Below are 72,089 nucleotides of genomic sequence, written 5' to 3'. Positions count from 1 at the left end.
TATTACGATTTGAGCATCAGTGCTTGCTATTAGAGCTTGGAGCTCTGGTATTTTCCCAACACAGCTACGACAATTTACAACTGTTATACCGATGTGTTCGGCCTGCACCCTTTGTGGCTGAATCCCTTCTTGTATTTTTCCGAGACACTCTAACCTAAAAAGCCGCCCAGTCCACGCCAGACAGCCCCTGCTACCCGTGCAGCCGCCTCTTGCATATAGTGGACACCTGATCTATACAGCGGAACCCGGAACCCAACCACTATTTGGTGCAAGTCGAGGAATCTGCAGCCTATACGGTTGCAGAACCGTCTCAGCCTCTGATTCAGACCCTCCACTCGGCTCTGTGCCAGAGGTCTTTAGTCGGTCCTGTTGACTATGCTGCAAATGGTCAGCTCTGCTTTCATCTTGCAAGCAAGACTGGCAGCCTATACCACTTCTGTTTGCCACTCGAAACCAGAGAGAATTTCTTCTGATCCAAAGTGACACACACATTGGTACCGACGTGGGCAACCACCTGCAGATGTCTGCACCCTGTGCTCTTCATGACATCCAGGAGAACCCGTTCCACATCTGGAATGACTCCACGCGGTATGCACACGGAGCGCACATCCGTTTTCTTTCCCTGCTCGGCAGCCATGTCCCTAAGGGGCCCAATAACGTGCCTAACGTCGGAGCCCCCAACTATCAATAATCCCACCCTCTGTGATTGTCCGGATCTGGCAGGCTGAGAGGTTTCCTCAGGACGCGACAGCATCTGGCTCAACGACAGCGTCAGCCACAGACAGCGTCTGGAACCTGTTTGTCAGTCAAACCGGGGAGGCCTTACCTGCGGCCGCCTGGGAAGCATTTCGCCGCCTGCTACGCCCAGGGGCGACCTCCAACTCGACCACAGGTGTGGCGTAAACATGAGTACGAGCAGTAACTGGGCTGTCCACCGGTGAGGACCGATTGGACGACTCGGCCTTGCTGGACGTTCGTTGGAAGCCCGCGGCTGGACCGCAACAGTGGTGCCCATCCACCGCAGCCTCAGGCTGTGCAACAGAAGCCTTCACAGCGTGAAGCTGAGAGCGAAGTGTCACCAACTCGGCTCGTATCCGCACACAACAATCGCAGTCCCTATCCATACTAAAGGCCGTGGAAAACTAAACTATGCGGATAAACGGACCATCGGCAGGTGCTGCGCAACTCTACTGTAGACCCTGGCGAAAACGCAGGAGCTGTGTCTGATAAATCAGATTAACACGCAGAGATTCAGAAACCTAACTATCGATGTACTGAGGTGAAACTAAATAATTCGCCCCTGATTAGGAACTTGTAATATGTCACAATATCGATTTACTTTCCGTCGCAAACGAAAACTCGAGAACTGTGGGTGTTAGAAATTTAAAATAAACACACAGGAACACAAGAAACTAAACTATTAAAGCAGACAGATGATATTATAAAATTCACTCCTCGTTAGGAACTCGTAAATGTCACAAAATGGGTTATTTCGCTGTTGCAGCTTGTGTCGCGGCCAGCTACTGCTGCCTTTCAGTGTTATTTGTAATAGCTTAAATGATAAAGTACTTGTGTTGTGTAGAGTTCCCACAATCGATGAAGTGGAACCCGACTGTAGTACTAGACAAGATTAACAGTCGTAATACATGTTACTAAAGAGTGTATGATGTACTACTGATAGCACTGATGCAGACTGGCTTTTACGTTGGCGCCACATTTGCCGCATAAGCTCTTCTGAATTACGTTAAGATACGGTACCAGACGATGATTTGTAGATTGAAGTCATTTGCAAATAAATCATTATTTGTCAGCACATCATGGCGGTTGACAGGCGACGTCTTTTGAAATACTTGCGAGTTCTCGGGTACCACCGGCACGGAAGTTAATTAGTCTGAAAAAAGAGACAAACGTATAATGAAGTTTCAGGTTTAGACAATGAAAGAAATTTATGGCAAAAGAAGACTAAAGAAGGGGATATGACTGGGGAATGTTGTAGAGGTGCGGCATATGGGATAGAATTGTTGTTGTTGTTGTTGTTGATGCGGTCTTCAGTCCAGAGACTAGTTTGATGCAGCTCTCCATGCTACTCTACCCTGTGCAAGCTTCTTCATCTCCAAGTACATACTGCGAGCTATATCCCTCTGAATCTGCTTAGTGTATTCATATCTCGGTCTCCACCTACGATTTTGACCCTGCACGCTGCCCTCCAATACCAAATTGGTGATCCCTTGATGTCTCAGAACATGGTCTACCAACTGAACCCTTCTTCTAGTCAAATTGTGCCACAAATTCCTCTTCTCCTCAATTCAGTTCAGAACCTTCTCATTAGTTATGTGATCTAACCATCTAATCTTCAGCATTCTTTTGTAGCACCACATTTCGAAATCTTCTATTCTCTTCTTGTCTCAACTTTTTATTGTCCATGTTTCACTTCCATACATGGCTACACTCCATACAAGTACTTTCAGAAAAGACTTCCTGACACTTAAATCTATATTAGATGTTAACAAATTTCTCTTCTTCAGAAACGCTTTCTTTGCCACTGCCAGTCTACATTTTATATCCTCTATACTTCTACCAGTATCATCAGTTATTTTGTTCCCCAAACAGCAAAAGTGATCTCCTACTTTAAGCGTCTCGTTTCGTAAACTAATTCCCTCAGCATCATTTGATTTAATTCGACTACATTCCATTATCCTCGTTTTGCTATTGTTGATGTTCATATTACATCCTCCTTTCAAGACACAGTCCGTTCCGTTCATCCGCTCTTCCAGGTCCTTTGCTGTCTCTGACGACATTACTATGTCATCGGCATTCCTCAAAGTTTTCATTTCTTTTACATGGACTCCAGGTTTGTTTGTTTCCATTACTGCTTTGTTAATACATAGATTGAATAAGATCGGTGGTAGGCTACAAACCTGTCTCATTCCCCTCCGTAGCATTGCTTGCCTTTCATGCCCTTAGACTCCTATAACTCCTGTAAAAATTGTAAACAGCCTTTCGCTCCCTGTATTTGGCCACTGCCACTTTCATAACTTGAGAGTATTCCAGTCAACATTGTCAAAAGCTTCCTCTAAGTCTACAAATGTTAGAAACGTAGGTTTACCTTTCCTTACTCTACCTTCTAAGATAAGTCGTAGGGTCAGTATTGCCGCACGTGTTCCAACATTTCTACGGAATCCCAAATGATCTTCCCTGGGGTCGGCTTCTATCAGTTTTTCCATTAAACTGTAAAGAATTCGCCTTAGTATTTTGCCGCCGTGACTTATTAAATTGATAGTTCGGTAGTTTTCATGCCTGTCAACACCTGCTTTCTTTGGGTTTTGAATTATCATACGCTTCTTGAAGTATAATGGTATTTCGTCTGTCTCACAGATCTTGCTCACCAGATGGTAGAGTTTTGTCATGGATGGCTCTGCCAAGGCTATTGGGATTTTGTCTGCTCTCGGAGCCATGTTTCGACTTAGGTCTTTCAGTGCTCTGTCAAACTCTTCATGCAGTATCATATCTGCCATTTCATTTTCATCTACGTCTTCTTCCATCTTCGTAATATTGCCCTCAAGCTCATCGTCCTTGTGTAGATCTTCTAATACCGTTTCCACCTTTCTGCCTTCCCTTCTTTGCTTAGAATTGGTTTTCGATCAGAACTCTTGATATTCCTACAAACGGTTCTTTTTCCTCCATAGGCCTCTTTAGTTTTTCTGTAGGCAGCATCTATCTTACCACTAGTGATATATGCATTTACTTCTTTACATTTGACCTCTAGCCATCTGTTTAGCCATTTTTCACTACCCATCGATCTCAATTACTGATTGGGTATGACGCTACGTCCGTTCTAGTGTCATTTCCTATGATGCCTTGTTGGTAATACCTCTTTGTGGCAGTGTACTATTACACAGCGTCACCGGTTCGGATCCGGTCCAACTGTCTCGTTGGGCAAGTGAGAGGAGACTCAAAGCAACGACTAAACAACAAGCGAGCATAAGGAGGAGAGTGGCTGGACAAGAACAGGCCGCTGCTACGAATCGGACAGAAAGTCGTAGTCGTTTTGTGGTAATACCTGCATGGAAAGTTTATTTACCTTGTTATCGGAACATTCCATCTGTAGGAAAGAAAAGCGGAACGGATTTCTACTGCAGGAATCATGATGATGCCGGCCGGTGTGGCCAAGCGGTTCTAGGCGCTTCAGTCTGGAACCGCGCGACCGCTACGGTCGCAGGTTCGAATCCTGCCTCGGGCATGGATGTGTGTGATGTCCTTAGGTTAGTTAGGTTTAAGTAGTTCTAAGTTCTAGGGGACTGATGACATCTGATGTTAAGTCCCACAGTGCTCAGAGTCATTTGAACCATTTGAATCGTGAAGTTCGAGAGAGCCCAAGTGGACTATACTTAGGACAAAAGAAACACATTTGCTGTTTTAATGGTTGATTCGCCAGATTGTCCTTATTCACTGAAGGATTGACGCCAGGAGACTACATTAGAGTGTATGTTTTTGATGGTTTCGGCTACAGCGCTCTCCTGAGAAACCTGGTGGAGCGAATGCGAAGGCACAGCTCCTGCCCCGGCACAATGGCGCCGAACTGTGCTCGAGGCGCGGCGCGGCCCGCGCAGTGGCTAGTCCTGACAAAGCGGCGCCGGGTTCCCGGCTGCAGGGCCGTTTGTTCCGCTAACACCCACTCCCTCCCCCTCTAACGCCTGTAAACGGCGCCGCGTCCCCAGGGGCGCAACAGGGCTCCGCTGCCACGGTAAGGCGACACCGCTCACCTGCTCGTCGGTGTAGCTAATCACGTTTCAAACTCCGTGCCGTGCTATTCTCCTCCCACTGCCACTGCACTGATAGATACTGAAACTGTAACACCATGTACTCGACTTGCAATAACTGTCAAATTCTCATGAACTATACTGATTAACGACTGGCTTTTCAGTAAAAGCACAAAAATTAGGAACTAGTGACTCCATCTTCTGACTACGATGGGGAAAAGAGTTAAATGGTCACTTCTTTGGAACCCTGATGTTTTCCCCCATTGCGACGCAGAATTGTAACAATTGTCTCAAAGCCTACAACCGTTTCTGTAATATACGATACTGTAGTATCTGTGTTATTAAGAAGAACGATGCCATGTTCTTTCGGATAAGTATGTAAATCGTGTCGTTTGCCACGGTTCCTGTTTTTTCCATTGGTTTACTCATGTTTGGAGTTTCCGCGCTTTCCTAGAGGGCGTTGCGGAGCCTCCGCGAGCGCGCAGCTAGCGCGCCCGATGGGAGGAGGCACTGTGTGCCGTGCCCAGGGCGGACAAGGCAGTTGTGACGAGTGTTTGGCACTGGACGACCGCTCTGCAGCGGGACGCTCGGTCCCTCTATGCTAAGTCTGGATGGCCCCAAAAACCCGGGGCGTGAAGATACAACAGACCATAAATCTGTGGACAACGTTTCGTTTCCGTTCTTAGGCTGGGGAAGCTATGAAGTCCGTCTGCTGCTGCTAATAACCTCCAGAAGGTGGTGTCGTCACTGAAAGTAAGAGTTTCCACCTAGTTAGTGCAACGGTCGTCGCCTGGCGGGCCCAGTCCCCCGGTGTTGTGAGACCTATTAATAACTGTGTGGCGCTGCAGCCATGGACTGTGCGGCTGGTCCCTCCCTCGGGCATGGGTGTGTGTGTGTTTGTTCTTAGGATAACTTAGGTTAAGTAGTGTGTAAGCTTAGGGACTGATGACCTTTAAAAAAAAATTGGCTTTGGATCTTCTGCAAGCAGTTGTTTTCCCATGGACGGCGTAGGGCACTGTTTGGATAGGCACGTTGTAAAATGTTTAAATAACCTTGTACTGTTTGGCGGAGAGATCTGTAGACAATTAATTTTATGGATTTCTGAAATGCGAGATTATGTTAATGTTTGCTAATATCTGTTGTGTTTTAGTATGTAGGCATATTTAACTTTAGTCACTGTTAATGTGAACATATTCTTGTGTTTAGGAGTTTGGTCCCCGTTGCGTTTAAGAGCTCTATTTAGTTACATTTAAGGTAGTGCTATAGTTTCCATTTGGTAATTCTCCTAGCCGTGGTTGATGTCGGTTGCCCTGACTGTCTGAAATGTTGGGTCTATTGGGTAGAGACCGTTGTTGACTTGCTCTCCTCAGTCCCGAATTCCCGTATTGATACTATGGCGGTAGTTCTGCAGGAATCTCATTTGCAGACGTTGTCAATTCTTGTGAGCACAAATAAAGCTACCTTTGCCTCTGTAATTTTCATCTGCTGGCCAGCAAGCCTTGGGTAATAATTAAAAATCACCAACTGGTCTTCGTCCAACTTAGTGGCTCGTGTTAGACGAGTTCCCTTTCCAATTCGGGTAAATGTTACCTCCTCCGGCTGGAGCCATCCTCTTGCCCGAGCGCCTATTGGCGCTCAATGTTCCAAGAGAGTGAAGTAGGAGGTTAATTATCTACTCCTCCGTTATGCCCAAGAAAGGCGAATTAGAATAGTTCTGGATAACATAAGGATTGTACACTATTAAGATAAGTCTAGGTTTGGAGAAATTGCTGTTTGGTAAAATTTAGCCTTCTGTGTCGGTCATCCGACGTATTTGACGATCCAACATTGTTGGTTTTGATGCATTTGTGGGGCGTGACGTAATCATTTGCTATTGGTGTTAATTGCCTTAGATGAATTTTTTTTGATCTGTAGTTATAATTCTTTATGACTGATAGTCCTTAACGGTGTCCCGTATGTCACCTACCGACTTCGTTCAGAGACTAAAAAGGTGATCCTTGCTCTAGTTCAATGAGACTTTATTAACTGTTGATCTTTATCGTTTGTGGTCTTAAATATATATTTGTTCAAAATAGTAATCATAGATACCCAGTGTTATTAAGTAATTCTTAAGTTATGTACCAAGTATTATGAGTGCAAATATTCTCTCATTGTTACACCTGCGTGTTCTGTGGTTTGCACTGAAGGATGTGACAATAAATGCAAAATCTAAAGTGAAACGTTGGGGCGAATTACTCCTTTCCTTTATCATTACCTTTAAAGATAGCTGACTGTTTGTCGCTTGTTATTGAAATTGGTTGTGAGAATAGTTTATTGATCGACCCTGCAGAAAGAGTTTTTCAGTATGCATGTCCAAAGGAACAGGCACTGTCGTGGCTGCTGTGTTTTGAAATGTATTCTGAGCTGCGAACACGAACAACCATCAGCTGTCTGAGGAAATGACAACAATGAAAATTTGTGCCGGACTGGGATTCGAACCCGGATTTCCCCCTTTACGCGAGCGGCCGCATTAAAACAGCATTGGCTGTCCTTGAATGACGCACGTCCATACCCAAACTTCCATGTGTCGTTGTTCCTGTGTCGCAACCTAGACTCGTAAACTCATTATGTAATTCCCATTCAGGGGAGGTCATTTTAATGAAACGTCGCTATTCGGTATTGGCGGATAAATATGTTATTGCAGTGTTTATGTTGTTAACTAAGCAAGTCAATAACGCTTTGGTACACCTCCTGAGCATATGCAAGCCGTTGTTCGTACTGGCATTGATTGATAGAATTATTTGATGTCCCCCTGAGGAATATCGTGTCTAATGGACTGCGGACTGTGGAGGAAGAGCAACAGGGAGTTGCCATGCTTTTAGATTTCCGGAAGGCGTTTGACACGGTTCCCTACTGCCGACAGTTACGGAAGGTACGAGCATATGAAATAAATTTACGGATATGTGAGTTGCTCGAAGACTCCTTAATAGAAATCAGTATATTGTCCTTGACGGCAAGTGTTGTTCCAGGACAGTGGTATTGTCAGGAGTGTCCTAGGGAAATGTGATAGGACCGCTGTTGTTCTCTATACATATGAATGACTTGGCGAACAGGGTGGGTAGCAGTCTTCGGTTGTTTGCTGGTCATGATCTGTTGTACGGTAAGATGTCCAAGTTGAGTGACTGTAGGAAGATACAAGAAGATTTCTAGTTGGAGTGAAGAATGACAGCTACCACTGTGGTAAAAGTGTAAAATAATGATAATGAGTATAATTGATGTCCTGCGTGACACAGTCATGACGTTGCAAAGCAGTATAAAATGGAACGAGCATGTATTAAAAGTGTAGTGGCGACTTCGGTTTATTGGGAGAATTTTAGGGAAGAGTAGTTCACCTGCAAAGGAGACCAAGTATACGACTTTGGTGCGATCTATTCTTGAGTAGTGCTCGATCCCTTTGGGATCCGTGCCAGGCTGGATTCATGGAAGTTATATTTGTTACCGATAGGTTCGAACAGGACGTAAGTGTTACGGAGACGCTTCGGGAACTCAAACAGGAATCCCTCGAGTGAAGGTGACTTTCCTTTCGAGAAAAACTGTTGAGAAAATTTAGAAACCTGCATGTGAAGCTGACTGTAGAGTGATTCTTCTGTCGCCAACATACATTGCACGTAAGGACAACTAAAATAAGTTACGAAAAACTGGGGCTGATACGGAGGCATTTAGCCAGTCGTTTTTTCCCCGCTGTTTTTGCCAATGGAACGGGAAAGGAAATGGTTAGTAGTGGTACAGGGTACCCTCCGCCACGCAATGTTCAGTGGCTTGTGGGCTATCTGTGCAGATGTAGATGAAACCTGCCAGAAACATTTAGTCCTTCGACAGCACTAATTTCAGATATTAGTTTTTTAACGTATCCGGAAGCAGGGACAAGTCACAGAAAGAGTGAGTTTTATATGTATATTCAGTTCTACCGAAGACGTTAGAACAGTTTTCATCAAATTTTTGCATCATTCGAGCTTGAAAAAGTCAAGTTTCCACAGCAAAAAACAGCTACGAAACAGCCGACCGCTGTGGCCGAGCGGCTTTAAGGGCTTCAGTCCTGAATCGCGCTGCTGCTAGGGTCGCAGGTTCGAATCCTGCCTAGGGCATGGATGTGTGTGATGTCATTAGGTTAGTTAGGTTTAAGTAGTTATAAGTCTAGGGGACTGATAACCTCATATGTTAAGTCCCATAGTGCTTAGAACCATTTGAGCCATTTTTGAGCTATGAAACTATAGAATCAATTTCTTTCGTGGAGGTTGTTCCGGGTTTCCCAGACGAGCTCACACGTTTAACGGTAAAATGACAGTGATCATATGGCAGAAGACCTCGTCTGGTGTTCTTCGGCCGCAGGTGCAAATCTTTCTGTCAGATGTGACTTGGGCTACTAGTGCTTGTTATAGAGATGAGGAGAAAGATAAGGACAGCTCACACGTGCACACCCAGTCCGGGGAAGGAAGACTCACCGATCCGGCTGGGAATGGAACCCCGGGCTCCGCTGACCACTAGGCCGGAATCTGCTGACATTTAGCGGCATTGCGGTTCAGATTGAAGATGTCGACGCGAAGTAATTTCGGTACGCAGTGATCCAGTTACCATCTGGAACGCATGCGGCTGACGACAAAGCTACCAGCAAACTTCCCCACTCATTACGTCAACGTGCGGCCAAACTCTGGTAACGACTCGTCGTAATAGCACTACATGCCGTCGTCGCCATACAGCCAAACAAACGGGCGCCTATCACGCCAAATGCTACGCACGAGCAGGCGGGCGTACCCGTATGGCCGCTACGCTGCTGAGCTCCCCTTCGCTCCCCCTACCTGTGGACAAATGTCATCACTATCAGCCCATCACCGACGTCCGTTTGAGGCCCGTTGGAAATCTGGTCCACGCTCTGCCTGACAGCTGTGGCGATGCCGACCAGTGCAAGCCGATCCAGCTGCCACATCACTTGGTCCGTCAGCTGCTTTCCATCATGGCCTTCAGGCAGGTCCACTTCCACTGTACTGGTATGAAGACGAGCAGATCAGTAACAGGTTTTGAACAAATGCTCCATAAACACACAAGATTCACAGTAACGCAAAAAATTTATAAAGGTTTTTGAGCCGTGCGCGGCTCGCGGATATGCCGTTTATTGCTCGTCCTCTTGTTTTTGTGGTTCTGTCACCTCGTTTTTCCTTTAATTAGATTTACTGGCGTCACTAGGTTGCCGGTTTGCTTGCCCGTGAGTGGCAGCAGCAGGGCTTATCGATAAGGGCACTGTCGTAATATCTCTGGAGCGACCGCTAGTATTTCCGGCTCGTAGTGGTCAGTCGGGGGACGAAGCGCCAGTGAGGCGCGGACAACCAGTAATCGCCGACCGCTGGTGACACACATGAACTGTCCGACGGAAGGGGGAACGACGGCTGGTTGATCGTTCGGTTGGTCGTCTTATTGGGCAACGTGTATTTGTTCCTTTGACCGTCTCTGGGCCTCGTCAGTTTGTCATCTTGCCGGACGTGGGTCGTTTCCTTCCTCGTGCAGAGATTTCGTCGCCGATAGGCAAGAGTTACCTCTGGATGGTTGGGTCCGACCCAGTGTGCCCAGGTCGCCGTGTCTCCGAGTTCCGAACGGACATCGAGTTGAGTCGTGTTAGAGCTGCAGTGAGCTCCGGACAGCAAGAGTTGCCTAGCCATAGGCGGCACAGATACAGTACTGGCCATTAAAATTGCTACACAACGAAAATGACGTGCTGCAGACGCGAAATTTAACCGACAGGAAGAAGATGGTGTGATATGCAATGATTAGCTTTTCAGAGCGTTCACACAAGGTTGCCGCCGGTGGTGACACCTACGACGTGCCCACATGAGGAAAGTTACCAACCGATTTCTCATACACAAACAGCATTTGACCGGCGTTGCCTCGTAAAACGTTGTTGTGATGCCTCGTGTAAGGAGGAGAAATGCGTACCATCACGTTTCCGCCTTTGATAAATATCGGATTGTAGCCTATCGCGATTGAGATTTATCGTATCGCGACATCGCTGCTCACGTTGGTCGAGATCCACTGACTGTTAGCAGAATATGGAATCGGTGGGTTCAGGAGGTAATACGGAACGCCGTGCTGGGTCCCAACGGCCTCATATCACTAGCAGTCGAGATGACAGGCATCTTATCCGCATGGCTGTAACGGATCGTGCAGCCACGTCTCGACCCCAGAGTTAACAGATGGAGACGTTTGCGAGACAACAACCACCTCCACGAACAGTTCGACGACGTTTGCAGCAGCATGGACTATCAGCTCGGAGACCTTGGCTGCGGTTTCCCTTGACGCTGCATCACAGACAGGAGCGCCTGCGATGGTGTACTCAACGCCGAACCTGGGTGCACGAATGGCAAAACGTCATTTTTTCGGACGAATCCAAGGTCTGTTTACAGCATCATGGTGGTCGCATCCGTGTTTGGCGACATCGTGGTGAACGCACATTGGAAGCGTGTATTCGTCATCGGCATACTGGCGTATCACCCGGCGTGATGGTATGGGGTGCCATTGGTTACACGTCTCGGTCACCTCTTGTTCGCATTGACGGCACTTTGAACAGTGGACGTTACATTTCAGATGTGTTACGACCTGTGGCTCTACCCTTCATTCGATCCCTGCGAAACCCTACATTTCAGCAGGATAATGCACGACCGCATGTTGCAGGTGCTGTAAGGGCCTTTCTGGAAACAGAAAATGTTCGACTGCTGCCCTGGCCAGAACATTCTCCAGATCTCTCACCAACTGCAAACGTCTAGTCAATGGTGGCCGAGCAACTGGCTCGTCACAATACGCCAGTCACTACTCTTGATGAACTGTGGTATCGTGTTGAAGCTGCATGGGCAGCTGTACCTGTACAAGCCATCCAAGCTCTGTTTGACTCAATGCCCAGACGAATCAAGGCCGTTGTTACGGCCAGAGGTGGTTGTTCTGAGTACTGATTTGTCAGGACGTATGCACCCAAATTGCGTGAAAATGTAACAACATGTCAGTTATACTATAATATATTTGTCCAATAAATACCCGTTTATCATCTGCATATCTTCTTGGTGTAGCAATTTTAATGACCAGTAGTGTAATTTGAGTCGGGACGACCTTGATTGGTCGTTCGGTCGGTCGTCTCCGACCGGTTATGGTAACTCTGTGTGTGTGACTTGTCATTTCTCCTTGTTGTTCACAGCGATTGGTTTTAGCGTTGTTGGAGTTCTTGGTGCGAATGTTTACGTGGAAGTCTGTTATCTTCTGTGATTTCCACTGAACAGATGCTGTCTGCGTACTGCGTACTGCGGTGGCGGGAGAGCATCGAGTGTGTGCTTCCTCGCCGTGTTGATGCTGTCCGCCACGGCGTGTAGTTCGACAGCCTTTGTGTTTGTTCTTATATTTCAGTGGTTATTGTGCCTTGGCCGTATTTAGACACCAATATTTGAAGATGTAATGCTGTTGGTATCTTCGCCCTCGCTGATATTTTAGGTTGTTGTGCCGTTGGTCGGAGGAAGGGAATTGATTAGGTTGTTGGTCGGTCCTTCAGCCGTCCCTAGGTCGTACTGCCACGCGATTATTTAGTGTTACGCTTGGCTGCCTGTCTCACCTAAACTGTTGTCACGCTTTTCTCACCACGCTGTCCCTTGGAACACTTCTGAGCACCAATGTTCTGTTCATTGTGATTGTGATTTTCTTTTCTCACAAGTATTGTGCCCTATATTAATTTTGTCCGTTATATGTTCAGTATCTGAACTTTAGCCAAACCTGATGTGAAGTATTTTAAGAATAGGCCTTCAGCCGCCTTTTAAATAAAATTCTTGTTTGCTCTGTATTTAGGCCTTCAGCAAAATTTGTTTTAAGATTTGTGGCTTTCAGCCATAATGTGTGAATTCCTGTCTGTAAGGTTTGTCTTTAATTATCTTGGATTCTTAAAATGGCCGTACTATGTAAATGCTTATCTTAATGTTTGTCTTTAATTATTTTGAATAAAATAATATTTTGATATTTCAAGTTTTCTTAAGATGGTTTTCTGTTGTATTGGGTAAAAGCGTGTCTTTAAAGATTGCTTTTATTATGTTGATATATTATTTGGCGTTCAGCAGAGGAATTAATTCAAATTTTCCTTAATATGGCTTTTAGCCGAAATTGGTAAATGTTTGCCTTTTAAAGAATTTCCTTTGTTGATCTGAAGTATTATTCGGGCCTTTAGCCGAGAAGATATTTTAATTTTACTTAAGTAAGGCCTCCAGCCTTTTCTCTAAATCCTTGTGTTTTAAAAGGAATTATTTGAACCTTATCATTGAGAAGTTAGTTCGGACCTCAGCTGTGAATTTTGTTTTCGAGAAATATAGTTCTGTGTTTTTTTGTACCTAACAGTAACTGATCTTGGCCCCTTTACACAACCTGATCCGCTCTGTCCTGCGATACCGGATTTCACTTTTCTTATCATTAGCTAGAATATATGGAAAAATCGTCCTAACAGGCCTTGAAGATCCAACAGTACCAACAGGCCGCGATGTCATCCTCAACCTGAATGCGGATGCAGAGGAGCATGTGGCCAGTATAGGGCTCTCCCGGCCATTGTCAGCTTTCGTGACTGGCGCCCCTACTTCCCAATCTAGTAGCTCCTCAATTGCCCTCACAAGGGCTGAGAGAACTCCGTTTTCCAACAGCACTCGGCAGACCCGGACGGTGATCCATCCAAGGGCTATGTAAGCCCAACAGTGCTTAACTTCAGTGATCTGATGGGAACTGGTGTTATCACTACGGCAAAGGTGTTGGCAACTGCAGTACACGAGGGTGGTTTGAAAAGTTCTCGGAACAGAATAGAAAAAAAGTACTTACATCTCCTCCCGAACAGGCTATGTAGGGCCCACGGTACTGACCGGCCGCCGTGTCATCCTCAACCTATAGGCGTCACTGCATGCGGATATGAAGGGGCAGCGCTCTCCAGGGCGTATGTCGGTTTCCGAAATCGGAGCCGCTACTTCTCAATCAAGCAGCTCTTCAAAAGGGCTGAGTGCACTCCGCTTGCCAACAGCGCTCGGCAAACCAGATGGTCACCCATACAAGTGCTAGACCAGCCCGACAGGGCTAGCTTCTGTGATCTGACGGGAACCGGTTTTACCACTGCGGCAGGGCCGTTGGCATTAACATCACTGAATCTTTTTTTTTTATTTCTCAATGTAGTCTCCTTGCAGATAAATGCACTTGGTCCAACGATGTTCCAGCCCTTTGATCCCACCTCGAAAATGAGTTTCCTGCAGGCTCGCAAAATAATCGTCAACTCAAGCTGTCAATTCTTCGTTTGAAGTGAATCTTTGTCCACCAAGAGAAATTTTCTGTTTTGGGAAGAGATGTAAGTCTGACGGAGCCATTTCAGACGAATAAGGCGGGTATGGCCACAATTCATACCTTAGTTCGTGTAATTTTGCCATGGCGACGGCACATGTGTGTGGGCGCGCATTGTATTGATGGAAGATGACTTTCATCCGTGCTAAACCTGGCCTTTTTTCACGTATCTTCTGTCGCAATTTGTCCAGGAGGTTAGCATAGTATTCTCCAGTAATTGTTGGCCCAGTGGGGAGATAATCACAAGCAGAATACCCTTTGCATCCCAGAACACTGATGCCATGATCTTTTCCGCCGGAGGAATTGTCTTTGCTTTCTTTGCTGGCGGAGAGTCAGCATGTTTCCACTGCTTTCAGTGTTGTTTTGTCTCTGGGGTATAGTAGTGCACTCAAGTTTCATCTGTGGTCACACAACGGCCAAAAATTGCTTCGATATATCTATTCTCATGCGTTTTTGATCCAGCGTCAAGAGTCGTGGCACCCATCTTGGAGATTAATTTTTCATTTCTAATTCTCCGGTTAAAATGTGATATACACTTTCAGATGACATCTGGCAAGCGTGAGCAATTTCACACACTTTCAATCAGCGATCCTCCATGATCATTTTGTGCACTTTTGCAATGATTTCTGGAGTAGTGACACATCTTGGCCGACCACTGCGCGGATCATCACTAAGCTCTTCCGACCAAGGTAAATTCATTTGTCCACTTCGCAACAGTTGAATACGAAGGAGCAGAATCCTCCCGTATATTCTGGAAATCATCATGAATGTCCTTGGCTTTCATACCTTTCTTTACGAAGCACTTAATATCTGCTACAATCGATTTTTTCCATCTTCGCAAATCACTATGCGAGAACAACAACAGAACCACATCTCCGCCACAGCTCTCTTCCAAAAGCACAGACGTGACACGTGTTTACAGGCAACAGTCCAATGAACTGCGCTAGCGCTGACCTCTCGTGGTGATTCCGAGAACTCTTCAAATCACCCTCGTACATTTCGAATGTAACGGCTGGCTACCTCGAAATGAGAGCCATGTAATTCATTGTTGATAATCTTGATCTACTAAATGGAAATAGAGGAAGTTTCAGAGCCTCGTCAAAATAGTATTAACAACCACGTAGTATGTTGTATAGCCCTCGTTTACAATAAAACCAGTCATGATTCTCTTGAGTATCGATGAATATACAGGTTGTCCGGGCTAGAGGTATAGAAAAACTTTTTTTCTAATTTAGTACCTATTACGGCTTATAATTGTATTTTTACAACATTGTTCATCAAAGCTCAAACATTTTTATGCATGTTGTCACAGTTAAATTTGGGCATCGTTCGTAGCTCGACAGATGTCGTTACATTTCTCCACTTCTCTTCACATATTCTTAAGCCCGACTTGTCTTATGGCCTCTACTGCGACGTAGTCAGTTGCCTCAGATCTACTAGGTCTCAAACCTTTGTTGTTTATCATGATAGTGGGGGAGGCCACCTTCCTGCTGGAAAATGACGTCTGGAGACGTCTGTGGAACTATGTAGTTGGTCGCCATGTCGAGATAGGTGTGTCTTGTCACTGGCGCGCATGCGCCATTGGTCTCAGCGCTGTTGATCAAAAGATGAGCATCACATCTTGCACAGTGTGTATCTACGCAGCAACATAAAATGTCGAGATCTTTCGTTGTAACGATTTGTTTGTGTAAGCCTCCAGCCCAGACACCCTGTATATGCTGAGTGGTTGTCAATGGTGCGAAGGCCGTTCAATAAGTAATGCCCCACATTTTTTTAAAAAAGCCATTAATATACATAGTCAAACTTGCTTGTTGGTACATCACATTTGGTGTTTGTTCTGTGCGCCAGGGCCTGTGGACGGAGATTACCATGTCTGTTTTGATTGTAAACGAGGTCTGTACATCATACTACGTGGTTGTTAACACTATTTTGACCAGGCTCAAACTTGCTTGTTGGTGCTTCACATTTGATGTTTGTTCTGTGCGCCTGGACCTGTGGACGGAGATTATCATGTCTCTGTGAGTGCAACTCAGCACAGACTGACAGCAGCTTCTTCAGTCGAAATTACGTTAAAAAATCATTAATTTTCGGACTGTATGGAACAGTGTAACAGTCCACGTGGGAGATGCAGTTGGACGTGTGCACTTCCGCTACACGTCGCTAAGGTTCTACCCACTCACCTTGCCTCTTGTCATAGATGGGAGCCTCTCAAATATTATCTTGCATGGTCGCAGGTTCGTTGACTGCACCCGTCGTGACTGCAATTACGGGTAGAGCATTCTCTTAGTCTGTCAGTCTGCTGAGTGACTTCGTAATCTTTAGGGATACGAGAATAATCTACTGGCACGGCGCAATGTGAGCCACAACACTTCATCCCAATCACAATATAGAGATTACACATAATGAGAAACACGCTGTTGCAATATGTACTTGTCAGAACACCTTGGAATAGGAAAATTACGCCCCAAGGAATTTCTATGAATTGCCGGCCGCGGTGGTCTCGCGGTTCTAGGCGCTACAGTCCGGAGCCGCGCGACCTCTACGGTCGCAGGCTCGAATCCTGCCTCGGGCATGGATGTGTGTGATGTCCTTAGGTTAGTTAGGTTTAAGTAGTTCTAGGTTCTAGGGGACTGATGACCAAAGATGTTAAGTCCCATTGTGCTCAGAGCCATTTGAACCAATCTCTATGAAAAACACAGGGAAGAGCTTGATCCCAAAGTTGTTCGATAGCATTCACCGTTTAATTTCAGACTCATCGTACATTAATTATAGCCATTCAGAAAACAACCAGTTCAGTTAAATAATTAATCAATTATACAAAACCGCTTTAAGCCTTCAGTTAATCCAGGATGTTTTATCAACCTAAAAACAATGTAATGTGACTAATTAATAACATCAAAATTACGATTCAGAGGTTGGTTAATTTGTAGTAAAAAGTGTACTCTGAAATTTCGTTCTTAAAAAAAGGAACAATTCACCTGTAAAAAAGTTGCACTCCCTCAGAAATTTAACTGAATCAATACTCCAACACTTAACCCACAATATTGCCTAAGAGAAATATAACCCAGAACAACATAATGTTAGGGTAAGACTAGGCGCATATAGCTATTAATCGAAGCGGTAACAGCCCAGATGCATGAATCCGTAGAGCAAGCAACTTCATCGAATATGAAAACTAAAGTTTGAGTCATTACATGAAATGTTAAAGCCCCCAGGCCAGTTCAAACCACTATGAATAAAAACTAAACTTGGCTCATTATGAACGTGCACTCGTTGCAATAGTCTCAACATACAGACGGAGCCCCTGGGATGTTCACATGCAACAGGGTGTGTCGCTGGATGTCCAGGTGTCCCTTGCAGACCGCACTTGTGCGGACTGCGTAGCGCGACCCTTCCAGCTTTCCAAGCGTGAATGATTAACGCAAGCAAGGTAGCCCCACACAAGCAAGTACATACAACTTGGAATGGAGGCAGATCTGGGATACAAATACTGGTCCAGGTATGGGAGGCGAAAACTCGCTTTAACTCCACAGCGGGTGTGGAAAATTTGAATTCCAGAATAAATATTAAATTGTCATTAGCAAAATCTAGAACCAGACCTGTACACTTGGGAGACACAAATTTAAGCAATCGTCCGAAATACATGGGGCTTACTGTCATGCAACCTCAATAACATGAATCTGCTCACAAATTCAATTAATCTGCTGATTAGAAAACACAAGACATTTACAGAAATCACACATATATAATCTGCAATAAAATGTTAACTAGGTTGCAAGTTTATGTCACCATTATCTGCAATGCTGCGCAGTATACTACACTTAAAATTCCGAAACTTAAGACAAGGAAAATTGAGCTTCAATAGCTTACAGTTTACCACAGTTCCAGCAATGATCCCGCAAATAAAAACAGATCAGATACACCGAGTGGAACAACCATCTTGTGACGTAACCTCAGTTTAAACTTAGTAGATCAAGTGTGCAGCATTAGAATACACCAACAATTTCAATACAAATAAATACATGAATTTAACAGGAATCGTTCATATGCAAGCCTAATCGTGTCACACTGCGCACAGCCAGAGCCAAATAAAGGCAGCCTTTGAAAATACAATTTCCAGCGAGCCCTCTGCCACGCTGGCAATACACAGTCACAACGCTTGGAACGAGCTCGGGACAGTAATGCCTTCGCTTCCAGCAGATCAGCTTCGTTCTTGGCAAATACAGGGTGTCCGAAAAGTCTTTCCCTGATTACATAAATTGATAACTCAGGCTAGAAGTAAGATACAAATATGAAACTGATGTCTAATTGTTTATGAAACTATCAAAGTTTTTTCACACATTAGTAAACTTCCACATGAGCTCCCTTGGTAGCACGTAGCACATCTAGGCGATATTCAGTTTCCGTCCACACATTAGTCAACGTGACATTTACACAAACGCTTATTGTTTCGTGCATACAAAGTGCAAATCGTTCAGGCCTTGTTGCCCAATGACAGTACACGTCGATATGACTTTGCGGTCGAAATGCTATCACGTATTGAGGACAATGATGGTTATCTCAGACGAATTTCCTTTTCCGACGAAGCGACCTTTTTTGTCAGTGGAGAAGTGAATCGCTATAATGTGCGCATTTGAGATTCACAACCCCCTGGCGAGGTCATGGAGTGCACCACAGCCAGTCCAAAGGTGAATGTTTGGTGCGCGCTATTGCACGTGTTGGGCCAACGGTTTGGCCTCCACACTCTCCTGACATAACCCCATTAGATTTCTTTTTATGTGCTACATGCTGCCAAGGGTGCTCATGTGGAAGTTTATTGATGTGTAAAAAAGGCTTTGATAGCTTGTAAACAATTAGACATCAGTTTCATATTTTTATCTTACTTCCAGCCTGAGTTATCAATTTATGTAATCAGGGAAAGACTTTTCGGACACCCTGTAAGAGTTTAATGGACATATGGAAGGCCATGGGAGTCAGTTCTGCCCGTCTGCCAACGTGCAACCTAAATACGGCACGGCCACCAGGATACTCACCTGTGCATAATGCCGGCAGGCCCCACAGCCTTCGGAAATACCGTTGGCTTGCATCACATCGAACAGTGCACACTTCCTCGTAAGCCGCCTAGCAGGCTCGGTGATCTGACCGCACTCCTCCTAGGCCAGTTCCCCATTTCTTCTCTCGCCTTCACCACCGGGGCTCTACCCAGCCATACCACTCAACGGTGAACCAAAGATATGCTGATAGGTCTCTGTTGGATTCCTTTCATGTTTAATTTCTTAAATCTGTTGTCATTTACGGCATAAATTCCTCTTCTAAATTTACTGTGGCGTTTCTGACTATCTAGGAGGAGACTGAGTAGTGGAACGTGTTACTTTTACACATAAACGAGAACGATCTGTCACACTACTACACTTTAAAACACAGTTTATATGTAATTCATGTCACACAGTCTCATACGGAACCTACATCCGCTTTCTTTTATATACTGTATATGATAAGATACTGTCATCCCCCTTCCCTTCTGTGTGAGAGGATGAATGAGCAAATGTATTTCTAGTTGCATGCTTGAGGGTAGCAGACATGGCTGTCTGCTAGAGAACAGTAGGACCAACGTCGGAACAGGTAGCTACGCTTTCTAAAAGCAAAGAGGTTTCTATCCTTAGTATTGTCCTGTCCGTCCGTTGTCATGTTGGTATAGGAAGCTGCCCCTCTGGCCATTTCCGTTTGTATTTGTGAGCCACCCCTCAGGAAGGGACCAGTCAGTCCGTCCGTGGCCAGCGTCTGAAGTGGTAAGATCTCCGGCTAAGCGCGTGTCTGCTAAGTCCGTAGGACAATGAATTTCTTAAGTTCAGCCTAACTGAAAATTTAATCACCTTTATTTCAGGTTTACCTCTAAAATATCTAATGTTATCTTAAATTGCAGCGCAGTGTAATTCTCGTGTGAAGTTCAGATTATTTTCCGGTAGTTGCTTTGTCACTACTTTGTGAGTAAAGTGGAACCACGTGTTGATCAGTAACTGTAACTAAGTTCATCAATCTTAAATGCGAATGTGCGTGAGATTATAACGTCTCGTCTTGACAGTATTTTTCAATATAGCAACTTTTCTTTATGTTCAACCCACGTGGGGTGTACTTTGCGAGACCAGTACCACGTGCTTATATAACTGTTTGACCCATCAGGTTAATAGTAAGACGATAGTAACCAGTTCGAGGTTTTTCTTTTGTAAATTGCTTTTCGATCTAATTTATTTTAATTATCAAAATCATTGTGGAGTTACACTCTTTGAGTAAACCAAGTTGACCACGTGAAGCATGTGGAGTAATCATCAAAGTAGCCCTCAGCTATTCTTTTCGCGAAGATTTCACAAAGAGTTAATATGAATTTAGTATACCAGTGTGTGGTAATTACATGACGGACAGGACTGTGCTACGAACGTAACTTCTTTGGGTGATAATCGAATCGGTTGGTAGTGGTTAACTTTCTCTTGCATATGTTTCAACGTTCTTTGTGTGTTGTTTTATTAATGCAGTGTTGTATGCAGTCTCCCAATCTTGGCTCCATATTTGATGTGTTCCGTAAGATTGCTATCTCACATTTTCACAATCCTAATTAAGGCACCAGCTTAGTTAGGACTCAAGTTTAATATGCTGAAATTTCAATGATCAATGTTAAAATAAATTTCCAAATATAAATTGATTTATTTCTTTTTATTTAAATTATCTTTTATATATATATCACCGGTTGTCGTATGACTATTAAAAGATTATAATTAATGTTAGTCTGGTTGGGAATTTGGTAAGCTAGACAGGATACCTGGTGAAACAGTTGCGCAGTAATGCAAGGTTAACTTCCCCAGACAGCTCACAGCTTTTAACCCGCTTTTATTGGCTATCAGTACCGCATTCATAGCAAATTAAAGTAACAACATTACAATGCAGTCACCAATGGATCGAGGTGTGCCGCAACGTCACACACCTAGCTCTCCTAACGCTCCTTCCTAAAGTGAATGTCTAAACTGAAGGCCCAAATATGAACTTCCAAACTGAACTATCAAGATTTGAGCTGAATAACTCACCTCGCGAAACTGAAGAGGTACCATCAGCCTAGTGTACTTCTACAATGACTTTCAGCCAATCAGTGGCCAGGAAAAGCAACGCTTGCCCTTAACGGGATGCTATGAACAACCAATGGGAGACGAGATTATGTATTTCTCTGTCGAGTAACGTGCCACCCACGCAGCTAGCACGTGATTGCGACGCATTATAAGACAATGTGCGTTAACCAGTTGGGTTTAAGCCACACTGCACCAAATTAGGTTTTCTGCAAATCAAATTAGCAATAACCATTAAACAAGCGACTTGAACTAGGCAGTGACAGGTCGTGGAGTGAAAGGGCGTGCAAAGCGCGAGATGGGAAGTCGCCTACTTTGCGCACCATCGGCCTGCCATGAATTTGGTGTTTATGCTGTGCGATCGGAGGTTGAAATAAAGACCCACTTTTAAATTACGTGCTAAGTTACTTAGTTTGAAGATTACTTCCTTGCCCTTAACGTAATTGTCATCATATGTTGCGTGATCCGCGGCATAGCGCCACCATAAATTGAATTTCTTGATATGGTTTAGTATTTCGTGGCACAACAAATATTTCATGCAATCATCACCGTCGGTCGAAAGATACAGTGCCCAACATTCATTAAACCTCAAATACTGAAATAGCATTTAAAAGTGTAGTATGTATTTGTCGAGATGCAAACAGTTGTTGAATTATTCGAACACAACATGCAAATGGGATTAAAATCATTTGGTGTTTGACCTCTGCCACATCACATCGCGCTGACATCTGGGGCCAGCGGGCGAGATGTACAGTTGCTGTCTCTGTCTTATGATGGGACTCTCATCTGTCGCTCTGTGTACCTACACTATCTTATGAAACTTATTCCTACAACCCTAAACAATCCTACATTTACTACTAGATGTCACGAGAGAAGGATCCGCCAGAATAAAAGCAGGACGGGAGGTTTGAGTTCTCAGTTGTAAAACAATAACAACGGAATGGATCGTTCAAGAGAGTTCAGTTACTTCCACCTTGCACTTGCCATTGGCTGGATGTCATCTGAGTAACAAATCGATGAGCAACATTTCGGTCCATCTAAAGCCGTCCAAGCCGATTGTTGGTGATGTGATTTTCAAGTGGAGAATCAAAGGAGTAACCACAGCAAATATAGATCAGGCAGGCCTTATGTACAGGCGGACTGCGACCGTCGAACACTGAAAAGAGTGGCTGTAAAGAAACACATGAAATCTTCTGAAGGAATCACGCGTGAGTGGCAAAGGGCTCCTAGCAGTCCACCTAGCATAATAGCTGTCTCTAAGGAGTTAAAAAAGGATGGCATAGACCGATCGAGTAGCTTCCCATAAGGCAGAAATTACTGTGGTCATAAGTCATATATATCTGCTTAGGTGGTATAAAAGGCGAGGCCACTGCACAGTGTATGACTAGAAACGAGAGACACGGAGTGATGAATCATGCCGTGCCCTATGGCTGTTAGCTGCGACCAAGTACCAGCAGAGATATGCAGCGTAGGTCCTGTTATGGTATGGTTTTTCTGTATTTTTCGTGCTGCTGTTGTGGCCCCCTTAATGCGGGGAAGAAAACGCTAAATGTGGAAGGATACAGACACATTTTATAGTGTTATGTAATGTGTACAATAGAGGGAAGGTTCGGAGACTATGTTGTAACAGCATGACAGTTCAACCCGTAATAAAGAAGCGTCTGCCAGTCAATGGTTTGTGAACATTCCTGAAATGGAGGAGACTTGCCAGTGTCCCAACCATAATCAAATGGATTTTCTTTGGGATGTGTTAGAGTGTCGTCATCGCTCCAGTCTCGAGGATCCAGCGTCATTCTTCTGGTTCCGGCTCTTGACGAAGAATGCACTGCCGTTCCTTCACAGAGATTCAGACACCTCACTAAAAGTGTCTCCAACATACCTAGGCGAAGGGTGTACACACTCCCGTTAATAGTTGTCCGTACACTTTTTGTCAGACAATGTACAACGACTGCACGCTTCCGATCAGTGTGGTAACCCTACAGTCAACGTTTGGACGATAGGGCCTTCCAGAATAGTGGAGCCCTATTCGTCTACCTGTTGGAGGCAGAAATAAAACGGATGGGATGGCGAAGAGTGTCTGCTGACAAGAAACTGATTGAGCGCGTTTGGTATCGGTTCAAAGTTGTACTACGTCGAAGCACGAACCCTTCGCACATACTGGATGAGTTAGAGAGGGTTGCTTTACAAGAATGTTACAGGATGGAGCGGCAAATCATCGACCTCCGAGAGCAGAGAATGAAAAGGAGGATCCACATGTCTTACGGTGCGCGATGCGGAGTAACACGGTATTGTGTGTTATCCAGCTGCAGATTTTGTGTGCACGGGAAGTCGTGTACATTGATTTCATATGGCTTAGTCTTTCACTCGATGCTCTCGTTGAAGTCACAACGTTCAGTTTTCCAGATATGTAACTGGCGAAAAACGTTTTTAGAATAGTTTGTGTTTCCAACTGACATGTTGTTAGCAGGTCTCAAGGCTGCGGGGAGTGGAAGGACCCTGTCTATAGAGGATTCTCAACAACGAACTTTATTAAACAGGCATCGAAACAATCAACACCGGCAATAGCACAGAGACACAATTATATTACAACTTACTAACTGCTCAAATAATAAATAAAGTCAAAAATTCAGAAAAATCTTGCCAAGCAACAAGTGCATCGTTTAAGCAACCGGCAGTGATTTCCTTCGATAAGAGATTTTTCTTAAACACGGAACTTATGCTTAAGTTTGTGACAGAACTTAGTTGCAGATATAGGTTTCTTTTTTTTTCTTTAAAAAAAAAAACAAAGAAATGAGTTATGTTTTACGAAAAGACTTAACCGATATTCTACTTTTTCGATGTAAATACTTTAGACAAAATTATTTGTCAGAGGACTAACAACCGTTGAGGCTCCAGAAATTCTCTGAACAGTTTAAAAAACCATACACATGATTTATAAGCTACAGTTTTAAAATCAAAAAAAATCTTAGCGGTGGAGCACATGCATCAATTACAGTACTGATCAGATTTGGCAGCCTTCTGCAGTCGTAGACCCGCTTTTTTGTACTAGTCACTCGGAAACGCGTGAGGAGTAGCCCAGCCGACTTAGAGATCAACAAGTTCTTTCTATAAAACACCAAACAGACTATTGGAACATGGCCCGTCTTACGCCAACTGTGAAGCCAGCCAACCTTTTGCACCCAAGATGTTGAATCAGATATCAACGTACAGTCTTGTGAACAGCCAAAAAGCCCGAAGTTCTTAAGGCAAGTTACTTTACATTGAAGCACGCAAGACATTATCATTGTAACTTTAACCGTCAAATGATTTGAGTGGGAAGCTCACTGAAATACTCTAGCGGTGCGCAAAGCAGTAAAAGCACAGTTCATTATAGGGTTAAGACAAAGTTGTACCTTTAGAATTACAGTTAAAATGGCATTGCATAATTTGAGCTACTTGCACACACAGTTGAGCAGAGGTAACTAGTACATAATCAAGTACTATAACCTTTACCAGTAATTTGGTGGGCTCACAATAGAGATTAAACACGCTGATATTCAATACAACATACTTCATACTACATAACAAGGTTTACAACGGTCGCGCTTGTAGAACTTGCCAGGAATTGGGCTTTAAATAAACAGATATTACTCCGGAGAAATTTCCTGGGCGTAAGCTCTATACAGTTTTAACAATCTGCACACCTTTCGTAAGTTAGAGAAAGTAAATTACACAAAAGACACAGGCAGTACTTGTAAGCACAACGGCACCTACAGGGCGAGGAATTCTCACACTCTAAAGCGACAACACTGCTCATCAAAGGCGTAATGGCCAACCCAACAGTAACCCGTACAAGAAAGATCCTGGATGGGAAAACAGCATACCCACAAGAATTAACACAGCTCAAGGTGTCAGCGTCAGGCAGAAGCCTTGGTAGGTTGATTTCTTTTTCTTTATTGTTATTTCAACAGCTTACACAAAAGGTGAGCCGGCAGCGGCAACATTACGCCGGTCTTCGGCCACAGATAGAACAAATAGACACAAGGAAGACACAGAAAAGCAAAGCACAATGATGGACAAAAAACAATAGACACTTGAGTAAAAAACATGGAGCCGTTCACATGCGGAGCACAATAAAAAAAAATAGCTTTCAGCACTTGTACACGGACCCTGACGACGGAAACGACACACGTGAACGATGGAGCGTGTGCGGTGAAAACACTGAAGCACTAACACGACGGCACACACAAGGGGCCGATGGCGATGATCTCCGGCGCGAATGTTCACTTGACGTTTGCGAGTCCAGGGACCTGCCAAAAGGGGAAAAGTCGGGGGAGAAGGGAGAGGGGAGGGTGTACATGCCAGTGGCAGAGGAGATGGGAGGGGGCGGCAAGAAGGGACGGGGTAGGGGAAGCCCGGGTGAGAGGAAGGAGGGAGAGAAGGGAGAGAAGGTGCCCTCGGGAAAACACACACGGGGTGGAAGGAGAGGATCAAAGTTGATAGGAGGGGTTAATGAAGAGGATGAGGGCATCATCAGGTAGGGGGAGTTGGTGGAAGCCACCTCAGGGTATGGAGAGTGGAGAGATGGAGAGCTCGTGGGACGTGAGAATACAGGTGCAGCACCGGACAGGGGTGGAAGAGGATGGGAGAGACAAGCGGGTGAGGGGGATCAAGTTTACAGGAGGTGTAGAGTATCTGTATCCGTTCGAAGAAAAGGAGTATGTGTGGGAATGGAATAAGGTTATATAGGATCTGCGTTATGGAGGGGGGAGGGGAGACGGATGCTATAGGCGAGGCAGAGCGCATGGCGTCCTAGGATTTGAAGAGATCTGTAAAAGGTAAGAGGGGCAGAGACCCATGCGGAGTGGGCGTGGCAGAGGATAGGGCGGATGAGGGATTATTTATAGGTGTGGAGAATGGTGGAGGGGTCGAGACCCCACGTACAGCCAAAAAGGTGCTTGAGGAGGCGGAGGCGGGAGCGTGCCTCGGCTTGATTGTCCGGAAATGGGGGTTCCAGGAGAGGCGACGGTGAAGGGTGAGGCCAAGGTACTTGAGAGTGGGGGTGAGGGTGATAGGAGGGCCACAAATGTCGATATAGAAGTCGAGGAGACGGAAGGAAGGGGTGGTTTTGCCTACAATGATCGCCTGGCACGTTGATAGGATGCAGTTGTATTCGGACCTCTGCACGGCTATACCGTCCTCGAGATGTAGCAAAGCCCTAGTTCCACTATTAGCGTGAAGTCTCCCGCCACGTTGTCCATTCATGAGCGTTGCTTCCGTACTCGGTCGAATCAAACTCCGGGCTCAAACGGCCTACCACCAACTACGGCACGACCAGTATTGCAATGACGGCGACTGACAGGGTGATTGCTCTCTCTCGGTAACCAACGTAACTTCCACCGAGTAACGCTGATGTTCCGATTCTACTTTGAATCGTTCCACGCGCGCCTAAATACGCGACGGCGACCAGTCGCACTACGGCAGAGCCCGGGCACGAGAAAGAGCCTATACACTAATCGTTCCAGACATAAGTTACGGCTCAGCAATATAATGACTGGATCTATAAAGTACTCGGGATACAATCTGACTGCTACAATGGTGCATCCTGTAGTGTCAAAGTGGTGACCCTTAGGTCGCTTCTCGGATACAAGCCTTATCATACTCGATGTGACGAATAACCGACTGTAGAGTCACTACTTCATAAACAGAGACAGAGTGACGTCAGTACTTGCAACGGGGACCCCGTGGAACTATGGTGATTCCGTAGTTTCTTGCTGCTGATAGGATAAGGAAAATTCTATTTCTTCCGGAAAAATTTTGGATTAAGTCGTTGGCGTGCTGCATTGTATTTTATATTACTGATATAAGAATATTTACAATATTGATGGTCCTATTTTGGTTCCTAGAAAACAGTATAGAGTTTCCCTTGCCTCTCACTCTTCTTTCATTCACGACTCCCTTTCTCATTACCAATCTTTCTTTATTTTTCTTGTGGATGTCGATGGGGCAAGAAATGCTATAACATTTAGATACTTGAGTTATTAACTGAAATAACAGACACTGTTGTAAAAATTAAAACGAGTGTCATCTGCGCCATTAAATATGACTTACATTGTGCACTATTAGAACCAAGTCAGAACAGATTGCTAGTATGCCCTTAGAAGCGAAACAAATGACACCATTTTCAATTCGGAGGTGACAAATGAAGAAAGCACGAGCAGCTGAAACGTATATGTGCTCAAAGTGAGCATCTCTGGCAGAAAAATATCATTTAGGCTGTATAGTTATTCGTGAAATTAAAAAGAAAAATGACTGCTGTCATGGCCGGACGCGGAGCACATTACAAACATGACATTTACCGCCGGCCGCTGTGGCCGAGCAGTTCTAAGCGCTTCAGTCCGGAACCGCGCTGCTGCGACGGTCGCAGGTTCGAATCCTTCCTCGGGCAGACTCGTTTTGACTTGGCACATAAGTCCTGTTATTCAACAACATTTCTCCGGTATTAAGTACTGAATGTAGCAAGTCAGCTTGATTACCTAGAGAGAGTCTCGTATTTTTCATTGGAAACAAAGATGGTTATTCCACGGTTATGTCACTTCTAATACCCTCTGTCATTTTGTACGTACTTTGTCAATAGACGTAACTTTATTTTCGCCGTAATCTAGAGTAGCCGACACGTAGAATAGCACAATCTATTTCCTCATAGCCTTGGTTTTTGGACAAGCGTGTGTATAAGTGCCGTGTGATTGCCGCCAAGTCATAGAGTGAGGCGAAGTGACGTGTTGTGGACAAACCGTCAGAGTATTAGTTGTCTCATGGACAAAGGACAGTCACAATATTATTTCGTTGGAGGTCAAATGACTAATAGACGACAGTGTCTGCTACATTATCTAATATCGGGTATGTTATGATAAATGAGTTCACTACATTACTTTTTTTAATAGTGTTACCTCCCTACGCTGTCACTGTAGATTTCTAATTCTGCAGAAGCATAAAAATGACAATGTCTTCGTGAAAAATCTCGATGTTGGTGGGAGTGTGCTGTGATACATTATTGTGAAACTATCACAACTGCAGCATAGGATCTTACATTAGAATATGGTACATCAAAACCGTCGTCGTTAACATACCTATAATTCGCGCACATGTATGAATATGTTATTGAAAATTTAAGGGGCGTCAAATGAAAGTGAGACAGATAGAAAAAAATAACTAAATCTTTTGTTACTTCAAAAGTAAATGCTGTAACTGTTTATACATTTATGCAATTGTGAGACAAGACGGTCAGCGCCTTCATGGAAAAGTGTTTGTGACATTTTACGGAACGTTCATTGTGCTCAGTATGCATCTCTTCTTCCGAAGAAAACACACAGGCCCTCCCATGGGCTTCCAAAGGTTGTTTCGAGCAGGCTGCAGAAGTTTAGTTGGAAACCTGTTACACGTACTCCTTACGTTCCCGATCTCTTCCCATACGACAGCAATATATTTGGAGCACCGAAGAAAGACATTTATGGTCGTCTATTTGCTTCAAAGTGGTGCACGCTTGGGTACAACCATGGTTCAAGAGGCAAACATTTTTCCATGAAGGCAGTGACAACCTTCCGCCGGGGTGGAATAAATGTATTAACAACTATCGTTGTCTGTGTCAGACGTTGACTTCATAGCGACCTGTTCATGTCAGCGATTACTTTTGAAATAATAACCGGTTTACTTCCCTTTTTCGTCATTCGTCTCGCGTTATTTGACTTCCCATTATCATGACGTCAAATATCTAGGAATCGTACCACATTCATTAGGACCAAAATCCAAAGAAAACCTTTCGTCACCAGAAAAGAACTGAACACTGCCACAAAGTTAATGCTTTACATGACTAACGTACAGCTAAAAATCTCATACGGTGCGACATCGTGAAGAACAACCTGTGCGTCCAACATTAAAACTTCACAGCGTCTACACAAGCAATACCGAAGATGGTGCTTAGTAACCCACAAACTGGCCCGTAGTACAGACGTCCACGAAGAACTAGGAGAAAAATATTTTACCCAAGAGATCAGAGAATACGCAAAAAAACTTTTCAACAAAACACGTGAGCAGAAGAAAACGCAGAAAGAGGCATGCCACAGTGCTAGTACAAATACAAACTGCCAAGAGCAGTTATTGCAGACGTAGAGAAGGCTCAGTGATAAGACTCGCTGACGACACTGCCATCCTCAGTGAAAGCGAAGAAAAGCTACAGAATCTGTCGAATTGAATGACCTGTCGAACGAGTACAATATATGAACTGAGAGTAAATCGAAGAAAGACGAAAGTATTGAGAAGTAATAGAAATGAGAACAGTGAGAAACTTATTATTGGAATTGGTGATCCCAAAGTAAACGGACTTATGATGTTTACACATGAAAACATCCCATGACGCATGGAGAAAGGAGGACTTAAAAAGCAGACTAGCACTAGCAAACACGGCGTTTCTGCCCAGGAGAATTCTACTACTATCAATTTGAAGTAGGAATTTCTGAGAACGTACGTCTTGAGCACAGCATTGTATGGCAGTGAAACGTGGACTGTGGGAAAACCGGAAAATAATAGAATCGCAGTATTTGAGATGTGAATGTTAAAAATTAGATCGACTGAAGAGGAATGAAGAAGTTTTACTCAGAATCGGCATGCAAAGGAATGTACGGAAAACACTGACAAGAAGAAAGGAGAAGACGACAGGACATGTGTTAAGGCATTAGGGGATGACTTGAAAGATGGTACAGGCAGCTGTAAAGAGAGAAAACTGTTGAGGAAGGCAGAGATTGAAATCTATCCAGCAAATAATTGGGCACGTATCTGTAAGTCCATCTTTATACGGATGGGTGCAGGATTTCGGTTGTTCAGTACAATCACCTCCAGCTATATAATTTTACAGCTTTTATTTTATTTGAGCAACCAGTTTCCGTGCTACATTACGCAATCATCAGGCTGACAAGTCATCATGTAATGGTTGAAGGAGTCAGCTATCAGAACCTGCCTTCTTTGGAACTGTCTCTGAAGAATTAGTGTATTTCCCTTGTCTCGAACACCTTGCGTACCAGGTGGAACAATTATGTCAGAACAGTTTCTCCCAAGATTCTCCATAATGCTAAGGAATGTCATCTACTCAGAGGCACTGTTTCCACTTAAGTCTTCCAGTAGTCTGTCCGATTCTTCTCAAAGTATCATATCTCTCGCCTCATCTTCAGTTACTTCTTTATTTTTTTGCCTAATTTTGTCTTGAAGTTTGTTCCCTTTATATTTATCCTCTAAATATTCCTTCCACGCTTCAACTTTCACTTCTTTCCCTCATACTTGGTATAAAAATTATTAGACAACGCAGAAGGGCCTATTCACCATAAAGGAACACGCCCCACCAACGAAGAGGAAAAACGGGACGAACAGTATGTGCGAAATTTACGGAAACCAGTCACTGAGTGCTGGCCCCTATGTTAATTAGACGAGAAGTGGGCTTCTACTTATACGTTGGTCAGGGGGACTGAAGACGGTGTAATGTAGCGCTGAAACTAGTTACTCAGATAAAATAACAACAGTAGATTTATGCGGCTCGGAGTATTCTGATTCGACATTTTAACAGAGGCCGTGGGTTGCAATTACTACTCTGAGGCGAAATGGTTGCCACAGGAGAGGATTACTCTGCGGAGCACATCAAACGAGTCAGAAGATTGACGAATAAGAAAAAAAAGAGGAGATTACGGAATGAAATACATTAACAACTCATCAGCAACACCGTTCACGGGTTAGGCCTTAGGCCTGTTCCGAATGGTCACTGCTGCCTGCAAGTGTGGCATGTGATAATCATGTTGCCAGTCTCTTCTGCTGCTATTGCCAGTAGATGAATCGTGATGGTACTGTTGCTTCTTTGTTTAAGCAGCTCATCACTTGGCCTCACGAGAGATTACGTAAGAAATCTGAGGAAGTAGAGCGAACCGAATGCTGGTTGTCTGAACTTGGCGAAGGTGCTGGTGGAGACACGCACGTCCGTCGTATTTCGCTGTAGGTACCTGAAATGCAGTGACCTGCGTCTTTCGGATGATGATGACCCCTCTGCACAGTAGAAGCGCTGGTCATGAATTGGTCAGCTGAGGATCTGGATGAATTGCTGTAACGGGGTACAATGATGTGAAGTTCAAAATGGTTGAAATGGCTCTGAGCACTATGGTACTTAACTTCCGAGGTCATAAGTCCGCTAGAACTTAGAATTACTTAAACCTAACTAACCTAAGGACATCACAAACATCCATGCCCGAGGCAGGATTCGAACCTGCGACCGTAGTCGTCACACGGTTCCAGACTGTAGCGCCTAGAACCGCTCGATCACTCAGGACGGCTGATGTGAAGTCTGACAGAAATTGGTGTTCGAGTAATAGCACGTTTTTTTTGTTTTTTTTTAAGGAATGCCTTTTTAATTCTAATAATTTCGTTTTTGGTGATTTACAAAACACCTTTGCACGACCACTTATCATCCATCGGTACCGTACGCAGATTACAACTGCCTTACATTCGCGTATCTCGCCAAAACCGTAACAGATATATGTAACAAACTTTAAATACCGCCACAATTTAACTGGTAGGTCGTATTCTACCGTGATCAGCGGGATCTACGCAAGTTACGAAACCGTTCACCTCCGCCGTCCCTTGCCACAGGGTAGGGAATTTCTTCCTTGTGTTTTGGGGCAATGAGAGCCCTCAGTTTTGTTGTATATGTTTGGCGACGATCATTGGCCGTCTTCTTCCTAGGCTAACGTACTGCCCAGTCACCAGCGATGTTACGCAGGACGCTCTCTTTTCTCTGTTTATTTACCCCTCTCTCTTTCTTTCTCTCTGTCAGAGACGACTAAGTACTTGGAAGAGCAGTTGAACGCAGTGGATAGTTTATTGAACAGGAGATTATAAGATGAATATCAATAAGACAACAGTAATGGAATGTAGTAGACGCAAATCATGCAATACTAAATGTATTACTTCAGGGTGAGACACTGAGTTTGGTCACTTCGACCGCAAAATAACTGATGTTGGGCAGACATTATGTTGTCTTATTGATATTCGTTTTATAAGTCTTATACTCTCCTTTTCAATACACTATACATTTCGTTCAACTGCTGTTCCAATTACTTAGCCGTCTTTGACGGAATTAAAGTCATCGGCAAACCTCAAAGCTTCTATTCTTTCTCTCTGAATTTTGATTGCGTTTCCACATTTGTCTTTGGTTTCCTTCTCAGTGTGCACATTGCGCAAGTTGAATAACATTGTGGACAGGCTCCAACCCTGATGATGTCTGCGCGGCCATCAGCACCCGTGCAAAGTCCCAACTTCTACACAGTCCAATGTTTTTACACAGTCCAATCTAGCCACTATCGCGGATGATGATGATGATGATGATGATGACATGATGACAACACCCAGTCCCCAGGCAGAGAAAATCCCCAACCCGGACGGGAATCGAACCCGGGACTCCATGATACAGAGGCGGCAACGCTAGCCACTGGACCACGAGCTGCGGACTGGCTACATTCCTGTTTCACTCCTTTCTCAACTGTAGCTTCCGCTTCACACCCTATTAGTAATATACAGCAACTGCAGTCTTGTTTCAATACAAGTTTCAAATAACCTTAAGGTCCCTGTGTCTTATCCCTGATACTTTCAAAATTTCTGAGAATGTAGTCAAGTGCTCATTGTCAAACGCTTTCTGTAAACTTACAAATGCTATATACGTAGGTTTGCCTTTCTTCAACCTATCTTCGAGTTTAAGCCGTACAGTCAGTTTTGCCTTGCCTTTCCGACTTTTCTGCAGAACCGAAACCGATCTTCTCCGAGATCAGCCTCTATCAGTTTTCCCATCCTTCTGCAAATAATTCGAGTCAATATTTTGCAGCTGATAATTCGGTAGAATTGTCAGCTATCAGAACCTGCCTTCTTTGGAACTGTCTCTGAAGAATTAGTGTATTTCCCTTGTCTCGAACACCTTGCGTACCAGGTGGAACAATTACGTCAGAACAGTTTCTCCCAAGATTCTCCATAATGCTAAGGAATGTCATCTACTCACAGGCACTGTTTCCACTTAAGTCTTCCAGTAGTCTGTCCGATTCTTCTCAAAGTATCATATCTCTCGTCTCATCTTCAGTTACTTCTTTATTTTTTTGCCTAATTTTGTCTTGAAGTTTGTTCCCTTTATATATATCCTCTAAATATTCCTTCCACGGTTCAACTTTCACTTCTTTCCCTCACACTTGGTATAAAAATTATTAGACAACGCAGAAGGGCCTATTCACCATAAAGGAACACGCCCCACCAACGAAGAGGAAAAACGGGACGAACAGTATGTGCGGAATTCCTCTCTTAGGAAATCTATCAACTAAACTGTCACCCGGGAAGGACGCATTGCCAAAGACGATAAATCTTCGGATTTGACATTATAAAATTCTACATTGCTGTTGTTCAGGATCGTTTTCCTATCCTTGTATTACTATAATTAGTTACTTCTCCGATTTACGTCGCGTAATTGAGAACCTCCACAGACTCTTGTACATAAACCTTTCCTAATCCGTCTGGATAAGGCGCGCCACCACTGAGTACGAATTGTTATGTGCTTCCCTTTGCACGTGTTTCTTGTGATAACTTATTGTTTCGTGTAACCGTTAGAAAGGTTGTGATGTTGGATTTTCTGTCCCATAAACACCACGATCATTTCCACTGTTTTATTTGTTACCAAATTCCTACAGCACCATCACAATTACGAAAGCTCGAGTGCAAAAGGGGCACAGTAGTTAACTAATTTTATGTGTTTTGGCTGTGAACAGCGGAGAATCAGAGTGATGAAATGGATACAGGTTATGTTACCCCGATACATAATTACTTTAAGCCGCAATTTGCGTAATCACTCGCTTGCACAGTTTGTAATTAATTGAATTTATAAGTAGCTTTTTTCCATCTCTGCTCGCCGGGATCTGTTTGATCTTTTTAATTTATAAAGTAACACAAGCTGCTTTCCCGACTCTTCTCGGAACGCATTCTCTCGGAATTTCAGTAATAAACCACTCCGTGATGCATAACTTTTCTCTTGCAACGTAGCCAATGGAATTTTTTGAGCATCTTCGTCAACACACCGATCAGACGACACGTGACTAAACGCACCGCTCTTTGTTGGAAATTCTCTGTTTATTCCAATAAATCAATATGGTAAGCGTCCCACAGAAATAAGTAATACTGAAAATCGATGAGACAATTGGCTAAAAGCCACAACTTTCGTGGATGAACTTCATCTTAAAATTTCAGCAATTAATCTCATCCTAACATTTGATTTTCTGTGGCCATTCAATTTTAGGTCGTTCCGAACAGTTATTCGTGGATGCTTTACGGTAATTAATATTTCCAGTAAATAGCCACCAACAATGTAATCGTATATTACTGGATGTCTTCGCCCTTTTATGTGCAATACGTCACATTTATATACGTTCAGGAGCAACTACCAGGCACTGCACCAGTCATAGATCAACTGTAAGCCTTGCGGTATTGAATTCCTTTTATGCAATGTAAAAGTTTGTATCGTCTGCGAACAGCCTTACAATTTCTGATGTTATCCACTAGATCATTTGTATGTATTGCGACCGTAATGCTTCCTTTGAGTAACACTAACATTAGCTTTACATTTGCGGTTCCATTACGGGCGAGATGTTTAGTTCCATGTGAAAGGAAGTCCTGAATCCAGTGAAGAATCTGATCCGCTAAAATAATATTGTTTTCGCCAAACGACAATGCGGAATTGGAAGGAATGCTATCCAAAAGTATTTTCATTCTCTAAATCCATCGTATTCCCTAAGCAAAAAACATATTCCACGATTTTCGATTAGACTGTTACGTTACGTTGTACAAATGCGAGGGTTGTTCAATAAATAATCCAAACTTTTTCTTTTATCTCTGTCATTTTCGCCTGAAAAAATGCGAAGTTTGTTGTGCAACATCACAGAATGTTCCCCCTGCAACTTATAGTTCCATGAAGTTCCGATAGATGGCGGCGCTAGATGTGGCCTTCAAAATGGCGTATGTAACGGAGCTGCGTTCAAAGCAGTTTCTTTTGGCAGAAAACCAGAGCATTACAGATATTCATGAGGCGTTTGCGGAGTGTCTACGGAAACCTCTCAGAGAACAAAAGCACGATGATCCGTTGGGCAAGGCCCCTGTCATAATCACAACAAGCCCACATATAAACTGTCCCGCCCACTGTCACACCTGTTCCTATGTCACCCTCCACAACACCAACTCTCTTTTTATCCCACTGCTGCCGTCCCCCAGGGCTCCATCCTTTAACCTCTCCTCTGTCTCCTGTACACTGCTGATACGCCCAAGCCACCCCCATCTGTCCATCTTCTCCAATATGCTGATGACACCGCCTTCCTGGCTCTCTATCCTACCCTTCAATGGTCCCAATGCTCCCCCTAAACACACCTTTAACAGTTCACCACTTGGTTTAACCAGTGATTCCTTCTTCTCAACCCCTCCAAATCCAGGCAATCATCATAGGCCACACCACCCGCTCCTTCTGTCTCCATGACTTCTACCTCACCCTTTATGGTCGTCCCACCCAGCTCACCCCCTCCATGCTATACCTTGGCCTCACCCTCGACTGTCACCTCACCTTGACCCGTCACCTCCGACCATCCAGCAGAAAGCTCATTCCAGCCTCCGCCTCCTGAAACTCCTGTCTGGCCGGACATGGGGATTCCATCCTTCCATCATCTTCCAGACCTACAAATACCTCATCTTCCTTCCCCTGTATGGTTCCTGTATGACCTCATCCTCCCCCACTCCCCCACACCCCCTCCTTTGACTCCAACATATCTGCATACTTTACACTGTCTGCAGGCTTGAACCCCCCCCTCTCCCAACCCCCTGATTTCCTCCTCCATCTCCACCCACCACCCATTGCCGCACCTCCACATCTATTATCTCCTTCATGAGGGCAATTTCCAGCACCTCCCCCTCCTGGATGTTGAACTTCACCATGACATCTATCCTTCCTTCCAACTGTACCCTAGCCTTGTTCCCTCCCCTCCCCACACCCCCCTTTTCCTCTCCTCTCCTTCTCACACAGCGGATTTTCCTCCTCTGTCCCCTGAGTCCCTGCACTCCCTCCTCAACTGTGTCGCTCCTACATCCTTGCCTCCCCAGCTCTATTCAACGCGGCCCTGCCCGTGTGCCCACCTCTACCCCCACTCTCTCCCTACTTCCCTTCTCCATCATCTCCAGGCCCCTGCCAGGTCCTGTGTTTCGATCATCATCATCAGTGTGCTATGTCAGTGTTGTGCTTGGTGCTGTTCTCCTGTGTGGCGAGAGCTGTGATTTTCATTGTGTGCTGGACTTGTACATTGTGTTACTCTCTGTGATTGTTCAGTGCTACACCGTCCATTGATATTTTCATGCTCCGGTCATACTTCACCTTGTGTTTTTTTAATTGTCCCAGAGTGAGGTTTTTTGTGTGTGCTACTTTTTTACGGTTTTCATCTTCTTTTTACAGTCACTTCCTTTTATTCTTGTTTGCTATTAAAAACAGTCTTGATCACGATTTATTTATCCAGGTGTCCGGTTTCGCCCACTACTGTGGTCATCTTCAGACCATTGAGTAGGAACCTCTTTCTGTTGGAGAATCACTAGTATCAGAAGTGATTCTCCAACAGAAAGAGGTTTCTACTCAATGGTCTGAAGATGACCACAGTAGTGGTCGAAACCGGTCACCTTGATAAATAAATCGTGATCAAGACTGTTGTTAATAGCAAATATTTGTAAGACATTGATCACTGTCTTTCCCGTAATGTATTCAAAAGTAATCCTTTTATTCTATTCTCTTCCATAATGTAAAAAATTAGTAGACGAATGGACGTGCCTCTCCAATGGAAACCGAAAACATTTGATCGGAAGGTCATAGGTCAACCCATTTCTCCACAGGAAAACACGTCTGATATGTTCTATACGACACTGGTGACGGCATGTGCGTCACGTGACGGGAATATGTTGTCGACTCACCTAACTTGTACACCTGGCGAATGGGTAAAAAGATGCTTCTACCTTGCCCGATTTAGGTTTTCTTGTGGATGTGATAATCACTCCCAAAAAAGTGATGAAAACATAAGAGTTTGTCACATAAACTGCAACAAATGAATGCAACAGCTTCACAGTCGGACGGTTTCCCCTGTGCTCTGTCAAAACATTTCTAACGTTTTCATACAACGTCCCCATACTACGGTGCAGTTACCTCGCATCGGACGGACGGACAGATAATAACTGTCTGAAAATAAAATATTAAACTTTTCAATGGAGGGAAGACTTGAACCAAGGACGTCTCATTCTGCAGCTCGTCACGCTAACCACGGGACCATGGCGCTCCTGAACTCAGATACTCCTTGATGTTGCCTATGTTGCGCATGGACTACTCGGTTCGTATATTTTGCTTATTTTTTTCATAGTTCCACACAACTTCTTCCTGTTTTCTCGATTCATCTGTGTTCAGTTTTTCAAGGCCTATCCACTGTGCCAACTTATTACTAAATCTGAGGGGGGTGCGATGGGGTGGTTCCCTTGCAAGAACCATTACAAAGTAACGTTTAAAGGTCAACTGTACGTCAGTAACGAAAAGACACGTGCTGCATAAATGTAACAAAACGAATCTGACCGATACGGATACGTTTCATCGAGTAACACCTGTTGACTTTGTACACAATATATTTTTAACAATCTCTATGAACTGCAGAACTTAGTGCATAACGAGAAAAGCTTTTACAGTTTATTTCGGAACGCTCTCGTTCGTTCTTAGTACCGGGGGCGAAAATAACGTTTCCCAGAAGTCCTCGTTAGCAGCGAGCGAAGTCCAACAGTGGACACCAATTAAGCGCTTCCTGCGCCGAGCAACAAATTCGCATCTCGTTCATTAATGGCGGAAATAATCCAATCGTTGCCGCAGCTGTGGCCCAAATATCGGCCGAAACAAAAGCGACGAGGCAGTGGCGTGCGTGGCATGCGGTGCAGTATTACCGAATAATCTGCATATTAGTCTGAATTATGCGGCATCTGCAGCCGCAGCCGCGCGGCCGGGAATTTCTTTGAAGCACTCTTGTTTGATCCGGCCGAGTGCCAGCCTCAGCAACCGACACATGTCATTTCTCCGATAAATTTTCTCTTATGCTCTTGAATTAACAATTTATCGTGTTTTCTTTCAGACCCATCGGTATTTAGTTTGTGGCTGGTAAATGTTAAGAACGTTCGTGGACGCGAATGCAGCCGAATACATCAGTCGTTAGTGGTGTACAACTTTTGCAGAGTACGTGGCGCTTAAACGCACAAGTAGTAGTAATCTTCTGCATGTTCCGGCTCAGCAGTTCTGATTCCCACCACCAACTACGTCACTTCATGTAACGCTACAGTTATCCTACGTCTCCTCTCTCCTCACTTTCCGTATAATTGGCGGAAAAAGTGAGAAAGAAACAAGGAAATATTTCCTGTATAATGCAAAAGTCTAATTTTTATTGTTCTGTACAAAAGCATGGGAAAATAGACGTTTTGAAGATCAGTAATTATATGCAGAGAAATTCAAGCGAAACAAATGAGACTAAAAATGGTGCAAAAAATTCAAGCATGTAGTTGACAAACTACTCGCATTGGATAGTAAACGCTTTCCAGATTCAGTCTTTGACAATTTAGATACTTTAATTGAGCGTTACATTGAAGACTGTCCAGTGTGCTTTTTAACGTGTTTCAAATTGTTTTATTTCTGCCCCGTGTGCTGCAAGTTTGATATAACTCTTATCTGTTTTGGTTAGTTGCTTAACGTGTGTTGAAGAGAAAGGACGTGCTGCTATTTACCGCGGTATACGATGACAATCAAAATATTGTCGTGGCCAGTTCTGACTAATACGAGATGACACTGTGTGTAGTTAAAACTTCCATTGTTTTTGTGAACATCTTTAATATGCGTCATAAACATTCCCCACTTTGGATGTTTAGAAACTCCACCCTAGCCACGTGATTTAACGTGTGATGGATGAAAAAACAGTTCAGTCTATGGCGTCGAGAAACATTTTGTGGGATATTATAGAATTTATGCGACGATGGACTTGTCAATAAATTAAAGGATTCACAGTTAACATTTTCATGCACATTGCATTATGCCAAACACATATGTGAGTTTTCGGGATGTGTCCCCAAAACTGTTAAATAAACACGACATTACGTAAACGTACTTTATTATGCCATGGTACTGGCTGATTTTAATTGATATTTGATTTAAATGATCAGCAATGTCACATCGTTTTCTAATTCTTCCTACCGAGCTCCAATGTTTTAATATATTAATTTTATGATAAAGCACGTTAAAAATACCTACACAGTGTTTTATCGGTAAGTGACCGGTATCGTGATGCAGTAGTAAAACAAGAAGATGAAGCAAGTGTCGTAAGTTCCAGTTGGCCGAATGGGTCAAATCTGGGTCCCTATAAGACATTCATAGCTTTTTCTGGTGGTAGTGTTTGGCGTAAATTTCTTCCCCTCTTCTTTAGCATTGAGGACGAAGCTGGACATTTTGTAGTCCCATGTCTCACGTGTCCTTTTGATTTCTCGACATAATCGATGTATTTCCCTACGACACTTTGAATTTTTGTACTGATGTCATCTTTTTCTGGGGATGTTCCTTTGGATTTTATGTTCGCATACCAAAGATGGAAACGTTTCAGATCAGGTTTTCGGAATGGTATGGCAGGAGTTGGGTAATAGATAATGCATTGGAAAATTTACAAAATACCCTGCCTAACAAACAGCGAAAGAGCTGTAAACAGAGGAGGAAACGAAATGAAACATAGCTGGTTGATTGGGTAAGTGATAGCATTTCATTGATTACAAAATGGAATTACATTTACAAGGAACTTGGCAGTATGAGCTTACTTATCGGCATAACGTCCTAACCAGAGTGTTCCACTCTGGCTTGGATGCATGCACTGATTCGGTTGTGAAGGCTGTCATAAAATCGTTGTAGTCTCTTCTGAGGCATGCTAGCCCGCATCTGCTGTAACTTGTCCTTGGTATTTTGAATACGTAAACTTGGTTGGAGTTGACATCCGAGCTGGGGACTTATCTGAGAGTCTTTATGCCCACGGGGCCGAGGGACACACACGTTCCGGATGTGGATGAGCAGTGTCCGGATGAAAATGGCACCATGTAAATGTGACAACACGTGAGGACGAAAGTTCCCATGGTGTAACCATGTGCTGTCAAAGATCCGTTTTCCATGTGCCGTCACTTTTCCACGACCAGCCGAGAACTGATGTCATAGCGACGGTTCCTCACACCATGATGCTCAGAGAAAAAGTGCTGTGCCCTTCCAAAACATAGGCGGACTAGGAGCTCTCCCCTGATCGCCGCTATGTTGGTAGACGTTGGTCATCAGGGGTGATGCAGAACCGCGATTCATCGCTGAATGCATTGTGACTCCATTCATCAGCAGCCCAGAATTCTTAGTCAAACCACAATTCAGAACGCAGTCGTTTCTGTTGTACCAGCAACAGCAGCCTACGTTTTGGACGGTTATTACCTGTCTTCTGCTAGCACCAGTTCCCGTCAGATCACCGAAGTTAAGTGCTCTCGAGCTGGGCTAGCATTTGGATGGGTGACCATCCTGTCTGTCGTGAGCTGTTGGCACGCGGGGTGCACTCAGCCTTTGTGAGGCAATTTGAGGAGCTGCTTGACTGAGAAGTAGCAGATCCGGTATCGTTAACTGACACGCAACCGTGAGAGTGGTGTGCTGACCACAGGCCACTCCGTTTCCACAACGACACCTGTGGACAGAGGATGATATGGCGGCCGGTTGGTACCGTTGGGCCTTCATGACCTGTTCGTTCGGAGTTTAGTTTTAGTCTTCTGCCTGTCTCCCACTTATGAGAAAGGATGATACAGATTATTGCTGAGAGACTACAATTTGTTTTCGTATGGCTGACACAGATGTCAAAGGGCAACAATGTTTTTAGTACAGAATATGTGGTGGTCAGACGTGGTCGATCCCAAACCTGACGACTAGTTTGCCTGCCATCACTTTCCCATGCCACCCAATATCAAGCCACTGTGACATCCTAATGCACCACAAACGTAAATACTTTATGTATGTCCATCCATATAACTGAAGATTCGAGGGTCTTCGGCCGTTCACTTATGTAATAAAATAGAACACCTGTAGAAGTCCTTTCGATGTCATATAGCTACCAACACAACAACGCTTTATAATCTACGGAAACCAGTGGGCCACTGCTGAATCGTGTATACGATTGGAATTCACCTCCTCAGTCAGTTAAGGCCTGAAGATGGTGTATTAATCACCGACACTAATAGCTGTGTAATAAATAACATCGAAAGGACGGCTGCAGGTGTTCCGCTGTTTTACAAACGTGGGTACTGAACGATTCGTCCAACTGGCCAAATGAAGACTTGCAATGAGACTGGTTTCAAACTCTGTTGAGTGGTGATAACACTGTCTCATGAGAGTGTGGGATCCTCGTATCCCTTACAGCGATCACTCAAAGTCTCACGCTGTCCATGCCTCATATATGCCCCACCGTTGCCGGTAACACACTAAACACTTGTTATGGGTAGTGGCAGACTGGGTTCAGAAGTAACCATGCGCATCTGGTAAACCATTAGGTAACTTTATTCACAAGATAATCCTTGCAAATAAATGACTGACAGTTCTCAAATGAGAGCAATGCTAAATAAAAGTTTGACAATATAGGCATGAAAACAATTTAAAATTTACTTCATACAACTAATGTGTCAAATTCTATCTTGTAGTAAATAGGATTTCTTAAAAGAACACAATCTAACATATTTCATCGATATCGATTAAATCATAATATAACGATATATGACACAAGACCTACTGTCCGGGCAGACGACAGCGGTGGCCCTGTGGTCACTGTTACGGCGTCACAACTCCTCTGAAGAAAGTCTGAGCAATGATCGCCAATGTAACGTACAACGAAAATTCCAGGTCTGTAATTGGTTCAAAGGCTCGAGACAGAAGTTCTCTTGTGGTCGTCGGCAGAGTGGGGCGCGGGCTGTTGTAAAGGGCGGTCGCTAATGTTAAGTAACTGAATAGTTGTTTTGTAAAATTGCGTTAGACTTTTCTCAGAAACACTCAGACACTGGCCAGAAACAAGTGATACCAAGCATGATTGCCAAGAGTGTGGAATAGTTTCCAGAATGAGATTTTCACTCTGCAGCGGAGGTGCGTTGGTATGAAACTTCCTGGCAGATTAAAACTGTGTGCCGGACCGAGACTCGAACACGGGACTGCCTTTGGAAGACAAGTGATCTACCATCTGAGCTACCAAAGCAAGATTCAAGACCCCTCCTCAGTGCTACACTTGCGCCAATACCCCGTCTCCTATCTTCCAAACTCTGCAGAAGCTCTCCTGCGAACCTTGCAGAACTAACATACCTGAAAGAAAGGATATTGCGGAGACATGGCTTAGCCACAGCCTGGGGGATGTTTCCAAAATGAGATTTTCACTCTGCAGCGAAGTTTGGAAGGTAGGAGACAAGGTACTGGCAGAAGTGAAGCTGTGAGGACGGGGCGTGAGTCGTGCTTGGGTAGCTCAGCTGGTAGAGCACTTGCCTGCGAAAGGCAAAGGTCCCGAGTTCGAGTCTCGGTCCGGCACACAATTTGCCAGGAATTTTCATTGTAGAATAGTGTTACTCTGTTATTATCATTCACAGGTGTAAAGTACTACATGTCTTCTAATACCTTGTGTGTAAGTTAACAGTGCCACGTCAAAAAGTACAGCACACAATAAACAAGGCATCTCTTGGAATAAAACTTTATGTGATCTTTATTGAAAGGCAGTTACGGATTTTTTAAGATTCTCGCCTTTATAGCACCGCTCCATAAACAAAGCCACGACGAAGTGTGATCTTGTCAGTGACAGGACCATCTTTACAGGAAACCAGGCAGGAAAACTGAAGTATTTCCGTGTTGTGCCTTATGCTGTAGGTCTAAAATGACAACTTTCACGTTTTCAGTCCAGCTACCGGGATGTGTCTCATTCAGAGAGGTGGTGTTGTAACCAGAAATCAAGGTATTAAAGTGAGTTCTCAAAATCCGTGACTCCAGCACTGTTTGGATTACGGATGGGATCTGTCACTGTTACATACTGTACAAACTCAAGAACGACAGGCTGAATAAACTGTCAGGGCCAGAATCTGCTCCCATGCATTCCCCACGCCCAAGAACATGCAGACACACAGTACGCGCTATCTCATTACTGCTTACTGTACGCTCTTGCTTTTGTCAGAAGTACATTCCTCATTTCGCCAGCGCACTGCCGTCCACTCCAAAAGAAAAAGGCAGTATCCGCTTAGCAGCATGCATCCACTACCTAACTCTAGAGTAGCACAGACTGCAATTTAAAATCGGCGGGCAGCAGCTAACAATGAGGGTGTGGAAAAAGATGCACATTACCACCCAAATGACCCTTCAAAAGGGGAGACAAAGCGAAACTAAGACAATCTCAATTTACAAAAGGCAATGTCCTGACTGACTGACTGACTATCATTCTCCAGCCCAAACCACTTAGGATAGAAACCTGAAATTTGGGTAAGTTGTGAATCTTAAGCTGTGAGGATTGCTCGAAATTCCAACTGTAAATGGGTGAAATAGGGGACGAAGGTTTTCTTTTGAAAATGCTATTAAGGCAATTTTGAAGCTAGACTACGAAAATTGATATTTGGTTTCTCGATCAGATATGAAGAACTACCTGTTTCACCATTTTTGGAAATTTCCCCTGTGGGGGTGAAATAGTGAGTGAAAGCTTTTTTGAAAATTTAACATTGTTGAAAAATACTGGTATTTGACTTTTCGGTTGCAAATTAAAAAAATACATGTTTCAGTGTTTTTGGAAATTAAACCCCTAAGGCGGTGAAATAGAATATGAGATTTTTTTATGAAAATAGTTAAGTATGAAACAATGTTTAAAGCTAAATCTATGAAAGCTAAAATTATGCTTCTCAGTTAGAAACATAAATAAGTTATGTGTTTCATTGTGTTTGGAAATTCAGCCCCGTTGGGTATGAAAAGAGGGATGAAAAATTTTATGGAAATATTGCATTGTGCAACCATTTTTGAAGCTAAATCTATGAAAATTTGTTAGTTATAAAACATACACAAGTCACTGTTTCTGGAAATAGAAAGGTTGTATGAGAATATTTCATTACGAAAGCACTTTTAAACTTACATCTTTGAAAATTGGTGTTTGGTTTGACGGTAAGGGAGGAAAAAATATGTGTTTCACTTTTTTTTGGAAATTCGGCCCCTAAGAGTATGAAATAGGGTCAGATCGATTCATTGATTCATTATTGTCCAACTCGAAATGCTAAGGACAAAAGCTTGAAGTTTGGAAAAGGTGAGGATCTTATACTTTAGGCACCGTTTAAGAAGGTAGTGTCCGAAATTCCTCTCCGAAGGGGATGAAACATGGGATGAAAGGCTTTTTGAAATTCTGTTACTATTAACGGAATTTTAAAGCTAATGGGAGGATTGTCACTAAAGGGTGATTGGTCCCTCCTCAGAACATGAAGCTCAAATTTACCGCCAAAATATTCTGCTTTTGATTGCTTAAAGTTAAATTGGGAGGCCAAGATCCCAAACGCCCATTTGGGACCACCCTCAGCACACAAATAGGCATCCGATAGTCGCTTTCAAAAAAGAAAGGGCGTTGTTCTGAATACGTCCGAAACTTAATCAGAGCGATAAAGAATAAGTGGGTAGATTGAGCTCACTAGGGGATTATTTAATGATCAAAACAACCCCAGCCACAAAAATAAATATGAAAATTATATCAATTAAATTATATTTGAAAAAATTATACCTTGGGCCACCTCGGGATTAAGAGCATAAGCACACTAAGAGATTATCTAATGATCAAACGCATCCCACACGCAAAAATAAATATAAAAATTAAATAAATAAAATAAATATAAAAATTATGCATTGAATGCACCATAATTTGGAACAACAATAAATGGACGACGACAAATGGACAGCAAAAATTGATAGCAATTTTGACCTCACTAGAATTTGGGAGATACAAGATGAACGGCAGAAATGGACACAAAAACAGGACAGCAGAAATAGATCTCAAATTTTTTGTTATCCTTTGAGCCTTCATTTACTTTCTTTCTAATTGTTGTCAATTTTTTGCTTGACTTTCAGTCTCCATTTTCTTTCTCTCAAAGTTGTCCATTTATTGTTGTCCTTTCAATCTCCATTTACATTCCTTCAAATTGCTCTCCATTTCCTTTGTCCTTTCAATCTCCATTTACATTCCTTCAAATTGCCCTCCATTTTCTTTGTCCTTTCAATCTCCATTTACTTTCTTTCAAACTGTTGTCAGTTTTTTGATCTCCCAAATGCTAGTACGCTGGAATTTTCTATCAGTTTTTGCTGTCTATATTTGCTGCCCCTTTTTTGTGTGCCAAATTCTAGTGCGCTCAAATTTGCCATGAATTTCTGCTGTCCCATATTTTATCCATTTCTGCTGTTCATTTTTTGCCTTCCAAATTCTAGTGCGGTCAAATTTGCTATCAAGTTTTGATGTCGAATTTATGTTGCTCATTTTTTGTTGTCCCAAACTCTATTGCGCTCAATGAGTAAATTTTTATGTCTATTTTTATTGAATTAATTTTTATGTTTATGTCGATGGGTTTGATCATTAAATACTCTCTTAGTGTGCTTAGCCTCTTAATCCCAAGGTGGTCTCGGGTTTAAATTTTCAAATATGATTTTATTAATTTAATTTTTATTTTTGTATTCGTGGGTGGGGAGGTTCTGATCATTAAATAACACCTAGCGCGCTCAATCTACCCACGTACTACTCAAATAGAGCCACTGTTCCTTCCAACTCATAAAGGAAGTACCTGCTCTCCAACTCCAGTAACGCTCGCGATGCGAAAGCCACAGGACTCCTACACATGGGATGTGCCTGCAACAATACCAAGACGACATGAGACATTCATGTGTAAGTCTGAAGGACAAATTCCTTGGAGGTATCTGGAACTGCCAGGCCTGGCACGCTGGAGAGCACATCTTCAATCCCTGAAAAGTGGATTATTGGGACTCATCCCATTCCCCGTTTTCGTTCTGTCTAAATTCATTCATGGACAAAATTTGGTATACATTTCTCAGTGCACCATGCCAATAAAATGGGCTGTATCCTTCGAATTTCTAGGTGCAGGGAAATCTTAAATAGTTTCAGTACATCCTTGGCCATTGCTAACTCAATCACATGGTACAATATGCCCTAGAAAGATCCTTCAGAGTGGGGTAACATTATCTTGGACTGTTTAACCATTAATCTGGCCCAACAAAATATCCATGCCACAAATGGTATTAAAACAAAAGATAACGAGGTTATAATAATTATTTATAAAACTAAATTTCCACCCAGAAAAAAATTGTTTATCTGCATCTATGCGCATCTTTTGAAAGCCAGAATATGGTGTGCGGTGCGTGGTATCTTTTATCGCTATTAGTCGTTCTCCTTCCAGTTAAACTCGAAAATGAAGAGAAGGGAAAACGGGTGTATACGTGACAGACACTCGTGGTCTTTGACTATAATTAAAAACGTCCTCGGTCCCGTACTCAAACCATGTCACTGCTTGAATTTTGAATAAAGATCATAAGCAACAGTGGCCAAAGATTCCCCACATAACAAGTTACCCTTGTTCTGTCAATGGCCCTGTCAAAGAAGTCGGAGGAGCGGAGAAAGATTCTGGGCACTCTTTTTCCATTGGGATGGGAAGCTGCCCCTAAGTGGCGGAAGTATCTGTAGTGACCAATGCCATCGGGATGCAGAAGACAAGGAAACAACTGCATTAAAGACACATAACGTGTATCCACAGGAAATTTGGCCTGCAATTTAAAAAGTTGTTATGTTGATCTCTCCATTGGAAAAAGATTCAGAACTCAAGCCGTCCCCCAATCTTATCTCTAGGAGGGGATCGCCAAGGGGAAGACGACCACAAGAAAAATCTGAATAATGAAGGAAAGGGTAACGATATATGAACCGGGACGTCGAATGTCAGAAGTTTTACCGTGATAGGGAAGCAAAAAGTCGAAAAGGGATGTACTGAGGTTGAATCTAGATATAGTGGTGGTCGGTGAAGTGAAATGGAAAGAGGACTCGGATTTCAGGTAAGATGAGTTGAAACGGAACTGGTTGTCCCGTTCCTTATTTTTTTCAATAAATCCTGGCACCGGAGAATTATAGCAAGAGTGTTTTGTTTACTCTGTGGATGTAAGTCTGTCGGTAACAAGCAGAAGAGAATGGACCAAGCGGTGTTTATTTATTTATTCATTGATTTTTGTTTCGTGTGTCCCACGTTTCCCTGTATTCCTTCCCTTGTGCAACCAGGGCTGTATGAATGAGATGTTATGTGAAGTAGCAGAAACCTCTGGTCAGAGGTTGTAGCACTGCATGAGTAGAGTGGTTCTGTGGTAAAATAGTACCAGCCTCCTAAACATGAACAAGTTTGGCAAAGATAGTGTGCAAGTCAGATCAGAGATGTACTGAGGTTGAATCTAGATATAGCATTCTCTCTACGAGCTTTTGAACGAACAACTATTAGGCGATGTGTCTACAGGTCCACTTGTTCCCGGGCAGTGGCGCTGGACAGATGTGGAGACGCAGCTCTCGATTTTGGTAACGTTAACAAAGGTATGAGAATGTCTCAAAACTGCTCGTCAAAATGGTCCATGTGCTGAAATCAGGTGTGATAGTACCACTAAACCCACGTAATGGAGTTTATTTTCATAATTTAGTCAAATACCAGTAGAATTTTGTGTTTTTGCCTTAGTTAGGCCACGCACCATTTAATGTATTTTAATGTGGTCTTTCGGTTACAGTAATTTTTTGGGGGATTTTTTTATTATTTTCCATATGTTTTCTTTGTGTACTTGCTTTCCCACCCCATGGTTGGTTGGAGCAACAACCACATTGGCAAAGTGCAGTTTCCGTCTGAAAATGTATAGTAGGCCAGTCAATAACCATACAGTAGAGGGTGAGTGTAAGGGTGGGAATAATCTTGTGTGTCCGTATTTTTTGTATTTCTACTTGGGTGGAATAGTATTGATGTGATAATTAGTTAAAGATTCTTGTGCCCCCCGTAACTATTTGATTCGCCTCCAATTAAGTGCGTTACGTAAAATACACGGTTTAATCTCTTGTATCTAGGAAAGTTCAGATTTTAATGCCCATTCATGGAATAAAGACTTGCAAAATTTTCCCGCCATAGTAAATGTTCTTCCCCGCAGCTCATTAACGTGGAGTTGTTTCTGAAAGCAAGATTAAACCAACATTGGAAGTCATAGTTAAGTGCACCACTTGCTACCCTTTCTTCATCGTACGTTTTAACGAAAATTGAAATATTTAGGCGTACACACTATCGCCCTGACCGAGCTCGCCTGTAGTGTCTTTGCTGAACGTGTTCTGCATGACCTGTAGTAAAAGATTGTAATGAGCATGGGTTTAAGTATGATTAGGTGGCTGCGTAAAATTAAATTGAAACCACCCCAGCGCTCCCCTCTCGCTTCCCATGATTACTTGGCGTAAGTGAATTATGTTAACTGGAAATACCAGTTGTGGTGATGTATATTCCAACAGACACACGGCTAGTTATTGAAATGCCATCGGTATTGAAAAAAATACCAGTTACCCCATACCCTCGACTGATTATTTCCTCCCTTCATCATAAAGAATAGGTGAGAAGCAGTAACACAGTTGGATACTGGGTCATGAAAGTAAATAATGGCTGTATGCTCCCTATTAAGCATTGCATAGGTGCTTTCTGTAGTGGTTCTAAACAATATTGTGTTATCCGTGGCGTTCAAATTTTTATCGGTTAGTTAAATCCTCTCGCTAGAAATTATTAAAACCTGGCAGAAACTCGCAGGGGCCTGTAATTTCTGGCCGGCCGAAGTGGCCGAGCGGTTCTCGGCGCTACAGTCTGGAACCACGCGACCACTACGGTAACAGGTTCGAATCCTGCCTCGGTCATGGATGTGTGTGATGTCCTTAGGTTAGTTAGGTTTATGTAGTTCTAAGTTCTAGGGGATTGATGACCTCAGAAGTTAAGTCCCATAGTGCTCAGAGCCATTTGAACCAACCTGTAATTTCGTGGACCACACGAATCTGTTAGACATTACTACAGAGGGTAGTTTGCAGGAGCTGTAGGACATGATAAGCGACGATAATCTTCCTACCAGGTCGAATTATAACATTAACTGTGCCACCGTTGGTTCGAAGGTTACCTAGCAGAGTGCGTGGTAAGATTAAGAGCTGCAGAAAATGTTATACCGTGAGTAGGATTCCTTATGAATAGGAAGGTAGGGCAGAATGTGAGTTACTGTTAATAGCTCAGGGTTGCCTCATCAGAAACGACAGCAAACTAACATCGACAACAATTGTTCAGATATACACACCGACGTCACAAGCAGAGTATAAAGAGTCACAAAAGTATGTGAGTATTTTTAACGGGTAATTAAGTAAGTAAAGCGAGACCAAAATCAATATTCATAGATTATTGGAATCCGGTTCCAAGGGAATGAGTAGAAGAAAGGGTTACAACGGAGAATACGTGCCTGTTAAGACAAAGACTAATTGATTTTTGCAATAAATTTCAGCTAGTAATAGCGAATACTGTCTTAAAGAATAATTAGATGAGAAGGTATATTTGACAAAAGTCGGGAGAATCGGGATGATTTCAGCTCCATCACATCGTGGTAAAAGAGACATTTCGAATTCAGATAATGGACTGTAAACCGTACACACGAGCTGATCGAAACTTAGTACTGATGAAGATTCGGCCGAAGTTTAAGGTACTATTTAGGAAGGATGACTGCGCAAAGAAGTTCTCTGCGATAATAAATAGGCATTGAAGAGGAATGGACATCTCTAAAAGGGGCGACAAAGCATAGGTATAAGGAAGGTGAATGCGACGAAACCAGGGATAACAGAAGAATTACTTCACTTAATCGACGAAACGGGAAAGCAAAAAAACCTTCAGTGGAATTGGGGAATACGGAAAATAAATAAGTAATTCAGAAAGCTACGCCGAAATTCCTGCATTAAAAATGTGAAGAAATCTAAAGAGAAATCACTGGCGGTTGTTCTGTTACAACATATAGACAAGTCAATAAAACCTGCGGTGACATTAAAAGCAAGGAGGGTAACGTTAAGAGGGCATTACGAATTCCACTGTCAAATGCAGAGAAGAGAGTACATTGAAGGTCTTTATGAGGGGGAGAACCTTTATAGTAGTAGGAGCAGGTGTCGGCAGGGAACAGACACAAAATCCAGTATTAGAATCCCATTTAAAAGAGCTTCGCAATGAGGCATAACATTCCATCGGAGTTTCTAAAATCGTTGGGGGAAGAGGTAACATAACTATTCACGTTGCTGAATAGAATGTATGGGACGTTCGGAAAATTAACATTCACACAATTCCGAAGAAAGCAAGAGCCGACAATTGCGAGAATTATGTTGCAGGCAGCTTAACAGCCCACGCATCCAAGTTATTGACAGAATAATATACAGAAGAATGGAAAGAAAACTTGGGGATCTTTTAGATGACAATTAGTTGGCCTTAGGAAAGGTAAAGATACCAGAAAGGCGGTTCTGACATTGCGGTTGATTATTGAAACAGCACAGAAGAAAAATCAAGACATGCTTATGAGATTGATCCACCTGAAAAATTCGTTCGACAATGTAAAATGGTGGAAAATGTTCGAAATTCTGACAAAAATAGGGGTACATTGTGGGGTAACACAAATAATACACAAAATGTACAAAAACCAAGAGGAAAAAATAGTCCTCGAAACCAAGAACGAAGAGCTGCAATTAAAAAGGGTATAAGACAATCAGTATAGGGAAGAAGCCATGACGAAAATAAAAGAAAGTTTCAGATGTGGGAATAATGGTTCAAATGGCTCTGAGCGCTATGGGACTAACCATCTATGGTCATCAGTCCCCTAGAACTTAGAACTACTTAAACCTAACTAACCTAAGGACAACACACAACACCCAGTCATCACGAGGCAGAGAAAATCCCTGACCCCGCCGGGAATCGAACCCGGGTGGGAATAAAAGTCAGGTGAACAGATATCACTGAAAATATTCACCAATCACATTGATATTTTGATCGAAACTAAGAAGAGTTACAGAGTTTATTGTAAGGAATGAATATGTGGCGCTACAGAAGAATGTCGAAAATCAGGTTGACTGATAAGGTAAGGAATTGGGAGGTTGTCCGCAAAATCTGCGAGGAAAGGAATATATGGAAGACACTGACGAGAAAAAGGGACAGGATGATTGGGCACCTGTTAATATATCAGGGAATAACTTGCATGGGAGTATAAGCAGCTATAGAGGGTAAAAATTGTAGAGAGAGACAGATACGGGGATACATTAAACAAGTAATTGTGGACTGAGATTCCAGTTGATACTCGAAAATGAAAATGTTGACACAGGCGGGTGGAATCAAACTAGTCAGAAGCTTGATGACTCAAAACAATATGCCGCCAACTGAGCCCTAAGTTTTCTTAGTTTTGTTCGTGATCTTTACGCAAAATATACTTTCTCAGCAATACAACCTTCCTGCAGAGAGTTGCAAATGCAGGTTCTCTAAATTTTTCAATAGTACTTCATGGAAAGTACCTCGTCCTCCATACAGAGATTCCCGTTTGAGTACACAAATCATCTCCGCAACAGTCGCATGTTTATCGAAGCTACCGGTGACATATCTAGCAGCGCACCTTCGAACTGCTTTAATGTCTAATTTCAATTCAACTTGATGGGGAACCCAAACATTCGAGCGCGACTCGATGACCAATAGAGATTTATAGGTAGCTGCCAACATTTTTCGCAGACGATGAATGTTCTCAGAACTTTAGTTCACAGAGCACTCATCATTGTTGACGAGAGCTGTCTGCAGGATTTCCTACATTTAAAGAGAGTTTTTTTTAAGCCTACTGATATTCTCCGTAGCAGATACGTAAGGCGCTGCGGATGAAACCAAGGGTGGCCATAAGCAATGCAGAAGGAAACACAGAAAGATTTAAAACCATAGCTTTCCTGCCATGTGTGGGAAGCCTGTAGTCAACAATAGGACGGACCCAAAGTAAGCAGAAACCTCCTGCGAATGCGTAGTCTCATGCGTCCGACAGACGATTCGTTCAATCCATGAAAGATGTAGGTACACTACATGTACAACCGTCTACTACAATCAAATAAATCGTCTGTGGAAAAATACCATATTGATATTGTTCGACGTAAGTTGTACGAAAATTTCGAATGTTTAGCGCCTGCCTTATCTCTCTGCTACTCAGTGGTGCAAGAGGTAACTAAAATTCGCTTATCCCGAATTTAATTCATAACCGTACTAAGGTGTCGCGACGGTGCAGTTCAGAGTGGTACAATGACATCCCAGCGTGGATCGACTGCACAGCCACAGATATAACTCATGCACATTTTACTACTTTGTCACCGGTCAACGTCTCTGGTGTCTGTGGCCGCATGCACAGTGGCGCGGTCCGCGAGCGCTGGAGCGTCAGACTTTAAGCCTACTCTGAAGTTTGCTGTACGATGTACAGCCGAAATATTAAAAGAAGAAACTGAATTTATCATCTAGCTGCACCCACGAAATTTAATTGGGCAGTCATTCCGCCGCGAAAACGTGAAAACGCAATTGCATAATTTGTTTGGCGATATCTGATGATCGACGTATTTCTTCAAGTAGCACAGAATTATTCTGCCAGCTTCACTAGATAATTAATTTCTTGTCATTTTGCCATAGTATCTGAACAATTCTATCACGATGAGTCAGGAATTTCAATTTTTCGTCTGCAAGAAGGAACCATACACTAAATTACAGCTGCCCTTCTATTCCACCATACTGGCGATTTGCCTTTCTCTCTTAGCCGATGCCATAACAGTATGACGGCGCTCAACTCGGTGACATTAAGATAGCAGTGGCCCATGCAGCTCGCTTTCAAAACTGACTGCAGCTATAGTATACTTCGTCAGTTTCTCCCTCCTCCTGTAAAGCAACTAAAAACGAGTACAACGAGATTGAGTAAGATATCTTAAGATCGACTCTGATACTTATCAGCACTCTGCTACCACGTCACCACATCCAATATTTACTGTATTTGTGTGATTAACTCTTTCATACAACCCACTCTGTCGCTCAGGTTCCAGCTGACAGAATGCAAGCACTGGACGTCCATTGCACAGTATACCCGTTTCTGCCCGAAGGTCGGCGTACTGAGGGGCGCAGGATGCGATGATTAATTTCTACGGCATATTAGGTTCGCAAGACAGACATCAGGTACTGGAGCGCCGCATGACTGGTGCAACAAACATTAAACACTCCATGTTCCACGTGCGCGCGTGGTGTTTTGGCAGCAGTTACCCACAACCGGATGGGAATTCTGTGATTGGGCGCAGAAGCGCTTGGCGTTACGAGCTCAGTCTTTATTTTATTTTTATTTTTAATTAATTATTTATTTATTTATTTTCGCATTTGTTGACATTTTGCTGCTTCAGGATGCCTCACTTTCCATCTCTACAGAGGGCATTCTAGAGCACTTTTGAGCGAAATTTCAAACGTCAACTTGGCACGACAATTACAGTGATTCCAAAAAGTAAACCTTTTAATTGTATTGCGTAGTTTATTTTGTATAACAAAACGAATGTACCAAAATCAGATTAAGGGATATTCATGAATGTTACAATCTGTGGGCTGCGTGCAAATCAGACGGAACACAATCAGGTCGTTCTTTCTTCTGCGTACAAATCAGACAGAACATAATTCAGTTCGTTTGGATACTTCTTGGCATAATACTACGAATGAGGTAGAGCACTGTACGGAAATCTGTCATGCACTGTGGGGAACAAGAAACGGAGAGAATCGAAGAGTTGAATTATGGCGCTAGAGGAATATCTTGACTTGTAAGAAATAACGAGGTTCTCCTCACATTACGCGAGGGAAGGATTATACCGAAATCGTTGAGTTGAACAACGGGCAGACGTGACGGAATTACTGCGATGGTAGTGCAGGGAGCCGTAAATGGCAAAAAGTAAGGGAATGTTGCTAGTCCGATATATCAAACAAATAACATTGACGTTGGATGTAAGAAAAGCTCTGGATGAAGAGATTAGTGCACCAAACCTGTCAGAAATGACAAAAGAAATTCCCGGAGGCGACTTTTACTTCTATAAGCCTAGGCAAACAGTTGCCTCATATTCATGGCAGAATGATCTGAGAAACAAACCTGAAAATGAAGATAATTGCGTAGTTGCACAAGCCGCTTATCTTAAATCTTAATGAGCAAATCTGGAACGAAATGAAGCGAGGTATGTGCACTAAGGACACAGCTGCGAACAATCTCCGTTAGTTTCGAGCGGCTCCCACGATAACTGTTTCATGGAGTCCATACTGCAATGCTCCGCAGTCATCATCAGGATGATACAGAGACGAAGCTCAGAAGGTTGCTACATGCTAAGACGTAGGAATCTCTAATTGCCATCACAGTAAAGCAATAATGCCACTCCAACATATAAGTTTAGTAAGGTGAAAATTAGGAGGATATTCCTACTACAAGTAGACAGTATATAGCAAAATATAAAACACTCTAAGACAAAAAAGAAAAACAAACAAAAAATGAACGACGAAGGGATTATCTGGGTAGGACGGAAACCTGTAGATGTGACGTACGTGTACAGACAAAGAAATGATCACAACTTCGGAGAAATTGGTGGATTTATTCAAGAGAAAAAACTTCAGAAATTGAACAAGTCAATCACGTGTTGGTGTTCCTCTGCCCCTCATACAAGCAGTTATTCGGCTAGGCATTGATTGACAGAGTTGCTGGAAGCTATTCTGAGGGGTATCGTGTCAAATTCTGTCCAATTGGTGTTTATATCTTCAAGTTACCGAACTCGTTTCAGGGCCTTTCCCTAATGCTTTTCAAACGTTCTCAGTTGTTCAGTGTTCTGGCCAAGGTAGGGCTTGGCAAGCACGGAGCTAATCAGTAGAAAGTCTCACCGTGTACAGGTAGGCATTATCATGCTAAAATGTAAGCCCAGGATGGGTTGACATCAAGAGAAACAGCGTGGCGCAGAATATCTTCGACATACTACTGTGCTGTAAGGGTACCTCGGATGACGACGGAATGAGGCTTGTTATGGAAGGAAATGGCACCGCAAACCCACCACTCAAAGATGTCGGGTCATATGACAAGTGACTATCAAGTTCGTATCCCACCAATGTCCGGGGTGTCTCGAGACACGTCATCGCTGGTCATTCAACCAGCTCGGGATTTTTACGATCTAACACGCCACTTGGACAGAATCTGGCATACAATCTCTAAAGAGGACACCAAATACCTCATGCCAAGAGGAACAACTGCTTCCATAAAGCCCAAAGGTGGACAAGGCTTTATTGACTTACTCAGTTTTTGAAGCCCTTTCTCGTGAACAAACCGTCCAATTTTTCTGAAGGTATAATCACTTTTTGTCACATTCACACATTTATACGTCACATTTACATATTACCATCCCACTCCGGTAATTTCTTAGTGTTGCGTTTCTTTTTTCCTTAGTGTATATTAACTAACAAATATACTGTAACCTGAAACTTCCTGCCGGACCGAGACTCGAACTCGGGACGTTTGCCTTTCGCGGGCGAGTGCTCTACCAACTGAGCTACCCAAGCACTAATCACACCCTGTCCCCACAGCTTCACTTCCGCCAGTACCTCGTCTCCTACCTTCCAAACTTTACAGAAGCTCTCCTGCGAACCTTGCAGAACTAGCACTCCTGAAAGAAAGGATATTGCAGAGACATTGCCCGCGAAAGGCAAGGGTCCGGAGTTCGAGTCTCGGTCTGGCACACAGTTTTAATGTGCCTGGTAGTTTCATATCAGCGCACACTCTGCTGCAGAGTGAAAATCTCAAAAAAATATGTGTGAAATCTTATGCGACTTAACTGCTAAGCTCATCAGTCTCTAAGCTTACACACTACTTAACCTAAATTATCCTAAGGACAAACACACACCCATGCCCGAGGGAGGACTAGAACATTCGCCAGTACCCACCGCACAGTCCATGACTGCAGCCCCGTAGACCGCTCGGCTAATCCCGCGCGGCTGAAAATCTCGTTCTGGATACTGTGACCTATACATTTTGTAATATAAATGCTAAGAATGAGACGTGAAGCTCTTTTAAATCTCAGCATTCTGTGTTTTGGTTTGTGTGACATGATATTACTTCTAACAATCAGGATGTGGACGTGAAGCCCGCGATGAAAATAGAGACAAATGTGTAAATATACATTGAGATTGGAGTATGAATCGAATTCGTAGCGTAGATAAAACACTTTCGATAAACGTGTGACGTAGCAGACGCTGTTGACAATAATTTCCGTCAGGGACTTCCGAGTACAGCGATACTGTGACGTCCTGTATAGACGCTGACGATAGTATCAACTGCTGAAGTTTTTATTAGGATTCAATCCTCAGCCACCTGAAAAACATGCACAAAGAGGAATACAGGGGAATCAACTTTATAAGATTAATCTGAATTACGAATTATCGTTTGTGGCATAAGAAGCGAGGTGATTATTAATAAAGTAAATTACCCGATTCACAGGAAAATACTGCAGAGTTACTATACGTAGAGAGAAGAACGTAGCAAATGAGATTTCTAAAGGGAATGCAGATGTGATCCGTTGCGGAATGAGCAGAATGTTCGTTTAAATGCAACTGTTTCGCAACCACGATCCGAAGAGGCGCAGAAGATAACAGCTTTTCACATTAGCTGGATTAGCCGAATTAGATTCCAATTCAATATGCAGTTAATGAACGCCGTGCTACTGAACTGTTGACGCCTGCACATTCGAATGACTGCAATTCAGAGCACTTCCAATTAATACTGCATATAACAGACTACGAGGTCGCACGGCTAAATGTTTCATTTTGTTTCGTGTTAGTAAATTTACACAGCGAAATAAGAAGACTGCAGCTGTAGAAATATAAGGAATTAAAAGTTTTTGCAGTAGCTAAGGGTTAGTTAAGTTTTATGATATATTTTTCTTATAATTTGTTCTTTGACGCAGCTGGATTTGTCCTAAGCTACTAACATGACTGGCACTATCGTGGCCAGTGAGGAATGGTAATATTATTTGCCCTATACTGTAAACTCGTCTCTTCTGCATTACCAAATTACGAATTTAATACTCTAAATAGCATTTTTGTATTTTAGTCTACATAGTTCTATCATCCATCTTAAGAAAATGTTTGACGAATTACATTCATCCATTAAGAAACACATGTACGCCCACAGAAGCAACTCTTTGCTGCCACTGTCAGTGTTGTGGAGTGAACTCTCTCTGTTTTTTCGATCCCTCTCCTTCTCTCTACGTCCATAATAAAAACTGCAGTTTCAAAACGCTGTAGAAAGAGAACCACAGCTCAGACTGACGTCAAATTTCAACAGCATATTGTTGATGCGAGTGGAAACGACATGAAACAAAAAAATCACGAAAATTTTACCATAGGTGGCACTGTAAGTATCCCAAAGTAAAAGTGGTCAACTACAAATGACAGATATATCACATCGATAACTATGATTTGTGTTGCACATTACACTTACTGTTGAATGCGAGACTGCACAAGTTCGGCAGTCAACGGTTGTGGTAATATCGCACCACATCAGATGGGAAAATTAGTTTGTAATCGTCCTGCTGCTAAAAATCACATAAACGGCTAAATGATATCGGTTTTAAAAGCAAAATGGCATTGGTGTTTAATTGTCCCGGGAACAAAAACCGCACAAAATGCAAAATGACAAGATGACAAAGATTTTTAATCGTCCTATGACTAAAAACCGCATGAAAAGCAAAATGACATCTGTTTTAACTGTCTTGATACTGGCACAAGACATCTTCAGTATGTTGTTGTTGTGGTCTTCAGTCCAGGGAATGCTTTGGTGCGGCTCTCTTATGCTACTCTATCCTGTGCCAACCTCTTCATCTCCGAATAACTACAGCAACCTACATCCTTCTGAATCAGCGTAGTTTATTCCACTCTTGTTCTCCCTCTACGATTTTTACCTCCGACACTTCCCTCCTATATTAAATTGATAATCCTTTGATGCCTCAGAACGTGTGCTACGAACCGATCCCTCTTCCTAGTCAAGTTGTGCCACAAATTCCTCTTTTCACCAATTGTATTGAGGACCTCCTCGTTAGTTACGTGATCTACCCATCCAATCTTCAGCGTTCTTCTGTAGCACCACATTTCCAAAGCTTTTTTTCTCTTCTTGTCTAAACTGTTTATCATCCATGTTTCACTTACATGCATGGCTACACTCCATACAAATATTTTCATAAAAGACTTCCTGTCACTTGAATCTATACTCGATACTAACAAATTTCTCTTCTTCAGAAACGCTTTCTTTACCACAGCCAGTCTTTACTTCGACCATCATCAGTTATTTTGCTCCCCAAATAGTAAAACTCATTTACTTTTTTTTTCAAATTTGTGTGAAATTTTATGGGACTTAACTGCTGAGGTCATCAGTCCCTAAGCTTACACAGTACTTAACCTAAATTATCCTAAGGACAACACACACACCCATGCCCGAGGGAGGACTCGAACCTCCGCCGGGATGAGCCGCACAATCCATGACAGCAGCAAACTCATTTACTACTTGCAGTGTCTCATTTCGCAATCTAATTCCTTCAGCATCACCTGATTTAATTCGAATACATTCCATTATCCTCGTTTTGCTTTTGTTGATGGTCTCAAGACACTGTCCACTCTGTTCAGCTGCTCTTCCAGGTCCTTTGCTGTCTTTCACAGAATTACTGTCATTGGTAAACCTCAAAGTCTATACTTTTTCTCTATGGATTTTATTTCCTACTTCAAATTTTTCTTTTGATGTTTTCACTGTTTGCTCAATACACAGATTGAATAACATCCCTGTCTCACTCCCTTCTCAAACACTGTTTCCCTTTCATACCCCTCGACCCTTGTAACTGCCATCTGGCTTCTGTTTAAATTGTGAATAGCCTATCGCTCCTTGTCTCACTCCCTTCTCAACCACTGTTTCCCTTTCATATCCCTCGACCCTTGTAACTGCCATCTGGCTTCTGTTTAAATTGTGAATTGCCTTCCGCTCCTTGTATTTGTACACCTGCCACCTTCAGAATTCGAAAGAGAGTATTCCAGTCAACACTGTCATGTTCAGTATACTGTACACAATTTTCTTCCAAAAGTTGAAATCGATGAACAGTGCGGTCCACAACAGATCGGAGTATCTCGGGATCACCTTCGGAATGCACATCGCAATGAGTACCTTCAATTCAGTTACGTTCGTAATTGGAACACTGAACACAACATATTTCGGATGACGCCACAGCCAGAAGTCGCACTGATTAAGATCAGATGACCTGGAATGCCCGGCTATAGGGAAATGACGGGTGCTAATTCTGCCATATCTGCAACAGCCACATCACTGGCTGTGCCATGCACAGAGGAGCGCCATATTGAATAAAAATGATCCTGAAACTTCCTGGCAGATTAAAACGGTGTGCTTGACCGAGACTCAAACTCGGGACCTTTGCCTTTCGCGGGAAAGTGCTCTACAAACTGAGCTACCCAAGCACGACTCACACCCCGTCCTCACAGCTTTACTTCCTCCAGTACAACACCATAAAATAACATGTTAATAGAACGTCTTTTTTAAATAAACCAGCGTTTTTACTTACTATATACATAAAATCCTAACAATTATGGTTTTTTAATGTGTTGGATTCGCTTACACGTTTAGTCAAAAGTTTATTGGCTTAACAATGTGTAGGCTGTAATAGCGTACGCTGATCCTTCTCAGTTGCTTAAACTGGACCTCTTACTTCCTCATGTGTTGGCGCACATTCTTACGCTCTCGGAATTTTCCCTAACATTTCAAGAGCATTATGGGAATGTTCATCAAAGAAGTTTGAGCGCGTCTAAAATGATTAAAGCCATTAATGCATTTCAGAGAAAGATGATGGATTGGAAGAAGGTAAGTACATCTACATCTACATCTACATTGATACTCCGCAAGCCACCCAACGGTGTGTGGCGGAGGGCAATTTACGTGCCACTGTCATTACCTCCCTTTCCTGTTCCAGTCGCGTATGGTTCGCGGGAAGAACGACTGTCTGAAAGCCTCCGTGTGCGCTCTAATCTCTCTAATTTTACATTCGTGATCTCCTCGGGAGGTATAAGTAGGGGGAAGCAATATATTCGATACCTCATCCAGAAACGCACCCTCTCGAAACCTGGCGAGTAAGCTACACCGCGATGCAGAGCGCCTCTCTTGCAGAGTCTGCCACTTGAGTTTATTAAACATCTCCGTAACGCTATCACGGTTACCAAATAACCCGGTGACGAAACGCGCCGCTCTTCTTTCGATCTTCTCTATCTCCTCCGTCAAGCCGACCTGGTACGGATCCCACACTGATGAGCAATACTCAAGTATAGGTCGAACGAGTGTTTTGTAAGCCACCTCCTTTGTTGATGGACTACATTTTCTAAGCACTCTCCCAGTGAATCTCAACCTGGTACCCGCCTTACCAACAATTAATTTTATATGTTCCGAAAACAATTACATTTTCCAACACGCAACACAACTGAAGAAGCAGCAGAGAAAGCGGAAATCCTACAGTTTTGGTCACGGTCTTGAAGAAGAGCTGCTAAATATTGTCCTGGTATGGAAGCTTCTCTCTTTGGGCTTACTCATATGACATGTTAAGCACAGCAATACAGTAGGCAGAGAGAAATAACGTTGAACACCCGTTTGAAGAAATTGCTGGGAGAAAGTGGCTTAAGGTTTTCCTTAAACGTCACAAAATCACGCTGTCAGTAAGAAAGCCTGCAGCATTATTCTGTTGCAAGGTTCTTTGGTTCATAAAAGAAAACACAGAGAAACGGTATAACACTCTGGAAGATATTGTATTACGCCAGCCTTGCAGCCAGATTATGTTTTCTGTAATCTAATACCTTTTTCTAATTTTATTTAGTGTTATTTTAATTATTTTTAGAAGGCGTCCGATTTGGGAACTATTTTACAAACTTGTTATATGTAAGGTTTTTGAAAATATTTTGTTTCCACATTAATTTTTGCTATATTTTCTTAGAGTACAGTATAAATGGCACTCCACATTATAAAGTAAATATTACATGCTTTTAAACTACAATTATTTTACCATTTGCTATATTTTAAAAATCGAAAACGAAATGGGGATTCTTCTTCATTAAAATATGTTAAATATTAAATATGCAATGTATTTACAAACGCTGCACAAGACAGAACCTCATGTCTCACAAGAACAAAAACAACAGGAAATGTCGCAACTATTTACAGCGGTGTCTAGAGTGCGTTCCTTCTGTGATTCTAATATTGCTCACTAGCCTCAAACACCCACCACGAATATCACGTGTTCCTAGGTACGCAATCTTCCAAGTACAACACTTTCCCCTACGTATTAACTCAATCGATATGAGGTAACTTAGGTTTATCTTAGGTTTTCTCCTCTGGTTTTCCAGCCTAGCCATCCCGAAGGTAATTGCCTTGTTTAATGATATGGAAGCTTTCCATCAGCAACTTTCAGCATTGTGGTGAGTTTACACTAAGCAGAGCGGATCCAGTTCCATGAACATAAATGGGATCATTATCATTGAAGATAAGTTACATTGTGTCATTTTCGAGTTAAATTTTGTATCTGAACTTGCCTTGTGCTACGCTGGTCTTTGTACTCGTTCTTGTTTGCTTCAGACTGGTGTTTAGTATCCGTCACTGAATTGTTCATCTCTGAATTCAAGGCACTTACAAACAGCTTCTCTCACTTGCAAGCTTATTTGTAAACCGTTTGTTAAGTTGCTTTGCTCAACTTTCAGTCATGATGATAGGAAGGAATGTTAAATAACATGTTTGTTTGTGTGGCCATCCTCCGCAGCAAGCATGTAAATACTTGTTTTGCGAATCAAACTGTCTTTTCCTCCTGCTATTTATTTTATTTACTCCATTCGCCTTTCGCCTTCTACTGTTTTAAGGCATCATTAGTGGGATCTATAATGATATTGTTTTGTTAGTTATAAATTATCAAACAGTTAATTTCGCGATTTTTTGTAAAAAATGTAATTACTTACGATTTGCTGATCTGCGTTTCCTCACATCTGGTCTGGAGGTCGCACTACCACTTTTGTCACTGTTCTATATTCACTTCTTCGTGTTTTTGCGATCCACACACTGTTCAGCATGTTTTTCACTCTTTTTTTGTGGTGGACTATCGTTCTTCTGTCACTCGATACAACTATTTTGTCGTACGCTTCTTTACACAGCGTAAATGTTGCGACTCCATTACGTGTTTCATCGTCTCTGGTATGTTTGCCCATGTGTCGCCAACCTAAAGAAGTATATGTTCGTTACTAACTTCTGTTTATGCTGTTTATACTGTGTGTGCGCGTATGAGTGAGAGAGAGAGAGAGAGAGAGGGGGGGGTACAGCCGACTTTTATTTTTTTAATTTTTTTTTATTTGTAATTTTTTTTGGGGTTGGGGGGTGGGGGACGTTGCACTAGCTGTTAGCGAGTGGCTGAAACTTTGGTGACAGCTGTTTTGAACTTTCGTTTCAGTATTCTGGGGAGGGGTCATGGATGAGTGAGTATAAAGATGTTGGGTTCTATTATTATTACATTGAACACTACTTTTATATTTATCCTTTTTGTGAGCATTATTCTATTATTTTATGTATTAGTGTAAATAATGAATTGCTTGGCATGTGTACTTGGTCATTCAACAGGATTTTCCCCTCTGCTTTGGTTTTATGTATGTGGTAATTTTCTTGCATGCGCGGAAGGTGCTTTTTATTGTTGAATCTAATTATTCTCGTGTCATCTTCTCTAGTGGTTGGTTTGTGATCATTTTCTCTTAGATGTTCTGCAAATGTGGAGTGGTTTGTCCCATATAAGGCGAAACGCGTATGGAGTAAATAAAATAAATAGCAGCAGGAAAAGGCAGTTTGATTTGCAAAACAAGGAATGTTAAATCTTTGCTGCGCGGGGTAGCCGTGCGGTTTGACGCGCCTTGTCACGGTTTTCGCGGCTGCTCCTGTCGGAGTTTCGAGTCCTCCCTTGGGCATGGGTGTGTGTATTGTCTTTAGCGTAAGTTAGTTTAAGTTAGATTAAGTAGTGTGTAAGCTTAGGGACCGATGACCTCAGCAGTTTGGTCCAATAGGACTTACCACAAATTTCCAATTTTTTTGTTAAATCTTCTGATTTCGTTTGTAACCAATCGGCTAATTTGATTACCCTATCGATTCACGCATTGTATAAGATTTTTGATACAGTTGGGCTTCACAGATTCGTTATCTCACACTTTCTTTTTGATTTAAAGTACTATCGAATATTGTTTACATACAAAACGTGCTCCATTCACTTAAATTTTCTTTTACTCAGGATCTACTCTATGCGCGCTCAAACGACCTAAATTTATAATTGATTTTCCATGAGAAATTTCAGCAATCTAGGTAAGGCGAGGCTGACGCAGTTCTTCGAGTTACATGGTGGTCGGAGATGACACCACCGTAAATTATTCATTTAACTACACACGCTCTCTGTTTCCAGTTCATTTGGTTGTGGAAGCAACAGCTGACGGAAACACATGTCCCTGCAGAAATTGTGAGATTTCTTACCCATTGAGTCTGTGTAGTATGAGGTTTACAGTTCATGTTCAAGTTGAGTAACCGATTGTGTCACTATCGAGTTATCTTCAACGCCCTTTCGTAGCGCTTTGCCTATGGCTTTCCACCTCCTGTTTTCTATTTCAAAGCCAGATCGCGATAGTAACACCTCATATTGAATACCTGGGCGTATATTTCAGGACATAAATCAGGTTCATAAATTTTTAATGAGCACTCGCGTATAGTCTTGAACTGAGAGTTGGCTTAGAAACTGACGTTAAACTAAAAACGGCATTTCAAACCCGAGCTTTCAGGGCGTCTGAAAAGCAAGTTAATAATCAGCATGAATTACAATCTTAGGTCGCAGAGACAGGGACTCTGAATATGAAACCATTCGAAATGTTTGTGTTGCACAGCGAGCAATGGATAGACGATCAGCTGGATCAGTGAGATCTATCCCATATATATTTTTAATGTCGCGGGTGTACGTTGTTTTGAATTACTATTCGATATGATTGCGAAGGGAGAATGCGTCTCGAAAGAAAGAAAGCCGTTAAATTATCGATTTTATGTGGATATTTATACACCTGTGTCCTTTCTGTATCCTTTTCCTATACTGTAACTGATAAGAGTAAATGTGAGTTCCTTACTAGTGGCCAATGTCAGTTGTTCGCTAATGCAGCTTAGGGGAAAGGGTAGAGATACTTAACTTGACCATTGGGGTAGGTATCTGAGCAGGTAGTCACGGTTAGATGTAATAAATTGTTTTACTGGAAGTCTGTAAACCAAACGGACTTCGTACTGCGACACTTAGTCAGAATCATGGGAAGGTTGAAACAGAAAGAATTTGTGTCGCGTCCTACCAGGAAATATTACTGCCATTAAAGTAGAAACCATTTAATATATCTTGGGATTTACAAGGAGAGAAAGAAAAACAAATAAACTGATAATGAATCGCCCTGGCATAGAATAAACAATTACGTCACTAAATATGAAATGTAGGAAGCTAGGGTATGTAGACAGGCAAATTAGTGGTTGTTAGGTCCAGTAAGTTCTATGCTGGATTCCAAAGAACAAATAAAGATTGCGGCGAAGGCCCAATGACACGTGAATATACGACAGTAGAAGACCTTCAAAAGTAACACGAAAGCGTAAAGCTAAGGACTACAAGACGCAGGAATTGCCAGCTGATATTTATATTCGGCAGTGGTTGCAGAATGACAGGTGAAGATGATGATGATGATAAAATCATACAGGAATACTAGTGAGTGTTTGAGGTTTTCTTATACCCTTGTATTATCACTAAAAGCCAATACTACAGAATATAACCTAGAGGCGAAAATATTGTTACTTCAAAAAACAAACAACTGCTGTACTCTGACGCAACCTGCTGTAAATATAAATTTTGAAATGAAAACATCGTTCGTGAATTTGAGGTGTATTTGTCTTAAAATATCAGCGTACGTTACTAAATCACATCTCAAAACAGATAACGTCTAGAAAGACGTGACAAGTCATGGGGTAGCGAAGTGCACATATACAGACGGCGGTAGTATTGCGTACACAAGACATAAGAGGACAGTGCATTCGAGGAGCTGTCATTTCTACTCCCGTGATTTATATGAAAGGGCTTCCAACGAGATTATGGCCACTTGAAGGGAACTAACACACTTTGAACATAGAATGTTAGTTGGAGCTAGACAAGTGACGCATTCCATTTTGCAAATCCTTCGAGAATTCAGTATTCCGAGATCCACAATGAATGTGCCGAGAATACCAAATTTCAGGCATTACTTCTCATCATTTTTAAGCTGCGTCTATTAACTTCTCGCTTGGAAAAAAACGTGTTTATGTATTTTTGGAAATGCAACCCCTAACGAGCTGAAACAGGGAATGTAACGTTTTATGAAAGTATTTCCCTACGAAGGCATTTTCAAAGGTAGATCTTTGAGAACTAGGATTTGGCTTCTCGGTTAAAAATAAAAAATACATGTTTCAGTGTTTTTTGGAAGTTCAGCCCCAAACATATTGAATAGAGGATGATATATTTTAAGAAAATATTCCCTTATATTAGATCATTAAAAGTTAAATATCAAAAACCTAAATATCAAAAAATTGATATTTTCCGTCTCGGTTAGAAATAAAGAAATGTGTTACGGGACGAAAGTATCTGTGGAAATGTCACCACAGGAACTCAAAAAGCAGGGATAACAAAGACCTCCAACTCAGCTAGCAGAATCGCTTTTGGGTCAGAAGAACGTTCGGTAAAGAACATGCTTCTATAGTCTTAACTATAGTGAATAGTTTAGAGGATATTGCAATTAGTAACCACATAATAATTCCATTACATAGAAACAATAACAATCTGTGCAGACCACATGGTTTACGCGAGAGAAGCAGAGGGTGTTCAGCTAGTTTTTCTATACACAAACAACTTTTATGTGCAAGTAATGTGAAATAAAAAACTTCCACTGAGCACCGGCGCTCCAACGAAGAATTTCACCATACCGCAGACAACTGGTTCGGCTTAGAGGTACATGGTGTCTTGTAGTTGAGCCCACTCCATTTCCTGCTGCTGAAGCGGAACATTGATCGCGAACTGCCCATTACTCAATCTGTATTAGTGACGCTACTGTAGCGCATAACCACAGGCGACCATGACAGCCTCAAACCCATTAGTTCGTGAAACATATATTACACTGATCTTTCCAAAGGTGAAAACATACTTTTCTTGCAGTAAAAAGCGTTTCTAGAACGTTTCAATGAAAGCATATTACGTTCGCACTGGATCATTCAAACGGATTCTCTACGCTGCACAAGTGTACTGCTTTTGCTCTAGGACGTCTTACTCCTGGAAGCAAGTACGCTTCTTGCTAAGGCAGGTCATTCAGTAGCAGCAGCGTCGCTGAATAAAGAAAAATGCGTCATAGGGTTGTCAGTTGACCGAAGCGTTGTTGTAAATTAAACACTGCAATGTCAGTGTTATTTTTTATGGTGGATTTAACCCACCTACATTGCATGTCAACTCTCAATCATGGTGTAATGATGTTCGGGCAAATATTGTCACATATGCACAAACATAGATAAAACGGAATACTGTCAATATTTCGGCTCTGTGTCATTTTATGAAGGTTGTGTTGAGCAAGTGACATGTATCGTTGTCTGACGTGTAGATTATGCTTGATAGTGACGGTTAGGAAGTGATTTAGTGTAGCCAACCATAGCGACGGCAAGAGAAGAGCTACAACTCTCGTTAAGGCGCGTGTTTTAGGCATACTAAATTTCGATGACTATATATCTCCTTTTCGTGGCTCATGTTGCCTTTCCCAACGTAAGAGCCACCACAGTTGCCGTTCTTTAAAATTTATTCTCCTCGCCAGGAAATGAATTGCAATACTGCCCATTTACTTATTCTTTAGTAAATACTGCTGATATCGAATGTATTTCAGTTGCGAGATATGGATCCTCGTTCGACAGTGTATGCCACTCCCTCGATCAACATCGCGTAAATTTTGACTACCATATGATGTTTTACATGAAATTACAGAATACACTTATAAGCCAAAAGCTTCTGACCAATATCCACCACGAGAGCAAATTCCTCCTGGTGGTGAGACGCTGTAAACAGAATATATGAGCGGAGCAGAGAAGAATGGGGAATCCTTCTAGAGACTATTCGGAACGCAGATTGAGAAATCGTCAAACGGCAGATTGTTATAGCATGGAAGGCAAGAACAAGCATCACGGAAACCGAAGTGCTCGCGGAAGTAACTGTCACACCAGAGTCTGCGGGTGGGACTGATTCATAGATATGGGGAAAGTAGAACTGGCCTTAAAAAGCTTCACCATAGAACTAGCCGGCCGGCCGTAGTGGCCGAGCGGTTCTAGGAGCTACAGTCTGGAATCGCGCGACCGCTACTGTCGCAGCTTCGAGTCCTGCCTCGGGCATGGATGTGTGTGATGTCCTTACGTTAGTTAGGTTTAAGTAGTTCTAAGTTCAAGGGGACTGATGACCTCAGCAGTTAAGTCCCATAGTGCTCAGAGCCATTTTTTATAGAATTTGCCAAATGGGATGGAAATCGGTAGATCTTATGCACATGTACAGATTAACAAATGATCATAATTTCGGAAAAACTGTATAATTTATTCAGGGGAAAGAGCTTTACAAATAATGCAATTCAATAACGCCTTCGCTCTCCTCTGGCGTTTGGCTTGGGATTGATTGGCACAGTTGCTGGATGTGCTTTTAAAGGATATCGTGCAAAATTCTGTCCATCTGACGCGGTATATTGCCAGAATCGCGCGCTGATTGGCTGTCGCTGCCCATAATGATTCAACTGGGAAGAGATAAAAAAAAAATGGTTCAAATGGTTCTGAGCACTATGGGACTTAACATCTGTGGTCATCAGTCCCCTAGAACTTAGAACTACTTGAACCTAACTAACCTAAGGACATCACACACATCCATGCCCGAGGCAAGATTCGAACCTGCGACCGTAGCAGTCCCGCGGTTCCGGACTGAGCGCCTAGAACCGCTAGACCACTGCGGCCGGCTGGGAAGAGATCCGGCGACTTTTCTGGCCAGGGTAGATTTTAGGAAGGACGAAAAGAAACAATACAAAATCTCAACGTGTGAAGGTGGACATCAAATTGTTGTAAAGTTAGCGCAGGGTGGCCTGATATGAGTGGCAACAAAACGGGACAAAGAATATCGTCGATATTTTGTTGTGCTGTTAGGGTGGGCTATAGGACGGGTGGTCTCCCATTGCCGTTCTAGGCGCTACAGTCTGGAACCGCGCGACCAGTACGTTCGAATCCTCCCTCGGGCATGGATGTATGTGTTGTCCTTAGGTTAGTTAGGTTTAATTAGTTCTAAGTTCTAGGGGACTGATGACCCTAGCAGTTAAGTCCCATAGTGCTCAGAGCCATTTGAACCATTTTTTTGTCTCGAGCATCGCCAGACACGTATCGCTGATAATCGGGGCTCAGTTAGAGGCAGGAATCGTCACTGATGATGATGATGAAGTCCCATACTCCATGACAGAGCGTAGGGGCACGATGCGAGAGACCCACACCGCCGTACTACGCAAGGTCCTAGTGGAGATGGTTTGCCATTGCCTTCCTCCGACAGTAATGGGATGAATCATAATGACGAAGACGAAACAACAACACCCAATCACCTCGAGGCAGGTGAAAATCCCTGACCCCGCCAGGAATAGAACCCAGGACCCCATGCTCGGGAAGCGAGAACGCTACCGCAAGACCACGAGCTGCGGACTATCGTCACTAAATAAATTTTTTTTCAGTCAGTGAGATATAAGGCCGAAGGCGTGTCTCGAGACGTCCTGGGCAGCGGTGGGTTACCACGCTGACTGTCGCCTGCCGTACGGCCATACAACCAGGAGTAATGGCCTGGTGTGTCATTTCTTTTCACGGCAGGACCGCTTTGGCTGTCACACACGGTGCCCTCACAGCGGTACGTCGACGATATTCTACGGTCAGTTTTGTTTCCTTTCATTGCAAGCCATCCTATACTTAAATTTCACAAAGGTATCGCCAACCCGCACGCGGTGACAGTTTCTACTGCTTGTCTTCTTGATTCCCAAACCCTACCTTGACTAGCAAGGTCACCAGATCTCTCCCGAACTGAAAACGTTTGGAGCGACATGGGCAGGGCTCTCCAACAAGGTATGGATTTTGACGATCTAACAGTTGGACGGAATCTGACACGTATCCCTCAGGAGGACATACAACATTTCTGTGGTGTCACCACAAGGCACCACACTTGCAAGATTGTAGGCTTCAAATCGGCCGCGGTCCGTCAGTAACACATCGGACCCACGAGTCGCCACTGTCGACGCTAGCAGACCGAGCGCCGCCACTCGGCTGGTCTTACGAGACAAGCTAGCACAATGGCCAGTTCTACAGCCGACTTTAATAGGAATGGTTTTGTATTCCGCCTGGAAGGCGGCGCGTGGGTCTGCTCCTGTAAACTGAAGGATAGGCCGAATACAGGTAGCGAGGAGGAGCAGGTGGGGTAAAAATCTCTCGGTACAGCTTTGAGGGTAAAGGTGGTTCTACTGTCTCACTACAATAATAACTAGAATTCATAATAACGTGAATACCTAACTTTGCACTGAGGAGCACGTCGTCTAATGGAATCAAATGAGCAGAATATGGAGCGGCGCTCGTAGAACTGCACAGCGCCGGCTACAGGTCGCTGTCGTTTGTGTCGGTGTCGTAGTGCTAACCGACGAACTTGCACCTACGCCGTGGCATCGTAGCTATCAATACGACAAATTGTGCATTTGTTATAGCTTCCGAGATCTCATTTGCAGAGACGCTAGTTAGCACAGCCTTCACCTAAGTCAGTAGCTACGCCCTAGCCAGGCGCCACATACAGTTTATGCATTGACAATTGATCTATATGTGTGAAGCAATCAGAATTGTAAAGAAGTATTCGCAGTTCAGTCTGCAACTGGACTTGTAAATATTATTGTACAAAGTCAAGATCGACGTTCACCCACCGCTGATGCTGAATTAAAGCTAAGTATTTAATTGTATTTCTGTCTACTAACTTTGTAATCACCTAAGATGTTCCAGATACATCCCGTCAAGTATAGTTCATTGATCCTCACGTCAGCCTACGTGATCAACACGTGCAATTAATGGCCACCCCTCATGATCAGACTAAGAGTCAAATTGCGTGACTCAGCCGGGTCACCCTCTTTCCATAAGGCCCATAGTTCCGCCTCATACATAACAATTTCCATAAATCAATGCCAAATAACTGCTTGCATATAGATCAGATGTGGATTAACGCGTTATTGACTTGCTCATTTTGCCAAGCTCTTGAATAAATCATACAGTTTTTCTGAAACTATAATCCATTGTTTGTCTCCACATGTACATCACATACACAGATTTCCGTCCCATTCGGGTAATACCTTTGTGGGGCAATACTTTTTGTCTTTGAATGTATGACAGGCTTACATTATCTGCAGCCGGGGCGGTTGATATGTTGGACTGCCTACCTTAAGGTGCAAGAAATATTTTCCGGACCACCCTGTATAGATTTCGGTCGCATGCTCGATTCCAGGTCACCACCAGCAATGGGGGGTGAATCTTCGACGATACCAGTCACTCATCCCGACAAAACGTTAGAAAAATAACTCAACAAACGTTGGTCGAGGATAGCAATGAAAAATCCCGGCAACAAGTGACTTTGAAGGACTCATCAGTTTCGTAAATATGATTTATTTATTATCATCAATTAAAAACGCCACAATTTTCGGTATTGTCGGTCATCGTTAACCTCACACCAGCAGTCGATCATCGCAAAGATTTTACGTGTCCACGCAGCTTCGCCAACGGTGCCACACGTTCCAGGTGTTATGAAATAAGGCCACAAGGGACAAACGTGTAATTCCGTCTAAACTTAAGGCTGAGTTTCCATCTGCTTCCAGTGTACACATTAGACACGTCGTCACCCTGTCGAGCTGTACATTCAGTGTTTGTGTCAAAAGGACAGTGTTTTAGTAATTGATTTCAGAACATCTAGAGTATAAGATCTACGGAGCTGCCATATCACACAGCCCAGTGTCTTTGGCAGATTCTTTATTTACTGTGGAAACCAAACGGCATATCTGTATAAAAAATTACACGGGTATTCCTGTCAGTCACAGCAATAGAATGCTTTAATGATAAATGTCATTGAGTACTAAGTAAAGAGCAGTTCTTGAATAAAGTAGTCTTGGTTGCGTGAATAATGCTCTATTGACGCGTTTCACCTATTGTAGGGCATCATTAGATTATCATCGAATGAGAAACATTTGTGAAAATGCTGCAGAATAAGCACGCATCCAGATCAAGCTAACCATGGCAAGTGCTTCTCGACAGTCATGGCTCAAATGGTTCAAATGGCTCTGAGCGCTATTGGACTTAACATCTGTGGTCATCAGTCCCCTAGAACGTAGAACTACTTAAACCTAACTACCCGAACGACATGACACACATCGATGCCCGAGG

Source organism: Schistocerca serialis, chromosome 1, assembly GCF_023864345.2.
Source record: "Schistocerca serialis cubense isolate TAMUIC-IGC-003099 chromosome 1, iqSchSeri2.2, whole genome shotgun sequence".
Lineage (NCBI taxonomy): Eukaryota > Metazoa > Arthropoda > Insecta > Orthoptera > Acrididae > Schistocerca > Schistocerca serialis.
The sequence above is the reverse complement of the archived record's forward strand: the minus strand, read 5'-3'. Positions refer to the sequence as shown.